Source organism: Lactuca serriola, chromosome 8 (assembly GCF_051521515.1).
Source record: "Lactuca serriola cultivar US96UC23 chromosome 8, Lser_US96UC23_V15, whole genome shotgun sequence".
NCBI classification, from domain to species: Eukaryota; Viridiplantae; Streptophyta; class Magnoliopsida; order Asterales; family Asteraceae; genus Lactuca; species Lactuca serriola.
This window is the reverse complement of record NC_136415.1, coordinates 166,917,109-166,989,197: the sequence shown is the minus strand read 5'-3', so window position 1 is coordinate 166,989,197 and position 72,089 is coordinate 166,917,109.

Genomic DNA, 72,089 nt, shown 5'->3' with positions numbered 1-72,089 from the left:
GCATTCAAATGATTGGCTACTCATTAGCCGTTTTACCAAACAGTTTCCTTCAAATGTTTTTCATTAACACTTTATATGTTTAAGACTCCTTATTAAACTGTACATTTACTCTGTATGTTTCACTTCAAACTCATTTACAATTGTGTTTCAAACAAATGTTTCTTTATACTTAAGTTGTTTTATCAAACCCATACTTTCAAACTGTTTTATAGATTGACATCAAGTCGATCTTTTCTTAGATAATAAAACTTATTTTATGCTTTTATATTATCAATTACATGCCTATATATGTATAGTTATATAAGAAATGTTTAAAAGACTTAGGAAGGGTATCCACCCTATTTCCTTTTCGCACTTGAGATGTGGTCTGGTGGGACATCGGGTATCCGTCCGACGGTTGTTTAAATATGTGTTATATATCAAATGTACATATATAGTCATAAAGGTCCTTCCAGTTCATCCAATGCCCTTGGGTAGCAAGGGTATACATCCATGTTCATACGTACCAGTTAAATTACTAGTAAGCTACCATATGGGTAGTTTAGGAAGATACTAGAACTATTACTAGAACACGATATCATACAGTGAGTCAGTTCATTCATGAGTCAATACTTGCTAGATAGAGAGAGAACACACATTACAACTAGTACACATAGTACATTACTATACATGCTAGATAGATAGAGAACACATGTTACAGCTAGTACATGCAGAACATTGTTGTACATTTACATAGATACATCTACATGAGTACATTTACATGAATACGTCTACATATATACGATTACATGACTACATTTACATAGATACATCTACATGAGTACATTTACATGAATACGTTCACTTATATACGCTTACATGACTACATTTACATAGATACATTTACATGAGTACACTTACAAGAATTACTAGTACATTTTATATGTATAGATTATGTTATATAATCCTCATTCTTATCTTTACCTTGTGATTCAATCACATAATCGACGAGATAGATTGGATTTAATATCTTAGTACCAAAGGATACGATGTGGGATTAACCATTCCTAGAATCTCTGTTAGCTACAGAGGTAAAAGCACATCCACAAATGTCAACGGTTGATACCATTACAGGTATACTTTAAGGGACTAACTATTCCTATACCCAGCTGTTAGCAACAGAGGTAAATGTACATCTACGGATGTCTTCAGTTAACATTGTTAGTTACCCTAGTACCAAAGGGTAATACTAAGGCTACATTCAGAACAGTCGGGTCTTGGTAGAAGGCTACATTCAGAACAGTCGGGTCTTGGTAGAAGGATACATTCAGAACAGTCGGGTCTTGGTAGAAGGCTACATTCAGAGCAGTTAGGTCTTGGTAGAAAGCTACATTCAGAGCAGTTAGGTCTTGGTAGAAGGCTACATTCATAACAGTTAGGTCTTGGTAGAAGACTCCCTTTTATAGTAGTAGGAATCATAGGGATTTCTAGGGTTTTTCAAACGTTTACATTTGTTCCATAAACATTTTCATACTTATACTAGTTTCCTTTCAAAACAATATCAATTCTTTCATTACAAGTTTTACAAATTAAGATACACTAATACTTATGATCTCACCAGCTTTAAAGTTGATACTCTCTTTCAAAATAACGTGTATCCTCAGGTCAACGATAGAAAGGTACCGATGCAAGGTTTAGAGAAGATGGAGCTCGATCAAGACTCATCTTTCATTTTGTTTATACTTTAGTGTCTATTATATTATTAATGCAATGGATGATGTTGTTGCTTGTTTACTACTTTTCATTGTTGTGATACTGTACATGATGTCCTCCGCCCCAGAACGTTTCTGCCGTTCTTGGTTTTGGGGTGTGACAGGACCGCTCGTTGGGCCTTCGAAATATCCGGTCTGCCCTGGGTTTGTTGGCCTACAACACAAAGCAGGACCCGCCTCAACAAAACCCCCATCAAACAACCATTTGCACATAAAACAATTAATCACATAAAATCCTTAACCAGATACCATCCATCCTAAAGCAGGATGTATCTAGCATATCAATAACATAGCATCATCCTAACTAGGATTCCGACCTAACCGGTCACTAGCATAACATTACCCTGTATACCGGGTATCGACCTTAACCAGGTCACTAACATAACACCATCCTAAATACCAGTATGAAATCTAGCAAAGCAATAACGTAACAAACATTACTCGGATTTCCATCCGATAAAGGGCCGACCTTGGTGTCGTAGACCCTGTCGATATAGTTAGGATAATTCACCTGCAATTTCCGTCTGAAAAGATAAGACCAAGCTGTTGTGACCACCGACACAAACTTCACCACAGAACACTACCAAAGAACCAATTCCATAAATACCGGAATTACCAAAATACCCTTGGAAGTCAAACTGGTCAACTCTTGGTCAAAGTCAAGTCCTCAGTCAAATTCAACCTTCTTGGTTGATTCTACTCGCCGAGTCACCCGATGACTCGTCGAGTTCCTATACTCAGAAACTCCGAAAATACGACTCAACTCGCCGAGTTGCCCCAAGACTCGTCGAGTCCAACGATATCTGAGTCCCATCCTGTCCAACTCACTGAGTCGCGAACCAACTCGTTTAATCCAAGGCTTTAACCAAAAGAGGTTGGGGTTCTGCGTCCTGACTCGCCGAGTCCATGAACAGACACGCCGAGTCGAAGGCAATATTCAACAGACTCGCTGAGTTGTTCTTCCAACTCGCCGAGTCCATGCACAAATGGTGCGAAGGGTATGCATTCTCGCATTGGACTTCTGTGATTTGATGTAGGGCTGTCCTTCCTTGAATTTCATTTCGGGCCACCCTGCGGACCAGGATTGGAAAGATTCTGTCTACTGAGCCCCCATTGCTCAGGTCATAAAAGCTTCGGTCTCCATCAAATGGCATGGGCTGATCTTGTCCTTGGCTCCATGTTTCCAAGCATTCTACCCAAGGAGGCATCGGGCCATGAAAAGCCGGACGAGGGTTAGGATTTGGAAAGGGAGCTGCCTGGGGTAGGTTCTCAACTTTGGGTTTGGAGTTATCATCATCTGCGAGGTTTTCAGCGTGGTGAACATTCAAAGGGATCGGATGATCATTCTCTGGTTCTTCTCCAAACCATCCAGCAATGACTTCGTTCGGAAGGTACGTGTTGTCGTGGGGATGGAGTCCATCCATGTTATCTACGCGAGAATTGGGGTAAGGAAATAAATATTAGACGAACTATCTAGATAATTATTAGAAAATCTTCATTAGTTACATCGCTATTTGTAAAGTCCATACCAGTTATATGTAATCAACACAGGATAAGCCTTCGAATAAGTGACCTTAACTCCAAATTCACAAGGAATAAGGGTAAAGCAAAAATTTCACCGATTCTAAGTCTATAACATCCTAGTTACATATAGCCTTAGTGTATCCACTTAGCAACTATCAACTTAGTAATGAAGATCCTTTTTAGTTCTCAAGTAAGTAATTATGGTAACACAAAACACCCCTATGGTATTTTTGACTTAGGTTCTATCATAATGTTCTCATCGTAGTGGTGTTGGTAAGTTTTTAGACTTGTTGACACATCACAACCATTCTTCGGCATGTACTAAATACTCCTCGGAACATCATAGTTGATCAGGCTATGCCACTCCCAAGACTGACCATACATCCCCGAGCTTACCTGTGATACTCAACAATCGCAATACTTTTGTTCTTGTCATTGTGACACAGATTTTAGTATGAATGCAGGAACGTATACTTTGTTAAATATTTTATTATTTAAAAGTATAAACTCTTAGACAGAGTGTTTTAATCCGAAAGTATTTATAGTTAGTATATCTTTTATGGGTTGATATACTATATTCACTATAAACAGTGCTCTGATACCAATCTGTCATACCCCCAAACCGAGAACGGCGGAAACGTTCAGGGGCGGAGGACGTCATGTAATGTATCACAACAATGTAAAGTAGTAAACAAGTAACAACATCATCCATTTCATTATTAGTATGAATTTTAATTACAAGTGTGTTCTTTCATAATATACAACAATAAAATGAATAATCAGAATAAGACGAGTCTGAACTACTCCGTCTTCACAAACCTGGTCGTCGTACCTGTCTATGTGTGACCTAAGAATACAATTTATTTTGAAAGCAAGTATCAGCCAAGAAGCTGGTGAATTCATAAGTATTAATGTGTCTTTGATGTGTAAAACTTGTAATGAAAGTCTTGACATTCTTTTGAAAGAAAGCTCATATAAGTATGTAAACGTTTGTAAGTAATGGAAAGCGTTTGACTAACCCTAGAAATCCCTATGATCCCTATGAAAGAAGTCTTCTACGAAGACCCTACTGTTTTGAAAGTAGTTTTCTACCAAGACCCGACTGTTTTGAAAGTACGCATCTCTGTAAATGTGATGGTTTTTCCCTGTTTAACTATTAGCATAAAACTAAAGTATACCTCATCGTTTATGTGTATGAGTCACAATATAAAGGTAATAAGGAAAATAGTTATCTATATCAAATATATCCTACCTCGTCGTTCATGTGAATATGTCACAAAGTAAAGGAAGAAAATAACATAATAACTTAAGTACTATCCTTTTGCACTAGGATAACTAACAGTGCTAACTTAAGACATCCGTAGATGTACATTTACCTCTGTTGCTAACAGCTGGGTATAGGAATAGTTAGTCCCTTAAAGTATACATGTAATGGTATCAACCATAGGTATCCGTAGATGTTCATTATCCTCTGTAGCTAACAGTGGCTATAGGAATGGTTAGTCCCTCAAAGTATCCTTTGGTACTAGGATGTAAAGTCCAATCTATGTCGTCGATTATGTGATTGAGTCACAAGATAAAGATAAGAAGTAGAAATATATGACAGTATCAACAAATATAATATGTAACAGTAACCCATCATATAATATCTATGTAACAGTATTCATGTAAACGTACTCGTCTAAGCGCATCTATGTAAATGTACTCATGTAAGCGTATCTATGTAAACGCACTCATGTAAGCATATGTAAACATACTCATGTAAGCGTATCTATGCAAATGTACTCATGTAAGCGTATCTATGTAAACGTACTCATGTATCATGTGATGTACTAGTATAGACTCATGAATGAACTGACTCTTGTGTGATTCCTTGTACTTGGAATGGTAAGTGGTATCTCTTAACTAAACCTATAATAGTTACTAATCATGTACGTGTATAACCTGAAGTAATGCCTTCGCTACCCAAATGTACTGAACTGACTGAGGAAAACTCTTATGTCTCTATATGTATACATGATATATAATTGCTAGTTAAACGACCTTCGGACGGATACCCGATACCCTACCAGACCCCATCCCAACGGGAAAAAAGGAAATAAAGCGGGTTAGCCTTCCTAAGTCCTTTAAACATTAATTATATAAGTATACATATACCGGCATGCAATTGACAATATAAAAGTATATAAGGAGTTTTGTAAAACCTTTAAAAGAAATTTAATACCTAAGAAGAGATCGACTTGATGTCAATTTATAAAATGGTTTGAAAGTATTTGATTGATAACAACAGTTTAAGTATAAAGGAACCTTTGTTTGACACACAAATGTAATAGGATTTGAAATGAAACATACTGTGTTTAATAAACAATTTAATAAAGTGTTTTAAACACTTAAAAACATTCAAGATAAATATTTGATGAAAACCGATTGGCAAAACAGTTAACGTAAAGTAGAGTCATTTGCATGTTTAATTATTAATCACATGTGATTGATATAATAACTAAACATGATTCAACTTGTATTCCCCCCCCCCCCCCCATAAAGCATTTATAAACATTTGAAAACATTTAAAAGGTTAATTCAAGGGGTATGAACTCACCTGCAGTGAGCGGATCGGAAGGAAGTGTCGGACCAGTGCTTGGTGTCAAGTGAAGACTTAGACACACACAATAATCCTAAATACATATGAAGACATATGTATATAACCAATTAGTGATTTTACCACTAATTAAACATGTATGAACATCCTATTGCAAGGAAAACACTTTGGTTAAGTGCTAGGAGGCTATCGGGTTGCAACTAAGGAGTGCAAAGCCTCATATGGGAGTTTCTGGTCCAAAGACCATGTCTGTTGGAGTTTACGGCCCAGGCGAGTAAACTCCTGGCCGTAAACTCTCAATTGGGTCACTAAATGATGCTCAAAGCTATCACAACTTAATTGGTTAATGTGACAACCCGAAATTTCCATTTTGTACAAACCATATCAAGTCAATAGAAGTTAGAACAGTTACAAAGAATTTCCAGACTTTTGGGTATAAGTTTGACAGTTTTTCAGGATTTACACTTAAGGAGATATCAGGAGAGTGGATGCACTAGGGTCTTGTGCAACACTGTTATTCCAAAACTCTACGATATGAGAGTTCATTTCGGGAATAAAATATTTTCTGCCAAAAATCCCAGGACTATATATAGAATTCGGAACCATATTTATTCATTAGTAACATTTCCAACTAGAGAAAAAAGTCGAATTCTCTCTCAAGGATCTTCAGACTTTCGTTCTAGAAAGTGAGTACTTCTATCTATTTTTGTTTTAAAGCTTCTTATATGCTTAATACCATAGAAATCATTGGAAAACACTAAGATCTGAGAGTTTGCCGCCCAAGAACACCTTGGGGAGTAAACTCTTATAAAAGGGCCAAAGTGTGCCCAATGCGCCTCAAAGCCATGGAACTCAACCTAGAAACTACAATGACATGTTTAGACCACAAAATCATTAAGAAAAAAAGGCTAGAAGTGAGTTCACGGCCAAGGATGTTCTTGGGCCGTGAACTCCATTTTTAGCTGCCAAAACACCCTAAAAGCCTTCCTTAAGCCAAGAGACTAGTTTAGACATGTACCCTAATGAGTTTAGTACTAGAAAACACCCTTAAAACACCAAGAGTAAGGTGTTCATGGCCCAAGAAGTTCTAGGGCCGTGAACTCCAAACAATAACGTCAAATGGTGCTATAAACTCTTTTAAAGCCTTGTACAATAGCCTAGTTTAGTTCCTAGTTAATTTAGGGACTTGAAAACACCAAAAACATCCTCCCAAGGGAGATTATGGCTGTAATCTCCAAGCGATATGGTCCCAGGGTCGTAAACTCCTAAAAGGAGTTATATAATGCCCTAAACTCTTCCATAGATCAAGCCATTAAGTAGGAATGCTTCATAGGGCCTTATAGAGCATCAAACATCAAATGGTAACATAAGTATGAGCTTACGGCCGTAAAATCATGAGTTTACGACCGTAAACTCATTTAGTAGTGTGATTAGGGCCGTGAACTCCCTTATGGAGTTTTCCTTGAACCCTACACACAATAGCTTCCCCTACAAACACTTAGATGCAATCCCAGAGGCTAATAACACTTGATAAAGGTGTTTAGCATGTCCTAGGGTGTCTTGACTTGTTTATTAGTTGTTTATAGACTAATTTGATACATATATGTGATATTATATGTTACTAGGATCATAGAGTGTGTTCAAGACTTCACTTGACACCTAGCCATCCTACCTCTTCAGTTCATCCGTACCACTCACAACAGGTGAGTTCGTACCTCTTAATCAATGTTTTAACTGTTTTTAAATGTTTTATGGGGGGATACAAGTAGAATCATGCTAGTTATTATATTAATCACATGTGATTAATAAGCAGCATTCAAATGATTGGCTACTCCTTAGCCGTTTTACCAAACAGTTTCCTTCAAATGTTTTTCTTAAACACTTTATGTGTTTAAAACTCCTTATTAAACTGTATATTTTACTCTGTATGTTTCCTTTCAAACTCATTTACAATTGTGTTTCAAACAAATGTTTCTTTATACTTAATCTGTTTTATCAAACCCATGCTTCCAACCCGTTTTATAGATTGACATCAAGTCGATCTTTTCTTAGATAATAATTATGTTCAAAGGTTTTGCAAAACTTATTTTATTCTTTTATATTATAAACTGCATGCCTATATATGTTTAGTAATATAAGAAATGTTTAAAAGACTTAAGAAGGCTAACCACCCTATTTCCTTTTCGCGCTTGAGATGTGGTCTGGTGGGATATCGGGTATCCGTCCGAAGGTCGTTTAAATATTAGTTATATATCATATGTACATATATAGTCATTAAGGTCCTTCCAGTTCATACAATGCCCTTAGGTAGCAAGGGTATACATCCATGTTGATACGTAACAGTTATATTACTAGTAAGCTACCATATGGGTAGTTTAGGAAGATACTAATACGTTTACTAGAACAATGAATCACACAATGAGTCAGTTCATACATGAGTCATAATACATAGTGAAGAGAAACAAACATAATACATAGTGAAGAGAAACAAACATAATACATAGTGAAGGGAAACAAACACAATACATAGTGAAGAGAAACAAACATAACACATAGTGATGAGAAACAAACATAATACATAGTGATGAGAAACAAACATACATGCTAGATAGAGAGAGAACACATGGTACAGCTAGCACACGTAGAACATTACAGTACACTATTATACTATTACATGATTACGCTTACATGAGTACGTTTGCATAGATACGTTTACATGAGTGCGTTTACATATACGATAATAGAACAGACATCACTAGGTGCTATAGCATGGAACGATTTCAGGATCTAACTATACCAATGAATCACAACGCATTGTGATAGTTATATTGGGTATAAGTGATCATAGTAATGTGGATGTTCACGGCTTGCAGATATGCAGGGGTCGTGTATGGGTCCCAAAATCCCTTTGACAGGGGAGCGTCTAGCCGGGGATCTAGCCAGCACATTATGCCTTATCCCTCAAATAAGGCAATAGGAATACAGAAGTAGTCACTTATTACAAATACTACAGTACTCACAAAATTACCCTAGACTTAAGTTAATTAGTACGGTTGTAGTTCAACACTACACCATAGTACTATTTCATTTTCCCATTACATTCACTTCGTGAATTTTTCACACGACGCACGGTAATGTAGAAACTATATTTTTGGTTAATGATAGTCAGATTTGGGAAAATACACACTCCTACAAGAGACACACACAGACACTAGATGCCTTGGTAGAAGGATACGATTAGTACGAAACATAGGGCTTCCTAGGATCATTCAAAACATTTTCATACTTACAGTTCATATACATTTTCAATACTTACAGTTCATATACATACAAATACTTACATACAAATTAAGACACTAAAATACTTATGATCTCACCAGCTTTAAAGCTGATACTCTCTTTCAAAATAACGTGTATCCTCAGGTCAACCATAGACAGGTACGAATGCAAGGTTTAGAGAAGATGAAGCTCGTTCAAGACTCATCTTTCATTTTGATTTATGCTTTAGTGTTTATCAAAATTTGACAGAATACACTTGTAAATAATTATATTTTTAATGCAATGGATGATGTTGTTGCTTGTTTACTACTTTTCATTGTTGTGATATTGTACATGACGTCCTCCGCTCCAAAACATTTCCGCCGTTCTCGGTTTTGGGGTGTGATAGATTTGTATCAGAGCATTTTTTATAGTGAATTAAGTATATTAACCCATAAAAGGTATACTAACTATAAATACATAAGGGATTAAAAATACTCTGACCAAGAGTTATACTTTAAATAATAAAATATTTAATAAAGTATACGTGCATGCATTCATACTAAAATCGGTGTCACTAGGACAGTACAAAAGAATTACGATTGTTGGGCAACACAGGTGGGCTTAGAGACATATGGTCAAAACTGGGAAGATATAGCCTGATCACCGATATTATATGAGGGTTGACTAGCATGTGCCTAAGTTTAATTGTGTGGTTGCAACAAGTCTAGAATCTTACCAACCCTACCACAATGAAAACAGTAGAACATAACATTAAACTTAAAATACTATAGGGGTATTTGGTGTTACTATAAGTACTTTATACTTGAGAACTAAAACGAGATCTTCATTACTAAGTTGATAGTTGCTAAGTGGATACACTAAGGATATATGTAATTAGGATGTTATAGACTTAGAATCTGTGAAAATTTTACTTTACCCCTATTCTTTGTGAATTTGGAGTTAAGGTCACTTATTCGAAGGCCTATCCTATTTAGATTACACATAACTGGTAGATAACATGGCTGGACTCCATCCCTACGGCAACCAGTACCTTCCGAATGAGGTCATTGCTGGATGGTTTGAAGAAGAACCAGAGAATGATCATCCAATCCCTTTGAATGATCACCATGATGAAAACCTTTTGGACGATGCTAAATCTGAACCAGAGGTTGAGAACCTACCCCAGACAGCTCTCGTTCCAATTCCTAACCCTCTTCTGTCTTTTCATGGCCCGACGCCAGAGTGGGTGGAATGTTTGGAGACATGGAGCCAAGGACAAGATTAGCCCATGCCATTTAATGGCGACCAAACCTTTTATGATCTGAGCAATGGGGGCTCAGCAGACAGAATCTTGCCAATCTTGTTCCGCAGAGTGGTCCGAAATGAGATTCAAGGCAAGACAACCCTCATCAGATCACCGAAGTTGTCGCCGATGCGAGAATGCATACCCTTCACACCATTCGTCTAGAAGATGCTCGCGAGAGATCTGAGAGAAACCATGAAGCCCTGCTGCAAGCACTGGCTGAATCACGAGCCGAAGTCATAGAGCTCCGAGTACGCCAGAGAGTGTACGAAAGACACCTACTTGATGTGGAACGTCAACTGGCCGAACTAAGAGTTCACCAGAGGGATGACTGTCGCCAGTAGTAGATGCTTTACTTTATTTGCCTTGTTAAAAGGAATCGTTTTTCTATCTATGCTCTATGTGGCATTTTCTATGAAACTATCTTGTATTGTAAGTACTTTTGGTTAGGTCTTTATGCTGTCAATGACTATCTTCTCTGGATATGATGTAAGACCTTTACACAGACGGCTAACTTCTGTGTCATTCTTTATTTAAGTACTCTTATCATACTTTTATTAGACTTTATCTGAAACATGCATTAGTCAAGTCATTGGACTATAACAAGTTAGCTCAGGAGACATTTCCAAGTCTCTTTTAGTGGTTGGATCAGGTTATTCGCCAACCAACGATACCTCAGCTTGAACGAAAAACTTCTTGAGACCATTCTATGAACTTACTCCCATTCCATTACTAGGACTGCATCATAGGGATGTAGGTCAACCCTTCATGAACACACCTCCCCTTAGTACTAGGAATGCATCATAAGGATGTAGGTCACACCTTCGCGAACACACCTCCAATCCGTACTAGGACTGCATCATAGGGATGTAGGTCAAACTTTCGAGAACATAGTCTTGCTCTTTACTTGAACAATCTAAGTACATCTAGGGTCAACCAGAATCGCTCGCAAAATCCTTATCTTTCGTGTTACAGAATCATGTCGTCATCCGGAAACAATCAGCCAAGCAACGAAACCTCTACTTTTCCTATGGACGCCGCTACTTTTCAAGCCGCCGTTACAGCTATCCTAGCAAATCGCAATACTGTCAACACAACCAAGACTATAAAAGGAGTTGATAATCCAGATCGTGTTAACGATCCGAGGAATCAACAAATAGTAACAGTCGCCACCGCTCAAAACAACAACTCAGAGTTCATGAAACGAAAACGTCAAGCCCAAGTAGAACGCAAGCGATTTCAGAGAATTGCCATTCAACAACCACAAGTGGAAACCTCATCCATCCCAGTACCGAGTAGACCATATAAAGGGACACTCCTAAAGTGCGACCGGAGCAACTACCACCACAAGGGAATTTGTCGAGCCTGGCAATGCAATAATTGCAACAAGATGGGGCACATTGCTCGTTTCTGTAGAACTACCTCCACCACTGGACCAAGCCTAGTTTGCTATAGTTATGGTGAGGCAGGGCACTATTACAGAGATTGCCCAAAAGAGAAGATCAACGAGAGCAACCGTGTCCCCATAACTCCTACTCGACACTTCACTTCCACCACTAATGTTGGTATTGTCAAGATATGTCACCAATACGGTGAAATTGGACACCTCAAGAAGGATTGCCCGATAGCGCAGAACTCTGGCGCAGACGGGAAGATTCTCAGGATCACAGCCACAGGAGAGCCTACTCCGGAACCCCGTTAATGTAATTTAGGCGTTTTGCTGTAACATACTTATAACCCATCCAAAATTTGTGTAACTAGAGTCTTACATTTTGCGAAATCCTGTCTGTATAGGGATGCTCGTGCTGCATATACCTGTCTTTTGTAGTATACATCATTCACAGCAATGGTCTTGTAGTATGTCTAAAGTACTGTAACTCTACTGATGGTTGCACGGTTGTGTTTCGTCTGTAACGCCTTATGTTCAAATCTAATGTCTTTAATTTTCCTTATGATTCCGACATTATCATACGACTAGAATCAATTTGATCTGCACCATACCAGCTTCATACGTACATCTCTTTCTCAGTAAATGTATTTTTAGCGAAACCGTCATATCAGAACACCGAAGTACTCATGCATGGAGTACCTCAGACTTCTTTTCTTTCCGAAGAAATCCCTGAAGTACCACTCGTACAGTATGTCAAGCTCAATCCAAGGATCCATACGGTTGATCTGTCGCTGAAGAATGTATACATAAGAGTGATATATAATCAAGGTTCTACATGTTTAGAATTGATGATTCCACTTTGACTTCTTTTTCCTCAATGGGAAGTGAGCTTAAAGAAGAATCATTTATTCGACTACCTTTTCAATCTTAATTATATACAACTAGTATACACGATATTGTGATCGTTGAACCAAGTATGAATTCTAAAATGAACTTCAGGATGGAGAACTGCCCAAGACTACGATAAATCGCGTCGTCATGTGAACAAACTTAGAACCCAGTACGACTCCTGTAAACCGATCGCCCTACAGTCTAAACACCTACGGAGATACAAGAACAACCCGGACAACTTAGCGAACTGCACAGAAATAGAATTGGAAGACCAGGCTTCTCGCCCTGGAGGACTCCTGTCTTATTCTTCCAGAGATCGACGGATTGCATCGTATGTACCTCGGCTATCAAGGACTCCATCAATATTTTCCAGTAGAAATTGTTATCTCTGCCTCGCATAGATGAATTGGTTGAGCAAACGCAAGGAGAGAATTACTTTCAGAAATGGATCTGAGATTCGAATGTCACCAGTTTGAGTGTTAGGCAAGGATGTCCGGAAGACTACCTTCCGAACTCTATGCGGACACTTTGAGTCCGTAGTGATACCCCTCGGATAGGACCAATACGCCGGAAGCATTCATGAGTTTAATGAATAGAGTCCGTCTTTCTTACTTGGATCAGTTCGTCATTCTCCATGTAATGACTTACTTATCTACCCTTGTAGTAAGAAGGGACCCATGGAAACATTACCTTTGGAGGAACTTTCGCGAAGTTCTCTAAGCACGTGTTTTGAAATTGAAGAGTCAGATTTCCTATGACACACTATTAGGGGTGTGGGAAATTTTGAGTACTCTTTCAATTTGTCAAAACCATTGAGAATTTGTCGACACCAGAGACGCCGACAAACATTCGCCAAATTCTAGGGCTTACAGACCTACTGTCATAGTTCATTCAGAACTCCTCGCAAATTACTGAAACCCTTTCGACCTTGACCCAGCAAGGAGTGGCCCTTGACTGGGAAGTTAAGCAAGAGAAAGAACCTTTGGAATTCCAAGTGAGAGACCAAATTCTTTAGGGAGTCTCACTCTGAGAATGGATTAAAAAGCTTCGTAAAGCGTGGAAAGCTAAATCCAATATAGTTAGGACCTCTGAGATTCTTACAAGAATCGATCCTGTACCTTGCACAAACGAGACCTACTCCGTGAACTCAGTAATGTACATTTACTCATCGCGTCTCGATCGTGAAACGGTACCTTTCCGTTAGGACTCTTGTAAGTCCACTCGTCGAGATCCTCGCCTGCGTATTAGAACCGTAGTGACCCTCGACCGAGAGGTCAAGAGGAAGAAACAACGCCGTCACCAGTTAGTGAAGGTTCGTTGGGATACCAACCGAGGACCCAATTTCACTTAGGAGTGCGAGAACCAATCGATTAGGAAGTCCCCACCTCATGACTCGATCATTCGTACCTACTTCCTTTCCTAAATTCTAATTTCAGAACGAAATTCCCTTTAACAGGGGGATGATGTGACAACTTGAAATTTCCATTTTGTACAAACCATATCAAGTCAATAGAAGTTAGAACAGTTACAGAGAATTTCCAGAATTTTGGGCATAAGTTTGACAGTTTTTCAGGATATACACTTAAGGAGATATCAGAAGAGTGGATGCACTACGGTTTTGTGCAACACTGTTATTCAAAAACTCTATGATATTAGAGTTCATTTTGGGAATAAAATATTTTTTGCCAAAAATCCCAGGACTATATATAGAATTCTAAACCATATTTATTCAATAGTTACATTTCCAACAAAAGAAAAGCCGAATTCTCTCTAAAGGATCTTCGGACTTTTGTTCCAAAAAGTGAGTACTTCTATCTAGTGTTGTTTTAAAGCTTCTTATATACTTAATGCACTAGAAATCATAGGAAAACACTAAGATCTGAGAGTTTACCGCCCAAGAACACCTTGGGGAGTAAACTCTTATAAAAGGGCCAAAGTGTGCCCAATGCCCCTCAAAGCCGTGGAACTCAACCTAGAAACTACAATGACATGTTTAGACCACAAAATCATTAAGAAACAAAGGCTAGAAGTGAGTTCACGGCCAAGGATGTTCTTGGGCCGTGAACTCCATTTTTAGCTGCTAAAACACCCTAAAAGCCTTCCTTAAGCCAATAGACTAGTTTAGACATGTACCCTAATGAGTTTAGGACTAGCAAACACCCTTAGAACACCAAGAGTAAGGTGTTCATGGCCCAAGAAGTTCTAGGGCCATGAACTCCAAACAATAGTGCCGAATGGTGCTATAAACTCTTTTAAAGCCTTGTACAATAGCCTAGTTTAGTTCCTAGTTAATTTAAGGACTTGACAACACCAAAAACGTCGTCCCAGGGGAGATTACGTTCGTAATCTCCAAGGTATATGGTCCCAGGGCCGTAAACTCCTAAAAGGAGTTATATAATGCCCTAAACTCTTCCATAGACCAAGCCATTAAGTAGGAATGCTTCTTAGGGCCTTATAGAGCATCAAACATCAAATGGTAACATAAGTATGAGCTTACGGCCGTAAACTCATGAGTTTACGACCGTAAACTCATTTAGTAGTTTCATTAGGGCCGTGAACTCCCTTATGGAGTTTTCCTTGAACCCTACACACAATAGCTTCCCCTACAAACACTTAGATGCAATCCCAGAGGCTAATAACACTTGAGAAAGGTGTTTAGCATGTCCTAGGGTGTCTTGACTTGTTTATTAGTTGTTTATAGACTAATTTGATACATATATGTGATATTATATGTTACTAGGATCATAGAGTGTGTTCAAGACTTCACTTGACACCTAGCCTACCTCTTCAGTTCATCCATACCACTCACAACAGGTGAGTTCATACCCCTTAATCAATGTTTTAACTGTTTATAAATTTTTTATGGGGGGATACAAGTAGAATCATGCTAGTTATTATATTAATCACATGTGATTAATAAACATCATTCAAATGATTGGCTACTCCTTAGCTGTTTTACCAAACAGTTTCCTTCAAATGTTTTTCTTAAACACTTTATGTGTTTAAAACTCCTTATTAAACTGTATATTTTACTCTGTATGTTTCCTTTCAAACTCATTTACAATTGTGTTTCAAACAAACGTTTCTTTATACTTAATCTGTTTTATCGAACCCATGCTTCCAACCCGTTTTATAGATTGACATCAAGTCGATCTTTTCTTAGATAATAATTATGTTCAAAGGTTTTGAAAAACTTATTTTATTCTTTTATATTATAAATTGCATGCCTATATATGTATAGTTATATAAGAAATGTTTAAAAGACTTAGGAAGGCTATCCACCCTATTTCCTTTCCGCGCTTAAATGTGGTCTGGTGGGATATCGGGTATCCGTCCGAAGGTCGTTTAAATATTAGTTATATATCATATGTACATATATAGTCATAAAGGTCCTTCCAGTTGATCCAATGCCCTGGGTAGCAAGGGTATACATCCATGTGGATACGTAACAGTTATATTACTAGTAAGCTACCATATGGGTAGTTTAGGAAGATACTAATACGTTTACTAGAACAATGAATAACACAAAGAGTCAGTTCATACATGAGTCATAATACATAGTGAAGAGAAACAAACATAATACATAGTGAAGAGAAACAAACATAATACATAGTGAAGAGAAACAAACATAATACATAGTGAAGAGAAACAAACATAACACATAGTGATGAGAAACAAACATAATACATAGTGATGAGAAACAAACATACATGCTAGATAGAGAGAGAACACATGGTACAGCTAGCACACGTAGAACATTACAGTACACTATTATACTATTACATGATTACGCTTACATGAGTACGTTTGCATAGATACGTTTACATGAGTGCGTTTACATATACGATAATAGAACAGACATCACTAGGTGCTATAGCATGGAACGATTTCAGGATCTAACTATACCAATGAATCACAACGCATTGTGATAGTTATATTAGGTATAAGTGATCATAGTAATGTGGATGTTCACGGCTTGCAGATATGCAGGGGTCGTGTATGGTTCCCAAAATCCCTTTGACAGGGGAGCGTCTAGCCGGGGATCTAGCCAGCACATTATGCCTTATCCCTCAAATAAGGCAATAGGAGTACAGAAGTAGTCACTAATTACAAATACTACAGTATTCACAAAATTACCCTAGACTTAAGGTAATTCGTACGGTGGTAGTTCAACACTACACCATAGTACTATTTCATTTTTCCATTACATTCACTTCGTGAATTTTCACACGACGCACGGTAATGTAGAAACTATATTTTTTGTTAATGATAGTCAGATTTGGGAAAATACACACTCCTACAAGAGACACACACAGACACTAGATGCCTTGGTAGAAGGACACGATTAGTAGGAAACATAGGGCTTCCTAGGATCATTCAAAACATTTTCATACTTACAGTTCATATACATTTTCAATACTTACAGTTCATATACATACAAATACTTACATACAAATTAAGACACTAAAATACTTATGATCTCACCAGCTTTAAAGCTGATACTCTCTTTCAAAATAACTTGTATCCTCAGGTCAACCATAGACAGGTACCGATGCAAGGTTTAGAGAAGATGAAGCTCGTTCAAGACTCATCTTTCATTTTGATTTATGCTTTAGTGTTTATCAAAATTTGACAGAACACACTTGTAAATAATTATATTATTAATGCAATGGATGATGTTGTTTCTTGTTTACTACTTTTCATTGTTGTGATACTGTACATGCCGTCCTCCGCTCCAGAACATTTCCGCCGTTCTTGGTTTTGGGATGTGACAGTTAAGTGCTTCGAAGCTTAAACAAGTGTTTGGGTGGGTTTAAGGCCCTAAAATGGCCTTGCTTAATGTTCACGGCCCTGGGACCACTCCCCCATGAGTTTATGGCCTTTGACTCATTGTAAGGAGTACCATTTCGTGAAACTTGGTCCTTAGGTCCATGGTGTAATGTTCTATGCTAAAAATCAAGCTTACTAAAGTGTTAGGGTGACATTTGCACCCTTAAAAGGGGTTTACGGCCCAAGAACATGTCTTGGCCGTAAACTCCATGAATCTCTTTGATTTTTTATGTATTCTAAACTCTAAACATGGTAAACATGGAGTACAATGAGTTGGATCAGGTGTACTTACAATCTACGAGCTCAAATGCTCGATATTGGCCAAGAACACGAGTGTGTGTTCTTGGTATTCTTGGTGGATCTTGAAAATCTACAAAATGGAATGATTTCACGGATGAAATCATGTAAGATTACTAGATCATCTAAGATATCAACTCATTAGGGCAAGGAACTTACGAGTTTTGAAGATCGGGGACAAAGCTCAGGATGATACTTGAGAGGATTTGGGCCAAAAAAATGAAAGAAATGAACAAATGACCCTTATCTTCACCATATAGGGTGATTTTACGGCCCACATGGAGTCTACGGCCGTAAACTCCCATGTAGTGGTCGTGAACTCATGGTTAATGTGTTTAAGGTTCGGTCATTGTGCTATAAATTCAACAGATAAACCCCGACACTTCTTCCTAAGGTGTATAAGGCTCAGAACTCTCAAATGGACTCTAAATTGTGCTGAATGATAGCAGGAATGAGTTTGACTTTCTGTTGACTTGGAATGTTGTACAGAATGGAAATTTTGGGTTGTCACAGCTAGCCTCTAATTTCTCAAGCTCCTTCCACCAAATTCCTCTTCCAAGCTACAATCTCCTCAACAATGGAGTCTCACATGAAAATTAGGGATTCTGGAACTCTCAGAGGGATTAGGAGGCTGGGAGAAGGACATAAAGTCCTTTAAATAGGGTGCAACCTCAGGATTAGGTTTTTCTCTCTTCAGCACCAACTCATCGACACCAAGCTGCCGGCTCGACGAGTTGGCCACTTAAACCCGCGACAAAATCCTGCTCCGACTCGGCGAGTAAGAGGACCTACTTGTCGAGTCCCTTTCCTAAATTTACACTTTTGGCCCTTTGTTGAACATTTGAAATTTAGGGTGTTACAACTCTCCCGCTCTTAAATTAGGCTTCGCACCTCGCTTAAAATGGTTTATTGTCACGTGGCATCCTTGCCTCTACTCCAAGCCGATAATCGGCCTTTCAACTCAATAGCACCACGAATTAACCACGAATCACCCGGTAATACTAACCCTTCATATCAGGGACACGCCTCCGCACCCTGCAACGCTAGATTCCACAAACACCCACTGAGCTCTGCTAAGACACTAATTCGACTTCTTTCACCTAAAAATTGGTGATAACCCTGATAACTTGCAATCTGGAACGAATATTGTTCCACCCTCTCGTTCTATCCCTTACGCTCTGACAGGATACTGCATCCCTCAGCTCCCATAACCCGTCAACCAAACATATTTTGTAACCACTCGCCCTGGCCCAAACAGCCTCGGGCTGGAATACCAAACACAACAGGTCCAAATTAGAATACCTCCACATACATTACTCACGCCTACAACCATACTCAGAACCAAGGACCTTGTCCCTGCGTCACCCTCGAACCCTTCGGTTCGACACAATGGAGTGTAACCCACTCACACCTACCTATCACGATCTCTAGGTCCTTGACCTCCGACTATAATATCCTTATACAGTCCTCAGCACTGGTCCAAACCACTCCCAAGTCTGTTAACCTGTTGTCTCACCTTCCTCGGGCCCAATCTCCAATCCTGGGCCACTATCCTCCTCCTCATCCAAGGAGACCGAAAACATGCCTGTGCATCATCCAACATTGCCACAACCTCAACGGGCATCCAAACTGTATGTGTTTCCATATATCTGGTACAACCCCAGTGCTTACTTCCAATAGCTTAAGTACTTTCGATCATCCATTTACTTTTCTGCCTCCCTTTCAGAGGACCCACACTCCCTCCAGAGCTATATACCCTTCCTTTACAGGAAGTCTACTCAACAACCCTTACCGCACCTAAAAGTGCCACTGAGCTAAACTTAACTCTACACTATCCATGTAGAGCAACCGCTATTCTCAAACTCCCATATACTACGAATCCGATCACATAACTAACTAGGCCCACACATGGCCTTCAACCAACTCCATCATCATGATCAATACTTGGGGCCAGACCATATCCATCACCATTGCATGGCGACATATTCACTCATTCACCTCATACCGATCCACTATCACATACAGAGTCTTCAGCATGACTGGAGCGCCTTTCTAGGCCTTCAGTCTATCTGGACCACTATCAGAACCTTCAGCATGTCTGGACAACCCTCCTGGGCCTTCAGCCTGTCTGGACCGTTCCCTGAGCCTTCGGCATGAGTAGTACGCCTCAAGGCCTTCAGTCTATCCGGATCGGTCAAAACCGATTTACGTCGCCCTGAACCATTCTTCCCAGTAATATCTCCCATGCATTCTGTTCTAGCCCTCTATAGGTTCCGAACTCCCATTCCGTTCCCGAAATCCTTTCCGTGGCCTAAGCCTAGGCCTCACACCGACCAACTACCTTCCATAAAACCATGGTGTGCTCCCTGTCACACTTGTCTATCACTTGCTCCAATCATGCCACACTCTCGGCTAACAACACCGATAAATCAAAACAGCTAACCAACCTTGGATACTTTTTGTTTTACTAGAGAGTTTTCCAATTCTCCCCACCTGGTGTGACAACTACTAACTTCCATTGACAAACCGGTGTAACTCGATCGACCTTACTTGAATAAGTTTCCCCCTCTTCCCCAGGAACTAAATCCCTCCGGAGTGAGCAACCTCCATAGGTCACTCTCCCGACATCTCAAATCCCGAACTCCAAGGAAATTCGAATCTCAACTGAACACTTCTTGCAACGTAGTTTCTATTCCAAGCAACGAGATCATATACCTTACCTTCTGATCACCTATACTCTTGGATGCTAACCGACTACAACCCATAACTACTAAGATCCTCAGTCATACCATGAATCATGTGAAAAAGGTGAACATATTTACAATACCACAAAAATAACAAGATAACAAGATGAAAACATACCCGCAGCTGGATCTGGCTCTGCCTCGACCTCCTCTGCTGTAAGCTGGAAAGCACGACCCTGAGCCCTCGGAGGCTCTACTCCACCCTGACCTACACCCATAATCCTCAAAGTAGGGGTGCTGGAGCCTGCACTGGTCTTGCAACATGCTGTGTACAGTTGACCCTCAAGTGTCCAACCTGATGGAAATGATAACAGATCCTCATATCCTGAGTCGGGACCGATTAACGGAAATACCTCGCATAATGGCCTTCTTTTCCACACTTGTGACACGCACTACCGGACCTAAAAACTCCGACATGACCCTTCCCACACTTCTCACAAGTGTGGCTGCTCTGACCTCCAACCCTAGCGCCAACGATTTGGACCGTTTTGGCGCCGGCTGCGACTGCACCGAGGCCTGCCTCTGTTCTCGCAATTGTAACTCCATCTCTAACTCTCACCGCCTGGCAGCCTCCTGCAACTCTAACAAGGTATCATACCTCTACGTGGACACAAACTGCATGATTTCGCACTTGAGCATACTCAGATATCGGGACATCTGAGCCTGCTCCATAGCAAACTCTGGGCAAAACTTCACCCTCACAGTGAACATCCTAGTGATCTCCGTCACCGACTCTGAATCCTGCTTCAGTTCCAGGAACTCCTGAGCCAACCCCTCTCTCAACCTGTGGAACATAACGAGCGCTGAACATCTCCCAAAATTGATCCCAAGTAACCGCAGCCCACTGCGCATCCGAATAACATCCCGTAGTCAACCTCCACCAATCCGTCGCCCCGAACCTCAAAAGTTACAAAGCACAGATCACCCTCTGATCAGCAGGGCATGAACACGTGAAGACACAACCCTATACGTCTGACAACCATCTCATAGCAATGATCGGATCCTATACTCCATCGAAAGTAGGGGGCTTCGTATTATCGAAGTCCCGATACTGAAAACCTCGCCCGGTTCCTCCCCCTGCCGCTGTTATAGCCATTGTAGCTGTCGCGGCAGCCGCCTCCGTCAGAGCTGCATAACGCTTATCAAAGTACTCAACCATGGTGGTTTTATCGACCCAAACATCTCCGACAACTCAACCCAGAACATAGCAGCAATCCCATCATGTAGGATCTCACGAATCGTGGCATCCAACTCATCCCTACTCATCTGACCAATGACCTTGGGTGGTAATTATCCATCCTGATCACCCTCTCCTAATCTCGATCCCGAACCGGATCCTGCCCTGAGATGTCTCGTAATTGCCATACCGAAAGGAAAACACCAATAACGTCCTCAGATACTTCACATAACCACGCAAACTAACCTCTAACCAACAACCTAGGGGTTGTGACTTCCTTGACACGCGTATGGGTCCTGTGCTTTCAGTAGTACGGGCCCATACTACCTTGCACACCTACCCATATTTGTCTCAAGTATCACCACAACGCCCTAAGCGCAAACATACATAGCAAGCACTCAACCCTCACCCCTAGGGAAATACTAAATATCTCATACTGACCTATCGGTCCCACAACTCACCCAACCATAAAACTTCCACCAACCCTGCAACAATAGTGTATGCTAGCCATACATAACATTGGACCCTATAGACTATCGAATATTTAATCCTACCCTAAGCTCCCAATCAAACAAGAACAGAACATAAGGTTAAATCAAACATTCCCAGACTAAAAGATCTTAATTATGTATAACAGTGATGCATACACTAGATAACTACAGTAATGATGTCCATTTCATATAAAGAGAACCCTATGCTAGTAGGCATCATGTAATCAGGCAATTCTATCATTCAATTCATGTAGATCCCTAGCCTTGTAATAGCATGTTGCTCCAATCATATTACATAAACAATAACTTGTATGGTATTTTGGGGTAACTTACTGGCTCCGGCTGATCGTACCCTCCACGTCCTCCTTTGACTTATTTTGAAAACCTTTTGAAAACTATTTTTAAAATCTCTCCTTGATTTGAGACTGGATTCACAAAATGTTCCTCCAATTCATTCAAACCAAGGCTTTGATACCAACTTCTAACAACCAAAAATTTTCAACCAAGTTAAAACATTTTAACTCATTCTAAAACCATTAAGTTCATACATCATATTTTCAAAATAGTTTAAACATCAGAGTATCTCCCAGAAGCATATCATATAAATCATAAAACATGAGGAGCGGTATGATCATGCCTTCGCATTGCCACGTTCTCCTGAAGTACCTGAAACAATACACGGAGCTGTAAGCCCGAAAGCTTTGTGAGTTACCCCCAAAATACCAACCACACATAAACATACTCATAACGTATCACAAATAGAACAACCATGCACATTGGGTCTACTGTGTGACTGGTCCGCCCACACTGGGCCTTCGGTCCACTTGGTCCACCCTCCGAGTCTAGCCATGTACATCGAGTCTTCAGTGTGATTGGTCCGCCCGTACAAGGCCTTCAATCTACCTGGTCCACTCTCTGAATCTACAGTATAACTAGTCCGCCCACACCGGGCCTTCACTCGGACTGGTCCACTCTCCGAGCCTCGGCACGTCTGGTCTGCCCTCTTGGGGCCTTCATCCTATCTGGACTGCTCGTTGGGCCTTTGGAATATCCAGTCTGTCGTGGGTATGTTGGCCTACAGCACAAAGCAGGACCCGCCTCAACCCAACCCCCGTCAAAAAACCATGTGCACATAAAACAATTAATCACATACAATCCTTAACCACACAAACAGTCTAACAGATCACATATCATATCAGTAACATAGCATCCATCCTAAAGCAGGATGTATCTAGCATATCAATAACATAGCATCATCCTAACTAGGATTCCGACCTAACCGGTCACTAGCATAACATTACCCTATATACCGGGTATCGACATTAACCAGGTCACTAACATACCACCATCCTAAATACCAGGATGAAATCTAGCAAAGCAATAACATAACAAACAATACTCAGATTTCCATCCGATAAAGGGCCGGCCTTGGTGCCGTAGACCCTGTCGATATAGTGAGGATAACTCACCTGCAATTGTCGACTGAAAAGATAAGACCAAGCTGCTCCGACCACCGACACGAAATTCACCACAAAATTCTACCAAAGAACCACTTCCATAAATATCGAAAATTACCAAAATACCCTTGGAAGTCAAACTGGTCAACTCTTGGTCAAAGTCAAGTCCTCAGTTAAAGTCAACCTTCCTAGTTGATTCTACTCGCCGACTCTCCCCGACGATTTGTCGAGTTCCTATACACAGAAACTCCCATAATACGCCTCAACTCATCGAGTCGCCCCAAGACTCGATGAGTCCAACGATCTCTGAGTCCCATCCTGTCCAACTCACTGAGTCGACAACCGAATCACTTAATCCAAGGCTTTAAGCAAAATAGGTTGGGATTCTACGTCCTGACTCGCTGAGTCCAAGAACATACACGCCGAGTCCAAGGCAATATTCAACAGACTCGACGAGTTGTTCTTCCAACTCGCCGAGTCCATGCACATGTTCATACAACTCGTCGAGTACACCCATGTCACTCGTCGAGTCTCTCCAGTTCTCAATTCATACAGAAGCTTTTCGATCCATCCAGGGGCTCCAATCCATAGATCCACTCTTCTAAAGTCTAACCCTCACATAAAGTTGCAAACTTTACGTGAAACTAAGGAGATATAAGCTCAAAACACATTAGGGCTTGGATTTTAGACAAAGGGGCTTCACCAACAAATCAATGACTGAAAATTATGACATTTTGGACCATCACAAGTCTAGATCTGAAGTAGCAACCTTAGATCTAAGCCTCTAACTCGAAATAGCTCTCAATCATACCAATGCGCCCCAAATCTCAAATGATAATTGATCTAGATGTAAAAGAGAGAAGGTAACAACTTATTATCTCCAAGATGTGCCCAAACTGAAGTAGATTCTAGATCTACACAAGCCCCTTGATGCTAGCCTCTAATTTCTCAAGCTCCTTCCACCAAATTCCTCTTCCAAGCTTCGATATCCTCAACAATGGAGTCTCACATGAAAATTAGGGATTCTGGAACTCTCAGGGGATTAGGAGGCTGGGAGAAGGACAGATAGTCCTTTAAATAGGATGCAACCCTCATGATTAGGGTTTTCTCTCTTCAGCACCAACTCGTCGAGTCCAAGCTGCCGACTTGGCGAGTTGGCCACTTAAACCCGCGACAAAATCCCGCTCCGACTCGGCGATTAAGCGGACCTACTCGTCGAGTCTCTTTCCTAAATTTACACTTTTGGCCCTTCGTTGGACATTTGAAATTTGGGGTGTTACATAATAAAAATTATATTATCATACAGTATTTGACGTGAATCATTATGATTCACGACGTGAGTTCTGAATGTAACGGACAATGTATTCTTTAATCCATAGTTAGCCCATTTTCTATTAAATTAAATGGCCCAATAATTTTAAGACAAGTCCACTTTTGATATAGATTGAATGGCCCAGTTTGAAGCCCATACTAAATTCACTACGTGAATTCCTAGGAATTCATGATGTGAATCCTGAAATACTCGGGACCACAGATTAAAGAACAAAGAACCCTCTTTGACCAAATCATTCTTTATTCTGATGGGTTTTGAGTATTCTAACACTTCCTAAGTGTACATGCAACCCTAATAACCTTGAATCTATGTTTTCTCTATATACATGCAAATTTCTTTTTCAAGGTTATTTCCTAACTAGCATGGCATAGGGATTAAATAAAACATAAAAACTAGTAGAAATACATACCTTGTTGTTGCTTGGATTCCTTCAAGACTTTTTGAGCCTACCACTCAAATGTTGTGCCTCAAATGCTTCACACAACACCACAAACTTGGAATAACTTGAGAGAATGTCACTCCGCCTCAAAAATCGGTTATGCCCTCTTAAGAATACACTAGTGCCGATTTTGCATGCTATAGGGTTTCTTTTATAGTGTGTCATAATTAGGAGTTACAAATGTAAACCCTAATTTTCATGACTCTTCATTTCTCATGACCCATGGGTTTGTAACTCCCATGGACTATCCATGGAGCTCCATATGGTTATAACCAAACCCATAAACCATGGATCATTAATCCACCATAAAAGAATTGATGATTGTCATAATCAGCCCTATATATTTAATTAGTCTCACTTTGATCACTAAATTAATACTAGATTAATACTTGATCAATACTAATTAAATAATACTATTATTAATATATTATAACTTATAATATATTAATAATCATAAGTGCCTTATTCTCTCATCTAATCTATCCAAGTATTGCAATGCCATGCAACCCAAATGGACCATGTCGGGTCGGGTCAAGGACATACCAAATAAAGTTATGGACTTACACACTATATCCAACAGTCTCCCACTTGGATAAGTCTAATAATTATATTTGAAAATATGAATTCAAAATCCGACTAGCAATTGTAGCTCTTTCAAAGTCTCTCGGAACTGAGATGATGATGATACGCCATTTAAGATAAGTGATCATATAATCCTCTGTTCTCATGATATCAGCCGGACAAACACATGGAACATGGTCTTACTTATTGTCCAACATTTGTTTCTCGATCTCTGATTTGTTTCGACATAGAACTAAATTGAACACATCAATTAGGTTCTAACCGGGCCTGGTACATAGGTCAAAACCAAATCATCGAGGGGCCCAGATATCGCTTCTATTTCTAGAAGGAACAGATAAACTTCAACTGATATACTTCTACTAACTACTTGTTGAATTATTCAAAAAGGCACGTTGTATAACATCGAGTTACCAATGCGTTTTCGTATAATCAATGAATAACCAACTCATAGTCAACAACTCATATCTCTAGGTTTGAAGATTTATATGATATTACCGTCTCACGATCACTCGAGATAAATTCCATGAAGTGATGCAAGTGAACGTGGGTTGAATCCAATACTCAGCCCTTATGAGTACTCATGAATGTTGTAGCAACCATTGCGTTGTCTAAAGCACTTTAGACAAATCATACAAGCCAAATTCATGATAGTCTTGATTCATATCTACTTCCAACATATGACTGACTGTGGATGGTTTGAATAATATGATATAGACCATAACATAATTATTCTGGAAGTCAAAACATGCAAAGTGAAACACAAGAATTATATTAATCTTATATGGCCCCAACACTTTCAGTGTAAATAAAAACACCTTTTATTTAAGCACCATATTGATTACTCATTATTTATGTTCCAATTAATCAACTTTATGCTTGAATTAAAACATTAGTTGTCCCATGCTCCAAGCATGTACATTATGTTTTTCCAAACAACAATTATGCCATACTCCAAGTATGCATACTATGTTTACATATGGTCCTCTCTTTATGAAATAGATCAATTGACAATATTCTAATGATGCTCTTTTCACAATTCCAATCCTTGTTGTAAATGCAAGAATACCAAACTCTTGCCATTTACTGCAATCTATTAGATTCTAAACTTATATGCAATGATCCCCTTGTAATGACTATGCACAAAAGTCACAAAGACTTGGCAACAGACATTAAAAAGTATTCCAATGGAAAACAATTCCATGGAAATGAAGTCTCAAATTCAAAGTACATTCCTTTGAACATCCTTCTTAGCATTAAGTTCTTTAATCTTACACAAATTCAAAGAATAACTTCCACCTATGGATACAATTCCATATTACCATTTTGACCATCACTTCTAAACAAGAGCTCCCTGTCACACCCCCAAACCAGAATGGCAGAAACATTCGGGGGTGGATGACTTCACGTAGTATCATAACAATTGAATATCGTAAAGAAAGTAACACAACCATCATATATATAATAAAAACGTACATTGTTGCATTATACATGTTTCCAAAATAATATTACAATATGATGATTTAAAATGTTAAATAATAAACGCCTTTAGCATTCCTTCTTCAAAAGCTGGTAGTTACTTGTATTACTGATTCCCTGAGAAATACAAGTGGTTTCGAAAAAGTGTCAACAATAAAGTTGGTGAGTTCATATATGTTTTGTACTGAAAAAGTATGTCTTTTTGGAAGAAAATCGATGAATGTGGTTTTCGGAAAATCCAATATTTTCCACATATAGTTTGAAAAGTTCCCAAGGTTGGAGGGCGTTAGTATCTTTCGTATTTGAATGATAAAGATAAGTTTTGTACTCAAAATAATGTAAATACTGAATGCATGTATGAATCTCTTAAATCAAGCTTGTTTTTATACTTTCATGTGAGTCTTATAACTATATTATTGACACAGACTGCCTGTAACAACATTCTTCAGGTGTTGTAGTGTTATGACATTTGTCACCCCAGACCTGCCGGTCCAACTGTAGCTAACAGTTTAGGTGCGGGGTTGTCAATCCCGTATGGATCTATACACAAGTATCACGTTCTCCTTCCAAGAGATTATGGCTTATAATACATGATTTGAAATGCATACATAAGAGTACGTTGAATTTTGAATATCTCACATCACTTAGTATAAATAGATTTACGATAAGAAAGTCTTTATTTCACTTTAGATGAAAGTATTTCGTTTTTCAAGATGTATACGTAATAATGTATGAATAACTCGTAAACTATACTCATTATAGTTTTTTACAAAGTATGTTCCATTTTGGTGAAAATAACTTGGTGATATTTATACGTAAAGTAAGATGTTGGTATCAAAAAATAATAAGATAGATGTTGAATTTATGTTTATAAAACAATACGTTTTCTTGTGTAGTACTTGTATTCCCCCCCCCCCCCCTAAAACATGAAATGACTTGAAAAGTAGGGGTATGAACTCACTTGTTCGGTTTGAAGAGAGTGGGACTAGAGTCGAGCAGAACTTCAACCGAGGAAAGTTGCGTCTTCGAGCTTCTCGGGGATCTCGGTAGCGTAGAACCTTCATCGGGGGCTCGAGTATGGAACCGAGGGTGTCGGGATGGTCTCTGGTACGTAAGAGTCTGTGAGAGTGGGTGAAAGTTTGAGAGAGATGTGCCAAAATCCGGAGTTTATGCCTTCTATTTATAGGGCTGAAGGTGCGAGTACGCTCGGAGTACCACCAGAGTACGCTGGGCGTAAGCGTTACGCTGGGCGTAACTTTGCGTCATGGCTTACGACTCGGGTCTATCTACGCGTAGAGCTTGCATCCGATGGGACTCGACCTTGCGCCTGAGTACGCTGGGCGTACTCCTGAATTACGTTGGGCGTAATTCTGGCTTTCATCTTCTAAATTCTATAACTTTCGCGTACGGGCTCCGTTTTTCGCATTCTTTATATCCACGCGTAGGTAAGATTATGCTCTACAACTTTCATTTACACTCCGTTGGCTAGTTTTGACTTTATTTTTAAGGTTATGTTTTTAATAGGCCGGGACTGCTAAAGTCCGTTAAAAATTCATAACTTCTTTATCCGACATCTATTTCCGTTTGTCTTTTTATCATCTTACTCCTATTGTGGAGACCTTCAACTCTCGTTTAGGTTGCGTTAGCTAAACATCGTCTGATCTTTAATTTGAGTTTTTAGTTCTCTACCGCTGTTACGAAACTTAGAAAATTCGTAACTTCTTCATACGAGGTCCAATTTGGGCGATCTTTTTATGTACGTTTACAGTTTAACGAACTCTACAACTTTTGTTTAGATACTTAAGGCTAAAATACATTTTATTGGAATTTCAGTTTTTACGTTAAATAGTGTTTTACTTGGTGTGTCGTGAATATTTGAGTGGTCATAGTTTCTTCAATATAACCCGGTTTTGAATGTTCTTTATGTTTTTGGAAACCTTGGCACGATATATAACTTTTGACGCATCCCAATTTAGATATTTGAACACTTTTTTTAGGTTAATTTCGTTGATTCTAAATAGATTTCGTTGTATTTGACTTTTGAGTGTTACATTGCTTTTGGAAAATATAGGGTTGTCACATCGTCCCCCCGTTAGAGGAATTTTGTCCCGAAATTTAATCTAAGACTGAGTTCACGGGTTAGGCAAAAGATACGGGTACTTTTGTTTGATCTAATCCTCGCGTTCCCAGGTGTATTCAGGTCCTCGCTTGGCATTCCAGTGGACCTTTACAATAGGTATGCGGCTTTGTTTAGTCCTTTCAATTTCCCGATCCATTATATCTACTGGTTCTTCTACGAATTGGAGATTCTCATTTATTGGAATTTCGTCCAGAGGGATGACAAGGGTCTCATCGGACAAGCACTTCTTTACGTTTGATACGTGAAAGGTAGGGTGTACGTTGTGGAGTTCCTGAGGTAATCGAAGTTTGTAAGCCACCGGACCGATCCTGGCAAGGATCTCGAATGGTCCAATGTATCTTGGGTTCAGTTTCCCATACTTTCCAAAATGTATTACTCCTTTCCAGGGCGAGACTTTTAGCTGGACACGATCTCCAACCTGGAATTCCATGGGTTTCCATCTTTTATCCACGTAACTCTTTTGTCTGTCCCTTGATGCTTTCAGTCGTTCCCGGATCTGACCAATCTTCTTCGTAGTTTCCCTTATGATTTCTGGCCCAGTGAGCGTGTTGTCTGTTGCTTGTCCTTTTGCTAGTTGTGTGTCACCCACGTTAGCCCAGCATAGAGGTGATCTGCATTTACGGCCGTAGAGGGCTTCAAACGGGGCAGCCTTGATGCTAGTGTGGTAGCAATTGTTGTATGAAAACTTGACCAAGGGTAGATGGGTGTCCCATGCTTTGCCAATATCGATTACGCAAGATCTTAACATATCCTCTAGGGTTTTTATGGTTCTCTCACTCTGGTCGTCAGTTTGTGGGTGATCAGCAATACTCATGTCTAGTCTTGTTCCTAGAGATTTTCGCAGCGACTGCCAGAACCTTGAGGTGAATCTACTATCTCGGTCCGAGATAATGGATATGGGCACACCATGCAGCCGTACAATCTCTCTGAGGTAGGTTCTAGTTAGTTTCTTCGATTTATCCGTTTCTTTGATTGGTAGGAAGTGCGCTGATTTAGTTAATCTGTCGACGATCACCCAGATGGTGTCGAGTCCGCTTTCCGTCTCGGGTAATTTGGTTATGAAATCCATGGTTATCCGCTCCCACTTCCATTCGGGTATTTCTGGTTGTTGCAACTATCCCGAGGGCTTTTGTTATTCCACCTTGACTTTGGCGCACATCAGACATTTGCTCACGTAGGTAGCAATTTCGGCTTTCATGTTCGGCCACCAGTATAGTTTCTTGAGGTCGAGATACATCTTATCGGAGCCAGGATGTATGGAGTATCGTGTTTTATGGGCTTCGTTCATGACGACTTCTCTGAATTCGCCAAACTTCGGTGTCCATCCGATCCATGAAGTAATGAAGTCCATCATTCTGACCTCAAGCTTCTTATCCATTCCCCTTAAGGCTTCCCCTATCACATTTTCAGATTTTAAGGCTTCTATTTGGGCTTCCTTGATTTGCGTGGACAGGTGTGAATGGATTGTCATAGTTAGAGACTTCACTCTGCAGCCCGAATATTCCTTCCGACTGAGTGCATCGGCCACCACGTTAGCCTTTCCGGGATGATATCAAATTTCGCATTCGTAATCATTTAGTAGTTCTACCCACCGTCTTTGTCTCATGTTGAGTTCTTTCTGGTTGAAGATATGCTGGAGGCTTTTATGATCGGTGAAGATTGTACATTTTGTGCCGTAGAGATAGTGTCTCCATATCTTTAGAGCGAAAATGACTACTCCTAACTCGAGATCGTTCGTTGTGTAGTTTACTTCGTGCGTCTTTAGTTGTCTTGAGGCATAGGCGATGACCTTCCCTCGTTGCATCAGAACACACCCAAGTCCTTGGTTTGACACATCACAATAGACCACGAAGTCCTCCGTTCCCTTTGGTAAGGTTAGAATGGGCGCGCTACATAAGGCTCGCGCTAGTGTTTGAAACGCGATGTCTTGTTTTTCTCCCCAGTCGAAGGTCACACTCTTCTAAGTTAAGGTGGTAAGTGGCTTAGCAATCTTCGAAAAATTTTGTATGAACCTTCGGTAACACCCAGCGAGTCCCAAAAATTGCCGGATTTCTGTTGGGGTTCTTGGGATCGTCCAATGCCTTGATCTTAGAAGGATCCACGTGTATCCCCTCTTTTCTTACTACGTGACCTAGGAAATCTACTTCCCGAATCCAAAACTCACACTTTGAAAAGTTTGCGTATAGTTTTTCTGCCCTCAATGTTTCCAAGACTTGGCAGAGGCGTTGGTTGTGTTCTTCCTTGCTTCTTGAATAGATGAGTATATCATCTATGAACACGATCACGAATTTATCCAGGAAGGGACGACATACCCGGTTCATCAAGTCCATACACACTGCTGGTGCATTTGTCAATCCGAAAGGGCATCACTACAAACTCGTAGTGACCATAGCGTGTTCGGAATGCCGTTTTGGGGATGTCTCCTTCCAACACTCGCAGTTGGTGATAACCAGATCTTAGATCTATTTTTGAAAAGTAGCTTGCTCCCTGTAGTTGGTCGAACAGATCTTCTATGCGCGGTAGGGGATATCGATTCTTGATCGTGAGTTTGTTCAGTTCCCGGTAATCGATGCACATGCGAAAAGATCCGTCCTTCTTCCTCACGAATAGGACTGATGCTCCCCATGGTGAGAAGCTCGGTTTGATGAATCCCTTGCTCAGCAGTTTGTTCAATTGACTGGACAGTTCCTGCATCTCGGCTGGGGCTAGACGGTAAGGCAACTTTGCTACTGGAGTAGCTCCGGAAATTAAGTCGATTCTGAACTCGACTTGGCGTTCTGGTGGGATCCCTGGAAGATCTTCTGGGAAGATGTCTGGGAAGTTGCAGACTTCCGGAATGTCTTTAATGTTTTTCGATCCTTGCTTCTGGTTTACTACGTGGGCTAGAAAGGCATGATATTCCTTGCGAAGATATTTTTGTGCTTTAACACAGGAGATGATTTGTAAATTCTTACTAGGTTTGTCACCATAAACGACAAGAGTTTCGCCGTTTAGCAGATTGAGGCGAACGGCCCTTTCGTGACAAAGTATATCGGCATGGTGAAGGCTTAACCAGTCCATACCGATGATGACATCAAAACTTTTTATCAAAATGGGCATAAGATCAATTTGAAATAAGTGGTCGTTTAAATTTAATGTGCACCCTACATACATATCACTTGCGCTTTCCGTTTTACCATTTGCCATTTCTACAGTGAATATTTTATTGAGTGGTTGGGGTTTTTGATTAAGTAGGTGTTTGAATTTATGACTCACAAAACTTCTCTCCGCACCGCATTCAAAGAGTATGCATGCATAAATGTTGTCGAGGAGAAACGTACCCGTAACCACCGTGGGGTCAGCTACTGCTTCATTTTGTCCTATCGCCAACACCCTCCCAACACCGCCAGCATTCTTTTCCTTGGAGCAATCCCTCTTGAAGTGCCCAGTTTCTCCACACGCATAACATGCCTGGCTTAAACCAGTACCAGGAACTTGAGTGATTGGTCGCGTCGGTGCCTTATAGAAACGGGCAGTGTGCCCTTTCTTGTCGCAGTTTTTACAGTGCATCTCGCGGCAATTACCGTGGTGATGGTAGTTGCATTTGCTGCACTTTGGCAGGTTCCCAACATATTGTTTCGTTGGTGCAGGGGTAGCAAGAGTTGTGGTGGGAGCAGTAGCGGCATGAACCGCTACCATTTGTTTCTTTGAAGATTCTTGCAAAGTTTTCCCCTTTCTCTTGTTCCAGAACTTCTTCTTGCTGTTGTTGTTGGCACTGTTATCGTTGTTGTTGTTCCCTTTGGTTGGTTCAGCGACGATAGTCGTGACGCCTTGACAGACACCATAATCAACGACAGATTGCGCCAGTTCCTTGGCGCTGTCGAATGTCATGGGTTTGGAGGCTAACACACTCCCTCGAAGTTGGGGTGATAGTCCAGAGATATACCTTTCCACCTTTTGGCTTTCCAGGTTCAACATTCCTAGGCAAAGTATTATCAAGTCACTAAATATGTTGGTATAGCCTGCGATGTCCGAGCCTACCATCGTAAGGCCCCACAATTCCTGTTCGAGCTTCTGAATCTCGCCTCTTGGGCAGTACTCTCGTAGGAGCATTCGCTTCAGGTTTTCCCAGCCCATGGAGTTTGCCACCAGTAGGGTTAGTGTCTTGATGTGGCCGTTACACCACGTCAGGGCTCGTTCGGAGAAAGTAAGGGCAGCAAATTTTACTTTGCTTTCTTCAGGGCATGCGCAAATTTCGAACACAACTTTTGTTTTCTCTATCCATTGGGATAGAGCCATCACTCCCCAAGTCCAATAAAAGGGAATAGGTTTTCCGTTTGTGAAGTCTTTGTAAGTACATACCCCGGAACAGCCTTGGCTTTGGCCATTTGTAAAGCTGTTTATTCCTCCTCCTGACCCGTTGTTACTCATTTGTGCCATTGTTGCGGTTACAATGGCTATTACAGCAGTTTGGAACATAGCTGCATCCATAGTTGGAGGGGGCGGTGGATGTGACAACCCGAAATTTCCATTTGTACGAACATTATCTATTCAATAGAAGCTAGTCCAGTTTCAGTGAATTTCAGACTTTTCCGAATGAGTTTGTGTACATTAGGGTTTACAGTTATGGAGTTATCAAGAGAGTGGATGCTCATGGGTTTGTGAAACTTGAGCCTTTCAAAACTTCATAATGTTAGAATCAAATTCCGGAATAAAAATATTTTTTGCCAAAATATTTCAGGACTATAAATAGATTTCTGAACTAAATTAATTCATTATTCACATTTCCAACTAGAGAAAAGCCATTTTCTCTCTCACGGATCTTCGGGTTTTCATCCCAAATCATGAGTCTACTTTCCTAAATGTGTTTTAATGCTTGTTATATGCTTAATAACATTGTTTATATGTCAAATTTGTAAGATCCGGGAGTTTACCGCCCAAGAACGTTCTTGGGGAGTAAACTCCAAAGCGAAGCCTAAAAGCTATCTAGTCGTGTTTCCTTGTTAGGTAGCTAGTTAAGGACATTTTGTAGAATCATTTGAGGCTAGAAATCAATCAAGAACACTTAGATTTTGGAGTTTACGGCCCAAGAGTTTCTTGGACCGTAAACACCAATTTCAAAGATTTAAAATGTGCCCTAAACACTCCTAAGGCTTTAGACAATTACCCTCTAATACTTGTAGCTAATTTGGAGACCTAAACACATCAAAATCATCCCTTAAAGGGAGTTTAAGGCCAAGGAATATCTCTTGGGCCTTAAACTCCAAGTAAAGGCACAAAAGTGTGCCTAAAGTCCCCTTTAGCCTTAAACAAAAACCTAGAAGCTATCCTTTGTGTGCAAGAGGCCTAAAAGAATTAAAACAAACACCCCATAGGAGTTTACAGCCGTAAACTCTAGGGGATATGGTATTTAGGCCGTAAACTCCTCAAAGGAGCATTCTAAGGCCCTAAACTACCTAAAGGATTAATCTACCAATGCTAGGCTTATTCTAGAATTCATTTAGCACATTTAAACACCCAAAACCACCAAGACAAGAGTTCACGGCCGTAAACTCAAGGGTTTACGACCGTAAACTCCTTGTGTGGAGTTTATTGGGTGGTAAACTCTTATACAAGGTCCTTGGAAGCTTTTCAATCCTTTTGCCTTGTCCTGTATCGACTTAGATGCAACCCTTAGGACCTATAACACTTATACAAGGTGTTTACATGTTCCTGAGTGTCCCAACTTATTTTGTTAAGTTATTATTTGGCTAATTAGTTATATATATGCTCATTATATGATAACTAGGCTTGTGCGTGTGAACAAGTCTCTGTTTTCCACCTAGCACGGTATCCGATACTTCAATCCAATCCACTCACCACAAGTGAGTTCATATCCCTTTAACTAACCTTTGAAATGTTTTTAAATGTTTTAAATACTTTATGGGGGGGAATACAAGTTAAATACTTATAGTTATTGCATCAATCACATGTGATTGCATTAATCACATGTGATTAATAACTAGAAAACCGATGATTTATTCACTATTCCAACTGTTTTACTTCAAAATGTTTTACAAACTCTTTTACTTATCAAATGCTTTTATTAAACTTTAGTTTACTTCTTATAAATTGCATGCCCATATATGTATAGATATATAAGAAATGTTTAAAGGGCTTAGGAAGGCCATCCGCCCTATTTCCTTTTCGCGCTTGAGATGTGGTCTGGTGGGATTTCAGGTAACCTGTGACAATCTGAAATTTCCATTATGTACAAACTATATCACTTCAATAGAAGTTATAGCAGTCATAGTTAATTTTCAGACTTTCTCGTGTAAGTTTGAGTAATTTAGGGTTTACACTTCAGGAGATATCAGGAGAGTGGATGCACTAGGGTTTAGAGCAATTATATTATTCCATCACTCTATTATAATAGAGGTCATTTCAGGAATAAAAATATTTTCTGCCAAAAATATCTCAGGACTATAAATAGAATTATGAACCAAATTCATTCATTATTCGCATTTCCAACTAGAGAACAGCCATTTTCTCTCTCACGGATCTTCGGGTTTTTATCCCAAATCGTGATTACCTCTTTCTAGTAGTGTTAGAAAGCATTATATGTAGTTATAACATGATTTAGAAGGCTAAATCACTAGATTTAGGAGTTTACTCCCCAAGGTGTTCTTGGGCGGTAAACTCCCGAAACAAAGCCGAAACCGACCCTTATGTTATACAACTGCCTTAGACTCATATGTATGTGTGTTAGGGACAAGAAAACAACCACCAATCACCCAAGTTTGGGGAGTTCACGGCCCAAGAGTTTCTTAGGCCGTAAACTCCCTTTTCAAGCTCAAAATGGTGATTTAAGGACTCTAAGACTTTAAGGCTTGTATCTAGACTATTTTCCCATGTAGTGTAAGGCCTTAAACACATCAAACAACACAAACAAATGTGAGTTTACGACCCAAGTGTATCTTAGGCCGTAAACTCCATAAGAATGGACAAAAGGGGTGTTTTTAAGACACCTAAAGCCCTAGACCTTTACAAGAAATTGTTTCCACTTAAATGAAGGACCAAAACTCACCAAAATCACTTTTCAAAGTGAGTTTATGGCCAAGAGCATGCTCTTGGGCCATAAACTCAAAAGAATGGCACCAAAGTGTGCCTAGGGTCCTCATTAGCTTTAAACAATTGTCTAGGACATGTCCTTCAATAGCAAGAGGCTTGAAAACAACAAAAACACCATATACTTAGGTATTACGACCGTAAACTCCTATTTGGAGTATTTCTAGACCTTAAACCCTTCCAAGGACTTAGCCACCAAGATGGAATAATTCTAGGAACCATTTGGGACTTCAAAACACACCATAACCCCATGGTTGGGAGTTTACGGCCGTAAAATCAAGAATTTACAACCGTAAACTCCATGTGTGATGGTATATGGGGAGTAAACTCACTTATAGGGTCCTTTGGAACCCTAAACACAAGTACCTTGTCCCACAATAGCTTAGATGCAATCCTTAGGGCTTAAAACACTTATATAAAGTGTTTATTATGCCTAGGATGTCTTAACATTATCAATTAGTGATTTAAGACTAATTGAATGCATATATGTGTGATTATATGTTCATTAGGATCGTAGTGTGTGTACAAGTCCTCGCTTGACACCTAGCAATCCTATACCGTTCAGTTCATCCCAATCACCAACTACAAGTGAGTTCATACCCCTAATCAATGTTTTAAATGATTTTAAATGCTTTAATGGGGGGAATACAAGTAGAAACAAACATGTTATTAAATTATTGATATGTATTTTATAACTGTGTTTGTCATTTAACAGATTTCACATACTACAAAATGTGATGCATGAAATGGTTTTAAATCTTAAAAACACATTGTTATCAAAAGTTTTACCTTTGAAATGTATATTAAAATGACCTCAGGTTATTGTTAATCATTGTTCAAAACCCATAAGATGTCTTACGAAACCATTTTACATTCTTGAACTAAACTATGCATATACACTTATATTCTTATATATGTATTGATGTTATAGTTTACAGCTTTCATTTTGTTCCCACACCCTTGAGTAGAAAGAGTGTATAAACCTACAGGATTAACCAATTATAGTTTAGTAAATTATCATAGGGATAATTTGAGGATATCAAACATTACTCCTATTACAAGGAATCATACAAGAGTCAGTTCATTCATGAGTCTATACTAGTACATTACCTGATACATGAGTACTTACAGATGTTTACCTGATACATGAATATGTTTACATATACTTACCTGTTACATGAACACACTTACATGAATACCATACATGAACACTTTTACATAGGTGCATTATCTTGTAATCACTTACCTAGATACTTGTACTTACGACTACGAGGATGATTTATTAGTACTTACTGTGTAAATTATCTTTCCTATCTCGGTTCAATGGGATAGCTCGGCGGGACTTACCATTCCGAACCCCACTGATTAGCACCAGTGGTCGATGACCATCAACGGAGGTCTAAGGTTACTACTTATATTAGGTAGATCAATGGGGACTAACCCTTCCTCCCACCTGATGCTGCTACAGAGGACAATTGGACAATCTTCGGATGTTCATTAGGTTATACTTTTCGCTTATTGCGATGTTGTGTTACTCCTAGTACCCAGCGATGACACTTACATTAAATACTTGTTCTGGACAATCTTCGGATGTTCATTAGGTTACATATTTCGCTTAATGCGATGTTGTGTTAGTCCTAGTACCCAGTGACAACACTTATAGTAGTACATTTTCCTGTTTACTTTAATTTGTGTTACATTCACATAAACGATGAGTTAGACTAAGCACTTTTAGTACTAGTCCATAGAAAGGAAAAACTATCATTTTACTTGCAAAACATTCGGGTCTTGGTAGAAGACTACATTGTCATAAACAAAACATTCGGGTCTTGGTAGAAGACTACATTGTCACAAAAAAAACATTCGGGTCTTGGTAGAAGACTACATTGTCACAAACAAAACATTCGGTTCTTGGTAGAAGACTACATTGTCATAAACAAAACATTCGGGTCTTGGTAGAAGACTACATTGTCACAAACAAAACATTCGGGTCTTGGTAGAAGACTACATTGTCATAAACAAAACATTCGGGTCTTGGTAGAAGACTACATCTCAAACTGATAGAAAATAAGGGATTTTCTAGGGTTTTTCATACTTACATCAACATTTTCATTAAAGGCTTACATGGCCTTCACAATAGATTTTCATAAGCCAGAAAATGACACTTTAATTTCTTATGAATTCACCAGCTTTAAAGCTGATACTCGCTTTCAAAATAACTTGTATTCTCAGGTCATCAGTTAGACAGGTGTGATGGCCAGGTTTTTGAGAAGATGGAGCACAGACAAGACTCGCCTTATTTTGATTTTTCATATTATTGTTGTACATTATGAAATAAAACTCATGTATTAAAACTCTACTTATAATGCAATGGATGATGTTGTTGCTTGTTTATTATATTACACTGTTGTGATACTGTACACGACGTCCTCCACCCCTGAACATTTCCGCCGTTCGTGGTTTTGGGGTGTGACAGATTGGTATCAGAGCATTGTTTATAGTGAATTAAGTATATCAACCCATAAAAGATATACTAACTATAAACACATTGGGATTAAAACACTCTGTCTAAGAGTTTATGCTTATAAATAATAAAACATTTAACAAAGTTTACATGCCTGCATTCATACTAAAATCAGTGTCACAATGACAAGAACAAAAGTATTATGATTGTTGAATATCACAGGTAAGCTCGGGGATGTATGGTCAGCCTTGGGAGTGGCATAGCCTGATCAACTATGTTGTTCCAAGGAGTGATTAGCACATGCCCAAGAATGGTTGTGATATGGCAACAAGTCTAAAAACTTACCAACATTACCACAATGACAACATTATAACAAAACCTAAGTTTAAAATACCATAGGAGTATTTTTGCGTTACTATAAGTACTTTATACTTGAGAACTAAAATGGAATCTTCATTCCTAAGTTGATAATTGCTAAGTGGATACGCTAAAGTTATATGTAACTAGGATGTTGTAGACTTAGAATCGGTGAAATTTTTGCTTTACCCCTATTCCTTGTAAATTTGGAGTTGAGGTCACTTATTCGAAGGCCTATCCTATGTTGATTACATATAACTGGTATGCACTTTACAAGTAGCGATGGAACTAATGAAGATTTCCTAAATAATTATCTAGATAGTTCGTCTAATAATTATTTTCTTTCCTCAATTCTCGTGTAGATAACATGGCTGGATTCCATCCCCACGACAACCTATTCCTTCCGAACGAAGTGATTGCTGGATGGTTTGGAGAAGAACTAGATGATGATCATCCAATCCCTCTGAATGATCACCATGTTGACGACCTTTCAGACGATGCCATCTCCGAACCCGAGGTTGAGAACCTACCCCAGGCAGCTCCCATTCCGATTCCTAACCCTCGTCCGGCTTTTCATGGCCCGACGCCTGAGTGGGTGGAATGTTTGGAAATATGGAGTCATGGACAAGATCAAACCATGCCATTTAATGGTAACCGAAGCTTCTATAACCTGAGCAATGGGGGCTCAGCAGACAGAAGCATGCCAATTCTGATCCGAAGAGTGGCCCGAAACGAAATTCAGGGCAGAACAGCTCTACAACGCATCGCAGAAGTTGATACAAATGGAGGAATGCATATGCTTCGCACCAGTCGCCTTGAACATGCTCGTGAGAGGTCTGAGAGAGACCACGAAACCCTTCTGCAAGCACTGGATGAATCACGAGTCGAAGTTATAGAACTTCGAGTACACCAGAGAGTGTACGAAAGACACCTACTTGATGTGGAACGCCAACTGGCAGAACTGAGAGTTCACCAGATGGATGACCGTCGCTAGTAGTAGATACGTTACCTTACTTTCCTTGCTTGAAGGGAATCGTGTTCCTGTTTATGCCCGATGTGGCATTTTCTATGAAACTATCTTGTACTGTAAGTACTTTGGTTAGGTCTTTATACTGTCAGGAACTATCTCCTCTGGATCTGATGTAAGACCTTTTTACAAGGTCATTTTCCCGAACTTGTACGTCATGAATATCAAAGATATTAACAGTCGGCTAACTTATGTGTCATTCTTTATTCAAATACTCTTATCATACTTTCATTTGAGTCTATTTGAAACATGCTCTAGTCCAGTCATTGGACTATAGCAATTTAACTTCGGAGACATCTCCAAGTCTCTTTTAATGGTTGGATCATCTTATTCACCAACTAGCGATACCTCGGCTTGCACAACAAACATCTTGAGACCATTGTAAGAACTTACTTCCGAACTTTTCTAGGACTACATCATAGGGACGTAGGTCAAACCATCGTGAACATACTTCCATTCCGTACTAGGACTGAATCATAGGGATGTAGGTCGAACCTTAGAGAACATACTTTTATTCTTTGCATGAGCGATCGAGCTACGTCTAGTTTCAACCATTTTCGCTCACAAATTCATTTTTCAATCGGTGTAACAGAATCATGAATCCCAAGAAAAACGATCAGCCCATCAACCCAACACCAACTCTTTAGATTGATGCAGCTACCTTTCAAGCTGCAGTCTCGGCTGCCGTGTCAGCTATTCTGACCCATCTGAACGCTAACAACGCAAGTGTTAGCAGTTTTGTTAACAACCATGTCAATCCAAACAACAACCAAGCACCACAACGACCAACAAACTACCACGGTACCCTGAGTGCCGAGGCCAAGAGTAACAACCAGAAGTTTTGGGCCAAAAGGAAGAACAAGTCGCTTCGAAGGGCGAACAGGAAACAACCACTAGTAACAACCTTCACAGCCACGACATCAGCACCTCCAACTACCATCCCTTCAGGCGTCCCAATGGCCCCCAAACCAGCCAAACTTTATGCTGGAATTCTCCCAAAATGCATTAAATGCAGTTTTCACCACTATGGACCTTGTAAGGAGATGCAATGCTCGCACTGCAACAAGAAGGGGCATACAGCCCGTTGCTGTAGCATGCCAACAGCTCAGGATGCTCAAGTGCCAAACACCAGTGTGAACCAGGTTTGCTACGGTTGTGGCAAAGTAGGTCACTACAAAAGGAACTGCCCAGGGGCAGAAATTGCTGGCATAGACGAAAGTCTACTACCAACCACCACCGCAGGAGAGTCTACTCCGGACCCACGTTAGTGTAATTTAGGCTTTTCGTTGTAACAGACTTATGAACCATCCCAAAACTAGTGCAACTAGAGTCTTATCTTTTGCGGGATCCTGTCGGTATAGGGATGCTCGTGCTGCGTATACTTGTCTTTTGTAGTGTATCTGATTCGCAGCAATAGTCTTGTAGCAAATCTAAAGTACTGTAACTCTAATCATGGTTGCACGGTTGTTTTTTTCTGTAAACGTTTTATGCTCAAATCTAATGTCTTTAAGTTTCTTTATGATTCCGACATTATCATACGACTTGATTTGATTCGATTCTCGCAATACCAGCTTCATAAGTACATCTCTTTCTCAGTAAACGTCTTTTAGCGAAGCCGTCATATCAGAACACCGAAGTACTCAGGACACGAGTACCTTATAGTTCTTTTCCTTCCCGAAGGAATCCCTACATTATCGCTCGTGCAGTACGTCAAGTTCAATTCCAGGATTCATACGGTTGATCTATCACTGAAGAATGTATGCATGAGAGTGATATATAATTAATGTTCTACAGGTTTAGAATTGATGATTCCACTTTAATTTCTTTTCCCTCGATGGGATGGGAGATTAAGGAAGAATCAGTTATTCGACTACCTTTTCAGTCTTAATTATATACGACTCGTATACACGAAATTGTGATCATTGAATCACGTATGAATTCTAATATGAACTTCGGGACGGAGACTGTCCAAGAGTTCGAGTAATTGCATTGGCATAGGAACCAACTTAGAACCCAGTATGACTCTTATAACCAGATCGCCTTCAGTCTAAACACCTACGGAAGATACAAGAACAGTCCGGACAACACCACGAACTACTCAACAATAGGATTAGAAGACCAGGCTTCTCACCCTTGAGAGCTCCGGTCTTATTCTTACCAGAAGTCGATGGAGTGCATCATATGTACCTCGACGACCGGAGACTTCGTTTAGATTTCCTTTAGAAATCGTTATATCTGCCTCTCTTAGAAGAGCTAATTTAGCATCCACAAGGAAAGTGTTACTTTCAGAAATGGACCTGAGATCCGAATATCACCAGTTCGAGTGTTAGGGAAGGATGTTCTAGAGACTACCCTCCGAACCTGATGCGGACACTTCGAGTCCGTAGTGATACCCCTCGGGTAGGACCAATACGCCCATAGTATTCCTGAGCTATATGAGTAGAGTACGCCTTTCTTACTGGGATCAGTTCGTCATTTCTCCATATAATGATTACTTATCTACCCTCGTAGTAAGAAAGAACCCATAGAAAGATTACCCTCGGAGACACTCTTAACAAAGTTCTCTGAACAAGAGTTTTGGAATTTAGAGACAAATTTCCTGAGACACACTATTAGTGTTGTGGAAATTCTTGATTACTCTGTCAAATTATCAAAAACCGTTGGGAAATTGTCGGCACCGTAGTCACCAACGGAAAATTCGCCAAATTCTAGGTCTTACAGACCTACTATCATAGTCCATTCGAAACTCCCCGCAGACTTCAGGAACCCTTTCGACTTTGACCCAACAAGGGATGGCCCTTGACTGGGAAGTCAAGCGAGAGAAAGAACATTTGGAATTCCAAGTGAGAGACCAAATTCTTTAGGAAACCTCACTCTGGGAACGGCTTAAATACGCTTCGTAAAGCGTGGAAAGCTAAATCCAATATAGTTAGGACCTCTGAGATTCTTACCAGAATCGGTCCTGCATCTCACAAACTAGTCCTGCTCCGCGAACTCAATAACATATATGTTGCCCCCCGCGCCTCGAACTTGAAACAGTATCTTCCCGTTAGAACTTTCGTAAGCCCTCTCGACGAGATCGATATTTACGAGATCCTTGACTCCGTATTAGAACCGTATTGACCCTCGACCGAGAGGTCAAGCGAACGAAGCAACGCCATTGCCCATTAGTGAAGGTTCGTTGGGATACCAACCGAGAACCCGATTTCACTTAGGAGCGCTAGAACCAATCGATTTGGATGTTTTTCCTCCTCACGACTCGATCATTCGTACATACTTCCTCGCCTAAATTCTAATTTTGGGACAAAATTCCCTTTAACAGGGGGATGATGTGACAATCCGAAATTTCCATTCTGTACAAACTATATCACTTCAATAGAAGTTATAGCAGTCACAGTTAATTTTCAGACTTTCTCGTGTAAGTTTGAGTAATTCAGGGTTTACACTTCAGGAGATATCAGGAGAGTGGATGCACTAGGGTTTAGTGCAATTATATTATTCCATCACTCTATTATAATAGAGGTCATTTCAGGAATAAAAATATTTTCTGCCAAAAATATCTCAGGACTATAAATAGAATTCTGAACCAAATTCATTCATTATTCGCATTTCCAACTAGAGAAAAGCCATTTTCTCTCTCACGGATCTTCGGATTTTTATCCCAAATCGTGAGTACCTCTTTCTAGTAGTGTTAGAAAGCATTATATGTAGTTATAACATGATTTAGAAGGCTAAATCACTAGATTTAGGAGTTTACTCCCCAAGGTGTTCTTTGGCGGTAAACTCCCGAAACAAAGCCGAAACCAACCCTTATGTTATACAACTGCCTTAGACTCATATGTATGTGTGTTAGGGACAAGAAAACAACCACCAATCACCCAAGTTTGGGGAGTTCACGGCCCAAGAGTTGCTTAGGCCGTAAACTCCCTTTTCAAGCTCAAAATGGTGATTTAAGGACTCTAAGACTTTAAGGCTTGTATCTAGACTATTTCCCCATGTAGTGTAAGGCCTTAAACACATCAAACAACACAAACAAATGTGAGTTTACGGCCCAAGTGTATCTTAGGCCGTAAACTCCATAAGAATGGACAGAAGGGGTGTTTTTAAGACACCTAAAGCCCTAGACCTTTACAAGAAATTGTTTCCACTTAAATGAAGGACCAAAACTCATCAAAATCACTTCTCAAAGTGAGTTTACGGCCAAGAGCATGCTCTTGGGCCATAAACTCAAAAGAATGGCACCAAAGTGTGCCTAGGGTCCTCATTAGCTTTAAACAATTGTCTAGGACATGTCCTTCAAAAGCAAGAGGCTTGAAAACAACAAAAACACCATATACTTAGAGTTTACAGCCATAAACTCTAAGGGGAATGGCCTTAGGGCCGTAAACTCCTATTTGGAGTATTTCTAGACCTTAAACCCTTCCAAGGACTTAGCCACCAAGATGGAATAATTCTAGGAACCATTTGGGACTTCAAAACACACCATAACCCCATGGTTGGGAGTTTACGGCCGTAAACTCAAGAATTTACAACCGTAAACTCCATGTGTGATGGTATATGGGGAGTAAACTCACTTATAGGGTCCTTTAGAACCCTAAACACAAGTACCTTGTCCCACAATAGCTTAGATGCAATCCTTAGGGCTTAAAACACTTATATAAAGTGTTTATTATGCCTAGGATGTCTTAACATTATCAATTAGTGATTTAAGACTAATTGAATGCATATATGTGTGATTATATGTTCATTAGGATCGTAGTGTGTGTACAAGTCCTTGCTTGACACCTAGCAATCCTATATCGTTCAGTTCATCCCAATCACCAATTACAGGTGAGTTCATACCCCTAATCAATGTTTTAAATGATTTTAAATGCTTTAATGGGGGGAATACAAGTAGAAACAAACATTTTATTAAATCATTGATATGTATTTTATAACTGTGTTTGTCATTTAACAGATTTCACATACTACAAAATGTGATGCATGAAATGGTTTTAAATCTTAAAAACACATTGTTATCAAAAGTTTTACCTTTGAAATGTATATTAAAATGACCTCAGGTTATTGTTAATCATTGTTCAAAACCCATAAGATGTCTTACGAAACCATTTTACATTCTTGAACTAAACTATACATATACACTTATATTCTTATATATGTATTGATGTTATAGTTTACAGCTTTCATTTTGTTCCCACACCCTTGAGTAGTAAGAGTGTATAAACCTACAGGATTAACCAATTATAGTACAGTAAATTATCATTGGGATAATTTGAGGATATCAAACATTACTCCTATTACAAGGAATCACACAAGAGTCAGTTCATTCATGAGTCTATACTAGTACATTACCTGATACATGAGTACTTACAGATGTTGACCTAATACATGAATATGTTTACATATACTTACCTGTTACATGAACACACTTACATGAATACCATACATGAACACTTTTACATAGGTGCATTATCTTGTAATCACTTACCTGGATACTTGTACTTAGGACTACGAGGATGATTTATTAGTACTTACTGTGTAAATTATCTTTCCTATCTCGGTTCAATAGGATAGCTCGGCGGGACTTACCATTCCGAACCCCACTGATTAGCACTAGTGGTTGATGACCATCTACGGAGGTCTAAGGTTACTACTTATATTAGGTAGATCGATGGGGACTAACCCTTCCTCCCACCTGCTGCTGCTACAGAGGACAATTGGACAATCTTCGGATGTTCATTAGGTTATACTTTTCGCTTATTGCGATGTTGTGTTACTCCTAGTACCCAGCGATGACACTTACATTAAATACTTGTTCTGGACAATCTTCGGATGTTCATTAGGTTACATATTTCGCTTAATGCGATGTTGTGTTAGTCCTAGTACCCAGTGACAACACTTACAGTAGTACATTTTCCTGTTTACTTTAATTTGTGTTACATTCACATAAACGATGAGTTACACTAAGCACTTTTAGTACAAGTCCATAGAATTGAAAAACTATCATTTTACTTGCAAAACATTCGGGTCTTGGTAGAAGACTACATTGTCATAAACAAAACATTCGGGTCTTGGTAGAAGACTACATTGTCACAAACAAAACATTCGGGTCTTGGTAGAAGACTACATTGTCACAAACAAAACATTCGGGTCTTGGTAGAAGACTACATTGTCATAAACAAAACATTCGGGTCTTGGTAGAAGACTACATTGTGACAAACAAAACATTCGGGTCTTGGTAGAAGACTACATTGTCATAAACAAAACATTCGGGTCTTGGTAGAAGACTACATCTCAAACTAATAGAAAATAAGGGATTTTCTAGGGTTTTTCATACTTACATCAACATTTTCATTAAAGGCTTACATGGCCTTCATAATAGATTTTCATAAGCCAGACAATGACACTTTAATTTCTTATGAATTCACCAGCTTTAAAGCTGATACTCGCTTTCAAAATAACTTGTATTCTTAGGTCATCAGTTAGACAGGTGCGATGGCCAAGTTTTTGAGAAGATAGAGCGCAGACAAGACTCGCCTTATTTTGATTTTTCATATTATTTTTTTACATTATGAAATAACACTCATGTATTAAAACTCTACTTATAATGCAATGGATGATGTTGTTGCTTGTTTATTATATTACACTATTGTGATACTGTACATCACATCCTCCACCCCTGAACGTTTCCGCCGTTCGTGGTTTTGGGGTGTGACATAACCGTCCGAAGGTCGTTTCAATATTACTTATATATCATATATACATATATAGACATAAAAGTACTTCCATATACATACTTATCAGTACACCATTAGTGAGTTACCATCGGGGTAACACAGGATCATATACAACTATACTAGAAAGAGAACATATACAACTATACTAGAAAGAGAACATATACAACTATACTAGAAAGAGAACATATACAACTATACTAGAACAAGTAACATTACATATACATGAACACGTTAACAATTGTGATCCACTGTGTCGGAGCATGCCTTAAATGTCATGGCCCGAGTTGTAGCTAGAATTCTCTTGGAGGGAGAGCGTGAGTTTGCGTATAGATCTATACTGGATTGACTATCCTACACCTTGCTGCTAGCTACAGCCGGACCTGCAGGTCTGCGGGTGCCAAACGTCATTCCGTTATTACGACCATTCATTATATCGTTGTTATCAGTCGATAGTATGGTGCAATTTATCACATTATGCCTTAATATAAATCCGGTTTAAGGTAGTTAGTACAGCAGTAGTTCCCATAATACAACACTACAGTACTACAATCATTTACCCATTACATATATTTACTAATTATTTCACTTAAACATTAATGTACAAACTATATTTTGTTAAATGATAGTTACACTTGGGAAATTACACACTTTTTACATCAAAGGAGCATACAAAACAGTTAAGCCTTGGTAGAAGGCTGCTTTAATAGAAAATATAGGTTTTTCTGAGAGATTCTCACTTTTACAAACACTTACTTACATTTTACAAACTTATACATTGAGACAGGTTCAAACGTTTTTGACAACAAACATCAACACTAAAATACTTATGAACTCACCAGCTTAATGCTGATAAACTCTTTCAAAATAACTTGAATTCTCAGGTCATCAGTAGACAGGTACCGAGGCCAGCTTTTGAAAAGATGGAGCGCATCCAAGACTCATCTTATTATTTTGATTTGCATTATTTTGGTGTCAATAACTGTACAGAACACGCTTGTATTAAAATTATATATTTAATGCAATGGATGATGTTGTTTGCTTATTTACATTTACTGTGTTGTGATACTTTACATGACGTCCTCCGCCCCAGAGAGTTTCCGCCGTTCTTGGTTTTGGGGTGTGATAGTGGAGGTGGTGTTGGAGCTGAGTTTATGCGTGATGATCTACGAGGAGGCATGTTCTGGTAGAGAAATAATAATGAACACTATAAGTTTCTAATGATTTAACGATCATGTACTAGAGGGTTAGTTGTATCTTGTAATTTGTTTTGACTTTAGTTTATGGTTTCAAAGTAGATATAGCAATTTAGATAATCCTATAAGTTTCGAGAGGTAGGTAAAGAAGTACTTCATATATATATATATATATATATATATATGTGTGTGTGTGTGTGTGTGTGTGTGTGTGTCACACATACGGTGCGTTACATTATGTTTCGTGTTTAGGAAAATTTGGCCTATCTAGAGGTCTCTGATTACAAGTTCAAAGGAAATAAGAAAAACTTTATCCGAGGTCCTATTCTATATCAAAATTGTTGGAGTTGGGAAAGTCCTACTTGCAGCGTGTTGTGCGTTTGGAGCTAGACTCGGCATCCGATTGTTTGACCCCCATTAAGCGCCTTTCAAGAACTGCTTGTTGTTCCTTCATCTCTCTTATTTCTGCAAGTGCTGTCACCATTTGGCTTTGAAGCGTCCCTATGTGGAGTTGGGTACTTTCGTGCAGTCCGTCCAGACGATAGATGTCTGCGGCGTTACCTTGTGTAGCAGCATTGACCTCACGGATTCTGGCTGCTTGCATGTCTGACTGGTAGTTCTGGGTGGCTATTGTGCCCACAATAACGGGAAGTGCTCGATCAGCTGAGCCTCCCCCACTGACATTGTAAAACTCCCGACACATGCCAAAGGGAGGGCGTACACCTAGTTGACGGCTCCAATGGTAGAGATGGCTTCCCCAAATGGGAATGGGACCTTGGTAACCTATTCTGACTCCGGGAGGACGGGGAGCGGGAGGGTTGATTATTTCCGGATCAAAGTCTGTTCCATCCGAAATATCTTCTTCTTCCTCGACTTCCTCATCGACTTCGAATTCCTCTCCAACTTCCTCTTCAACTTCAAATTCCTCTTCGACTTCCTCTTCGATTTCCACCGGGTCTTCTTCCGGATCTTCTTCTATCCATCCGCCGTTCCCTTGGTTTGCGTAGTAGGGATCTCCCGGTATATGGAACCCGGCCATTTTTTCTGTACTAGGATAGAGGTATAAGAATTTTATAAGAAAGGAAATTTCTATTAAACGGCATCCTAAGTTTAACTATATCTTATGGTGTGTAGGTTTTTCATTGTCCCATTATTTTATAACAATACTCCTATAGTATTTCAAATTTGCGAGTCTAGAAATTTTATTTGGTAAGGTTTTGACTTGTTGCCCACTACGACCATTCCTCGACGTACGTTGGTCAAATCCAGGATATATATAGTTGATCAGGCTATATTTATTCTCGATTTGATTACATACCTCGAGGCCCAATTGTAGTGTCGCAACTTGCCTTAATACTTTTTAGAAAACTTTGTTATGATACGAGACTGATGCATACGAGTAAAAATGTATATTTTTAAAAGAAAATATATTGTTTATGAAAACGTTTTGTCAGAGGGTTTTCGGTCCCCTTTGCATTTATAGTTTGTATATCTTATGTGGTTCCATATACTTAGTTCACTATAAACAACACTCTGATACCAATCTGTCACACCCCCAAACAAGAATGGCGGAAACATTCGGGGGTGGATGACTTCACATAGTATCATAACAATTGAATATCATAAAGAAAGTAACACAACCATCATATATATAATAAAAACGTACATTTTTGCGTTATACATGTTTCCAAAAAAATATTACAATATGATGATTTAAAATGTTTAATAATAAACGCCTTTAGCGTTCCTTCTTCAAAAGCGGGTAGTTACCTGTATTACTGATTCCCCGAGAAATACAAGTGGTTTCGAAAAAGTGTCAACAATAAAGTTGGTGAGTTCATAAATGTTTTGTACTTAAAAAGTATGTCTTTTTGGAAGAAAATCGATGAACGTGGTTTTCAGAAAATCGAATATTTTCCACATATAGTTTGAAAAGTTCCCAAGGTTGGAGGGCGTTAGTCTCTTTCGTATTTGAATGATAAAGATAAGTTTTGTACTCAAAATAATGTAAATACTGAATGCATGTATGAATCTCGTAAATCAAGCTTGTTTTTATACTTTCGTGTGAGTCTTATAACCATACTATTGACACAGACTGCCTGTAACAACATTCTTCAGGTGTTGTAGTGTTATGACATTTGTCACCCCAGACCTGCCGGTCTAACTGTAGCTAACAGTTTAGGTGTGGGGTTGTCAACCCCGTATAGATCTATACACAAGTATCACGCTCTCCCTCCAAGAGATTATGGCTTATAATACAGGACTTGAAATGCATACATAAGAGTACGTTGAAGTTTGAATATCTCACATCACTTAGTATAAATAGATTTACGATAAGAAAGTCTTTATTTCACTTTAGATGAAAGTATTTCGTTTTTCAAGATGTATACATAAGAATGTATGAATAACTCGCAAACTATACCCATTACAGTTTTTCAGAAAGTATGTTCCATTTGGTGAAAATAACTTGGTGATATACTAAACTTTATACGTAAAGTAAGATGTTGGTATCGAAAAATAATAAGATAGATATTGCATTTATGTTTATAAAACGATACATTTTCTTGTGTTGTACTTGTATTCCCCCCCCCCCCCTAAAACATGAAAAGACTTGAAAAGTAGGGGTATGAACTCACTTGTTCGGTTTGAAGAGAGTGGGACTAGAGTCGAGCAAAACTTCAACCGTGGAAAGCTACTTCTTCGAGCTTCTCGGGGATCTCGATAGCGTAGAACCTTCATCGGGGGCTCGAGTGTGGAACCGAGGGTGTCGGGATGGTCTTTGGTACGTAAGAGTGTGTGAGAGTGAGTGAAAGTTTGAAAGAGAAGTGCCAAAATCCGGAGCTTATGCCTTCTATTTATAGGGATGAAGGTGCGAGTACGCTGGGCGTAACTTTGCGGTATGGCTTACGACTCGGGTCTAGCTAGGCGTAGAGCTTGCAGCCGATGGGACTCGAACCTACGCCTGAGTACGCTAGGCGTACTCCTGAATTACGCTGGTCGTAATTCTGGCTTCCATCTTCTAAATTCCATAACTTTCGCGTACGGGCTCCGTTTTTCGCATTCTTTATATCCACGCGTAGGTGAGATTATGTTCTACAACTTTCATTTAGACTCCGTCGGCTAGTTTTGAATTTATTTTTAATGTTATGTTTTTAATAGGCCGGGACTGCTAAAGTCCGTTAAAAATTCATAACTTCTTTATCCAACGTCTGTTTTCGTTTGTCTTTTTATCATCTTACTCCTATTGTGGAGACCTTCAACTCTCGTTTAGGTTGCGTTAGCTAAACATCGTCTGATCTTTAATTCGAGTTTTTAGCTCTCTACCAGTGTTACGAAACATAGAAAATTCGTAACTTCTTCATACGAGGTCCAATTAGGGCGATCTTTTTATGTACGTTTACAGTTTAACGAACTCTACAACTTTTTTTTAGATACTTAAGGCTAAAATGCATTTTATTGAAATTTCACTTTTTACGTTAAATAGTGTTTTACCGGGTGTGTCGTGAATATTTGAGTGGTCATAGTTTCTTCAATATAACCCGGTTTCGAATGTTCTTTATGTTTTTGGAAACCTTGGCACGATATCTGACTTTTGATGCATCCCAATTTAGATATTTGAACACTTTATTTTTTAGGTTAATTTCGTTGATTCCAAATAGGTTTCGTTGTATTTGACTTTTGAGTGTTACATTGCTTTTGGAAAATATAGGGTTGTCACACTCCCTCTTTTTAATCTATACTTCTAATTGTCCATGAGCAACCAATCTTTGGTAAACCTCAGATTGTCCTCGATAATTTTGCTTAATCATTTTAGTCATTTCCAGTTCTATTCCTTTTTCCATCTTAATGCCCTAGGCATTTGGAAAATTCAGAATGGATGAATATTATAGCATATGTAATCAAACCTATACCCAAAGCATATGGTACATGATTTATGCTTTAAATTTTTTTTATTTGCCATGTTTTCATAATTCAAACGATGAAGAGGGATGTCGTAATCATAATCGAATTTTGAGAGCGCAACATATATAGAATTTCCTTATGTTGAACCATTCCAGCATAACATTCATATATATTCTTGACTAAAGTAGATTAAATTCTCAATCTAAGCTGGTAGAATTGGAGTGAAGTATAAAATCCTCTCCCTTAATTATAGCAAAACAACTTTTTCAAGGCGAATTGAAACTTTTGTTTTCTATAATTAATATTGCTGACTTGCAACACTTAACATAATAATCATGCTCCCACTAGCATAATGATTATTGTCTTACTAGCAAAACACTTATGCTCCAACTAGCTTTGACATGTATCCAGAGATCAGCTGGACTTTTAGAGACCAACACTTTATTGACTTTTCTACCAAAGTTTAGATTTCGAATACGCAATTTCTTTGATAAGACTTTATCAAAACCATACACCTTTCATTAGATAGCTCACTTGTGTGTCTAAACAATTATGAAGAGGGATGCCGTAATCATAATGTTTAGACCTTTTGTCATTCTCACAATTGCTATCTACTCAAAATCTACTTAGTGAAAGAGTTTCCTTACCATCATTTTCATGAATCGAAGAGAAACCTTATGACACTTAGATTTTTATGGTGTATGTGTTCCTATCCATGTGAATTTGTCATAACCATAATCACAAGACAAGGTTAGCGAGGAATACAAACTCATATAGACTGAACTTGTTCAATCTTAATTTATTGCCACCTGGTAGCACAACGCCCACCATTGCTTCTGCGTTGTTATGCAAACAATTAAGAACTCATAGAACTCACAAGCATAATCAAATTTCAACTGCAATAGACACAGAAATAAGAATATGTCAACACGATAGGTTACAAACCTCAAGTCCTGGTCTAGTGATTAACAAAACTCTTGATTAGTTCTTGAAACTATTTCAGAATCTTTTAGACTCTCACTGTTCTCTTGACATATAAGACTTCTCATTGTCAAGAACCATTCCTTGAAAATACAAATATTCAAGAGCTAGTGCGAATTCTTAACAAGTTAAACACTTCTCACTATTGGTCTTAGCTGGTCTTTGTTTTATCCAAAATATGACAACTTACCAATCTCAAATGTATAAGAATAGGAAACATCTTACTATACATTTGACAAGTGTTATGAACTTTCTAAAAACTATGTCACTCAAGTTACAATCTTGGAGTATAACTCCAGGATTTGTTTTTGGAACGAAGTATGAATTATCTTTTGATTTAACCATTTCAACAATTCACGATTCCTCTCCTCAGGAAACAAACACACTAAGGTGTCCTTAGAGGATCAATTGTGATATGGTTCCATAATCACTAAGATAATCATAAAACAAAATACACAAGTACTCTCCCATCTCTTCAGATTGGAGAAACTTTTATCTTTCTGCCTTATTTGATTCTTCTTATTCATTTTGTCATACATTGAAAGTTTTCCAATGTTTCAGAATTACACTTAAACTCGTAAGCATAACCATATTTACTAAATTTTAGTAAATCATAACGAATAATCTTATCTACCTTTGTGGTGGACCTAACTAGTGCACAACTTAATGTACCTGATCCTTTAGTCCTTCGCTTGACTCACATGCGAATGTGAACAAGGAATTAGTCTTAATTTACCAAAGATGAAAATTCTCATTCATTACACAATACAACTTGCATGATACCAAGTTTCTATCCAACTGAAACTTGGGTGATGAGAATCTTTCCTTATTTGGTAAATTATGACACTACCACTAATGAAAGAATCAAATCCATTTACCCATATTGCTTATCAATGGAAACATATAGGCAACAACCTTTTTCACAAATTCCATTGTAAGGATACTTAAAATAAATAAAATCAAGACCATTTTCTTTTATTTTAAAACTTTGCGGAAAACTTATCCTTACAATCCATATGGAAAAATTCTTGTTATCTATTCCTAAGCAATATATCATAACTCTTAAGTAACAACTCAAAATTCTGATCACCGAACCATGCGATCGAAATCCATCTTCACAATCAGAATCAGCATATACTTCCTTTAAGTTTCTTCACTCTTCTTTGATTATGAAAACATCAATATGTGACCCAGTCACATCATGCAATAAGAATCTCATAATAGAAACTTAATAAAATTAGATAATGGGCTTTACCTAAAGCAGAGTCAAACATTTGACACTATCCTTATGGACTTTTAGGTAAATTTAGCAGCTTCGCAACCAATGCCCTTCCTTTGGCAACAGAAACATATGGACTCTTTGGAAACGGTACACAGACTTAGCCTTTCTCTTTACCATTTGGTCAACCGAGTTGACTATGGCCAATCCCTTTCAATTGTGAAGAGAAGGTTTTTTCTGGACTTCCAATGTTACCATTGTCAATGTCCATGGATGTTTAGGAAGTTGATCTTCCAATTAAATTTTGCTTTACCAATGCTCCAAATCATTGCTGATTCAGCATCATCAAGAAAATAGGTAAGATCATTAAGGGTCATGTCGTGATCTGTCATCAGGGAGTGACTGAAGAACCAAGTCAACAGTCAGCTACCTCGAGACTTCGACACCCGACTCTCCCAGCTTGTCAATATGGGACTTAATCTCCAAGACCTAAGCACATATAGACTTTGTTTGCCAATAGGAATTGAGTGACATAGAACTTATCAAGTCTTGAAACTTGTGGGATAAGGAGATTTATTGGAGGAGGTGGAGGAAGTGAAGTATGATTTCCAGTCCCACTAATGCACAACAAAGGGATTGATCTTTCACCTTGGTTGCCATTTGGGATATCATCTTCATTAGGAAGCTTGTTCCTAAAGATTTAGGAAGACCATAGCTGTCGAAACTAGACATCTATAATGGGAGAAATTCAAGTTAGTTGATTTAAAGTCCTTAATATAACACCCAATATGAAATATTAAGGCTAGGATCCAACAACCTATTTATAACTGGAAAAGGGATGCCGTAATCCAAGTTTTAAAATAGTTGAAGGTAGGTAAATGATGATTTACCAATTTCCACCATGAACAACGAAATATAATTAAGTTTTAATTGGATTTGAAACTCTTAGATCTTTTGAGATACATTGAACTTTCAATGGCATGTTTGAATCTCGATTGTGCCCTCTCAAGTTTGTGACTGGGATGCCGAGGATCACAAACAAGGTGTGAATAACCATACAAATTGACTTGGTACCCTCAACAATATTACCTAATCGATGTGCCGGTTAATCACACATGCTTCACCGAACTATAATAAAGTCAGGTTACCCTTTGCCACTCTTACTAGTCCATGTTAGTGTGTTGGTTAACCACACACGCTCCACTAACAACTTGGTAAGGTACAAAGTGTAATTTTATGGGCTAGCACCAATTTCACATTTTCCTAAAGTAACTAAGATTGGGAATTTATAATGTATAGTTACTTTATAATTCATTATACTTTTAATGAGTATTTAAAGTCGTATCCTACCCATTCGGCTAACGACCCTCCACCGATCAAGGAAACGGTGGGTGAGAGTGGACACCCATTAAGTCACCATTTTATAGGCAACAACCTTATACCCCCCCCACCTTATAGACCGGCTTCGTGAATGAGGCCTACTAACGGTAAGAATGACATATTCTTATACATATCTATATAATAAAATTATAATAATAGTATAAGTGTTGATTTTTAAACCTTTTAAAAATCTAAGGTTTAATTTGGAATTAAAGTATTAAAGTGTAAGACTTTTCAAATTCCAAAACTTGAGGGCAAGATTTGAAACTATTCCAAGCCTCTTCAATTTGTAACTTATGAGTTTTAATGGTTCGTAAAAATGAAGACTCTTCATTTGATGAAACCTCTTTAGTTCTTTAATCACAATTTAAAGAAGTGAATTTTGGTTATCCATAACTTGAGGACAAGTTATGGACACCATCATTGCCATTAGGATCATGAATTAATCAACCATGCAAGCTACAAACAATTCCTATGGTCTTCTAAAACTCATAAGAACAAATATTCATATCAACAATTTCAAGAATCATAAATAAACCATATAAAACTTGAAATTTTGATAATAACCATTTATTTGGATGAGAATAAACATTACCATAACATCAAAATCAAGTTTTAAGAACAAAAACACTTTGTGGTAATGATTCTAATCCAAAACAGGCCAAAAACAATTTTTTTTTCACTGAACAGTCACCTCGTGGTAAAATTTACCACCCCGTGGTAAACTGGCAGAATCCAAAAAAAAACAATTTTTCTTGCAAATTGCATCAAGTATACAGAAAACAATCCTAGTCTCTGACACCACTGATGGGTTTTGAGCTTCCATCACTTCCTAAGTGTACATGCAACCCTAATAACCTTGAATCTATGTTGTCTCTATATACATGCAAATTTCTTTTTCAAGGTTATTTCCTAACTAGCATGGCATAGGGATTACATAAAACATAAAAACTAGTAGAAATACATACCTTGTTGTTGCTTGGATACCTTCAAGACTTTGTGAGCCTAGCACCCCAAATGTTGTGCCTCAAATGCTTCACACAACACCACAAACTTGGAATAACTTGAGAGAATGTCACTTCGCCTCAAAAATCGGTTATGCCCTCTTATGAATACACTAGTGCAGATTTTGCATGTTATAGGGTTTCTTTTATAGTGTGTCATAATTAAGAGTTACAAATGTAAACCCTAATTGTCATGACTCTTCATTTCTCATGACCCATGGGTTTGTAACTCCCATGGACTATCCATGGAGCTCCATATGGTAATAACCAAACCCACAAACCATGGATCATTAATCCACCATAAAAGAATTGATGATTGTCATAATCAACCCTATGTATTTAATTAGTCTCACTTTGATCACTAAATTAATACGAGATTAATACTTGATCAATACTAATTAAATAATACTATTATTAATATATTAGAACTTATAATATATTAATAATCATAAGTGCCTTGTTCTCTCATCTAGTCTATCCAAGTATTGCAATGCCACGCAACCCAAATGGACCATGACGGGTCGGGTCAAGTACATACCAAATAAAGTTATGGACTTAGACACTATATCCAACCTATTCTTCACGAAGTGAAAGAGAAGACTGGTCCTCCTTGCTACGATTTCGGCCGACATACAATCCATTTTCGTTTTGCTTACATAATCCTTCGATCTAAGGTAATAATTCTTTATTCTCATGTCTAATTCTTCTTTAATTGTTGAAACCTAGGGTTAGGGTTTGTAATTAGTTGAAATGTCGAAAATGTTCCCTAAAACTCCCATAATAGCCTTGGAATGTTGATGATTTGTGGTTGGAATTAGCATAGGAGTAAACCCAAAGCATTGTATTGGCCCGATTTCTACAGAAAATGGACAGTTTCAATTTGCGATGACGAACTCATGACGTGAATTCCTAGGAATTCACGACATGAATTCTGGAGTGGACAGTTTCATGTTTCTTTTATTTCTAATATGTTGGGTTGTTTCATTTGGCTGTGTTTGCTGTTTCTTTTTGCAGAAATGGGTCCTAGAAGAAGGGTGCCAATTAGAGTGGTGGGTTTACACCCGTTTTATAATTTCCCAACTTCAATTTATCAAGGAGTCTTGACTCGATGGAATAACAGATTGGGGTGGTTATACAACCGCGAGATTGCAATCGCACCCACTATTGACTGGGCACGTTTGAGGGAAGTCGGGCTTATGGATAGGTTGTGCCCGTTTCTTACTAAAAAATTTATTGGATATGGTTTTTCATTCACTTGCTCGGGATGGCTCAGTCTTTTCCGTGTCCAAGAGAAGGTCTATAAGGAGTTGTGAGTTGTTCACCACAGTGACATTCCAAGAGAATGTCAAAGATCCAAATTATCAGTAATCACTAGTCTTTCATCTCGGGGGTGAGTATCGGGAATGTAGCCTCATGGAATTTTCTTGGAGGGTTGGTATATATGATCACCAAGAGGCAATGACTCCTAAATTTGGAATGTTTTTGAGGGAGGCAACTAGATTATATGTGGATGGTGTCACAGGATTTGATTTTTGGCATTCTATTGCATCCAGGATATTCAATTCTGGAGTGTCCCCCGAGAGCAACATTCGATCTCATATCCACCGAGTACTACATCACTTCATCACTTTCTCCATCAATCACAGAAGGCATAGGGAAAGGTAACCAAGCAGAATTTCTTCTTCTTATGGTGTATATTGCAGCCGGGAATGTGTTCCAACATTCCATACTTTTTTGGCACGCTTCCTGGCTGGATCTGCTGCCAGTTCTTGCCCCGAGAGCCCTATTTGTGGGGGGTAATTTATTTCACACTTCGCTCGGTCATATGGGTTGCTTGTTCCCGGTATCACTCGTTCCATGACTTGCATGGATGGGCACGAGTTTAGTATAGGTTATTTGGAGACATGCGGGTGGTCCAGAATTATGGAACTCATTGGGGTATTTTGGGGTCGGATGATGAGGATGGTGCTGAGCAGCAGGGTGATCAACCCACACAACAACTAAGGCCGAGGAGAAGGAATGTTAGAGGGAGAGGTAAAAGAGGGAAATCGGTGTATCCACCCGCACCCATGGTAGGATCACATATTGGGGATGATATGACGGGGTATTTTCACCAGCTTTCCTTGAGCGTGAACTGGATTGGAGTGACTATTGATAATATGGTTCGACACTTCAATGTGGAGCAGCCTCCTCATCTGGGGTATCACTACCGAATTTTCCCCAGGATGAGTGAGTATCGAGGCCAAGGAGGAGATGGGGCGGGCACTAGTAGAGCTCGGGATGAAGAGGAAGATGATTGATCGTTTGTTTAATTTTTATTTTAGTTTTTAGTTTGTTTGGTTATGAATTGTTGGTTTGTTTAAATTTTGCATTCAGAAGTGTCTTTATTGATATGGATATTGGAGTGGGGTGCTAAAAGTAATAAGAAGAATGGGCAGTTTCATTTTTCAGTTGCCAAGTTTTCACGACGTGAGCATCTACTATTCACGTCGTGAGTTGGGTTCCAAGGGATTTCTGAATCCGCATTCCTGCGATTTCACGTCGTGAGCTTATCTTATTCACGTCGTGAATTTCCCATTTCACAAAATTCGGTGTTTTTATGGAGAGCATTATGGCCATTTCCTATACTATACAAAGTGGCGTATGCTTTTCTACATTATTGTATATTTTTTGAAGACTTACACCGTTCTTATAGGAGATTAAAGTTTCGATTCATTTCTTTTTCGCTTGTTGGATCAATTACATCTTTCGCGAGTTCAAGTCCAAGTTCCAATTTAGATGAAGTTCCATATTCAAGATGCACATGTGAACTACACGTTTGCAGTTCGATCTTGCCACTACTATCCAAGGGGAGTCTGTTCCTTTTTCTCCCTTTTATTGCTTTTAAATTTTATTTTATGCATACAATGAGGGCATTGTATGTAATAAGTGTAGGGTAGGGGGTCGAAAAAGTAAATTGCTAGAAATTATAGGAAATTTTAAAATTTTCATAGGTTTGAAATAATAATCTAATTAGTTCTAGTATTAATAATTTAAACTTAAGTTGCTAGTATTGCTTAAGGATGATCTGATGAGAGCTTAAATGTTTAGTTGAACCAATATAAGTTATAGTGCATTTGTGGACTCCTTTATTCCAGTGAAATCATGGGACAAAAACACAATCTCGCTTAGTTTGAGGAATGCGATATATTTAGCAGCTTAAACTTGAAATGTATCCAAGAAAGCTATGTCTTAACCAATAAAGGTCAAAGTTAAGCGCCCCTGCTTAAGCATGTAGGTTTTTGAGTGATATGAAAAAATGAGATACATGTAAGAAAAAAAGAAGAAGAGAGAAATTACCAAAAGTAAAGAAATTGAAGAATTTTGGAGCATAAAAGTATCAAAGTACGAAGATCAAAGATCAAAATTCTGAAGTCTCAAAAGTTGAAGATACGAAAGTTACACAAAAAGGTGGTGAATTCAAAGAAATCAAAGATCAAATATCAAAGAAAAAAAATTCAAGAGCTCCAAGTTGTGGTATCTTCTAAAAAGTTGTAATTCTCTATTTTATGTATGCTTGGGTAGCTTTATAAAAATACCTTGAGGTTAAGTTAGTCTTATGCGGATGGATTCGGATGGTTACATAAAATGAGCATTGTTCAAAAGAAGTGAGCGTGTGTTTATGAGGATTGTAAGTATTTAGAATTGAGGGGGGTTACCTAGGAAAATTTTTAGACACAAATGCATGCATTGAGGTCTTAGCATAATGGCTGAGCTTGAGTTGGATCGTACTATGTGATATTCGTGATGAAGGTTTGATTTAATAATTAGATTTGCTTGAGGGCAAGCAAAGAACAAGTGTGTGGTATTTTGATATTTCCAGATTTATACACTTTTTTAGGCAATATTTATTTACATTTCTATTAATATTTTGGTTATTTGCATAGAATAATGGTACTTATAAGTTAAAAATTTTATTTTGCAGCAAAATAGAAGCATTTTCGAAGATAGGGACTGAAATTGACATAATATGGAATTTTGGAGATTGAAGAAAAGAAGAATCAAAAATGTCAGCAAAAGACGCACTCACGACGTGAATAATTCATGATTTACGACGTGACTAGAGAATTGTAGAAGATATGCGTGCGGGTGAAAGAGTCCTTGCCAAACAGGTGTATCCCATATTCATGACGTGAATCTTTATCATTCACGACGTGAACTCGGGAAATCAGAAAACTATAAATTCCCTTGCCCATTACGACTTGAGAAGTTTTTTGGCTGATTGAAAGGGTACCTGAAGACGATTTTGAGCAGGAAAAGAGTTCTGGAAAAGGTTTTCAACATCAAAAGGAGTAAAGGTTCGTAATTAGTTTATTAATTTGATAGTTATGAATATGTTTGATAACTTGATTTGTTTTTGCTTACTTGTTACTATGAGTAGCTGAATCTAGCAGCTCTTGTCTAGCTAGATGAAGCTTCTGAATTATGTTTTAGCTTAATGACTATTGACTATTATTAGTTGGTAAATTGATTATGTTTGATTATCATTGCCTAGCATGTTATTTTAGTTTCTTAGTTGCTTAAAGTCACGTTCTGTGTAGCTTAGTGACCATTAACTTACATGAATTTGAAACCTAGTGATTTACTGAACATTGAACTGCTAGAGCTAGGATCGACCAAAATCTTAGATAAGTGATAAAAGTAACTAATTTAGCCGTGCTAGAGGACATAAATTATGACCAATATGTGTTTGCTTAGATAAATCTTACATAGCTCACCTATAATTCATAACTAATTTTGTGTCTTGCTTATGTGTGATCATACAAGGTAGTTCATGAATTGGTAAAAAGATTAGTAAATTTGGACTTGAATTGCTAATTATATAATAATTGGTGACCAACTTTTATAATTCATAATTATTAGCTAAACATAAATAAAGAAGTGGATTCAAACTAGACAGTAGTGTTTTTAATTAATTGGTTGAATTCGGTGATTTAAGTTCGTCTGGTCTTGCAAAATCAGATAAAACCCCATCTTTGCTCTAAAATTAGGTTAATTTAGTAGTAGACAAATTAATTAGTTAACACCGTTCCTTGTGATCGACACCCGACTTACCCAACTATTCTATAATTCGACTAGGTACACTGCCTATGTGCATTTTAGTTAGTTAATTTAGTTAGGTTATAAATTAAAAAATTAGTGGGTACTTATGTGCACATCACGCATAAGGTGGCAACTTCATAGTTGATAATTCTTTTATTTCCATTCTTACATATACGGTAACAAAGTGATATATATATATATATATATATATATATATATATATATGTTCAAATGAGAACATTTTTTATTTTGAGAACAATTAAGAACAAATTTAGGCCACACATCTAAAAACACGCTACATTAACTTATCACACCCATTTGAAGCTGTTACACCAAGACCGTCGGACTGCTGCTTGCCGTCATGATGCCGTCGTCCGTCGAACCGTCCGAGCGTCAGACCACCATCAGAATGTTATTTCTTGGTTCTCTATGAATCTGCTTACACCTCCTAGCTGCACCACTTTTTCTCCTATGAACCGCCTCCGGTATTAGTGTCACCGAATTTGGATTTGAAGTTTAAGGCCATCAGATTTGGTTCCCAAACTCAATAAGATAGATCAAAAATCTAGAGAAATCTCCACCGGAATAACATATTGTCGCGGAGGAGATAAAATCGGGGAATCTAACTTAGTGAGCCTCCATCTGGTCTGGCCGACATTCGTGGCTTCCCGCACCGGTAAATAAAATATACAAGGAAGAACATCGATCGAAGAGCGTGATATGTCTATGGACTCCCTATTCCTAGATGAGTTGAAAAATATCGTAGCTGATAGTGTTGATGACGAGATCGTAAAGACTAAACTAACCCTACCTTATGTTTTCATTGATGACAGGTACGTCAGAGGTGTGGAGGAGGTCAACTAGTTGCACAAGACCAGCGAGCCAAGATATCCATGGAGGGATTGAGTCTATAGCTTCCTCATTTTCTGCTTCCGAACATCGTGTTGTTGCTACAACATGGATTGGAGTCTCCAGCTTCATCGGAGGAGGGAGCCACTGGAAAGGACCGTGTTGCCGGAAGAGAAGGTTAGACAATTAGACTCTCTATTTTGACTTTTCAAAGACCCTCTAAGTTTTTGCTATGTTTTTGCTGATAGTAAGAATTTAAATGTCAAAATATAAAATGGGTTATCATCTAGATAATTGTATATAGACATTTTATAAGTTTAAAATATAAACTCTTAACATATATCATTTTATATTTGCATAAGAGTCGTAGATGACTAGATGATACTATTTATTTTCATTTGTTTTTTATTTGCTTATTTATTTTTCGTTTACATAATTTAGACATTGAACGGCATAGAATGATGGTTTGGTCTAGGTGTTGTCGTTAGTGATAGGGATACGTTTGTAATTAGTTTTTTGTCAGTTTACGGTTGTAACTGAGTTTACAGTCGTAAATACCTTACAGCCGTAAACTCCTCACGGTCTTGGGTGTCTATATATATAGCGTTGTGTCAGACGTAATGTTGGTTGATGCCTTTAGTATTTTGCGGTTCCACCAAGTTGTATCAGACGTTTACGGTTATAAAACGTATGCAAGCTTCGTTTGTTACTTCTTTGTTTATTATTTCCCTTTGTGTGATTGTTATGCGCTTTTGATCACTGGAAAGATCCGATTTGGGACATTACAATTGGTATCAGAGCGAGACCGGTGTCAAAGACAGTCTACAGTCGCTATTTGGTGCTAGTTCACGTGTTTCAGAAAAGGGGGTTTATTGTTACATTCAAAAATCAACGATTCTGTGTTCTCGGTCCGAGCTTACGGCCGTAAACACTGAGTTCACGGCCGCAAACCAGTCAACTTCATCAACCGTGAAGACTAGATTCTTGGACCGTAAACTTTATTTTGGTGCAAGTCGATTAATTTTGAAGACCGTAATTTAAACTCATTAAATTAATTGAAAGTAAAATAAATTAATTCCTTGAATCTCTGTCAAAGTTTCCGAAACGAAAAATCATCAAGTTTACGGTCGTAAACACTAAGTACACGGCCACAAACGATTTCCAGAAGTAAAATATCTTTCAGCAGTAAATTATTTGTTCTTTGAATTACTGTTAAATCTTTTGAAACAAAGATCATCAAGCTCACAGCCGTAAACACTAAGTTCACGGCCGCAAACGATTTACGGCAGTAAATTGTTTTTCAGCAGTAAATTATTTTCTTTTAACAGTTAATTTTAATTCATCTTTGAACCTTAATTAATTTTAACTTAAATAAAAAAAAATGGAATCACAAAATCAAAACCATTTTCAAGAGCTCGATGCTGTTATGGGCACCACCACGCGAATTCCAAGGCTTATGTCTGCTGATGGGTTCCCTGGGTGGAAATATAGAATTGAAAAATACATAAAGATGAAGGACTTCAAGATCTGGAAATGTGTCATAAAGGATCCAGTCATAATCACCACTACAGTTAGGGGACAGGTGGTTGACAAGAAAATTGAAAACTACACTAATGAGGATTTTGAGAGTGTAGAAGAACAGGAAAAGGCATTGGCCATTTTGACTATGGCCCTATCACCAGACATTGCTCAAGGGTTTAGAGAGTATACTTCTGCCAAAGCACTGTGGGAAGCCCTTATTGAGGTATATGAGGGAAATGAAGACATGCGAGAAAGTCATCAAGATATGATGAGGCAACGATTCAACATGTTTAACTATGTGCCTGAAGAGACTCTTGAGGCTCAACTGCAGTGGTTCACCACTCTTAATACGGAAATGACTGTGGCAGGGATCTTCTATACAAAGTCAGAAATAAATAAGAAGCTGCTAAATGCCCTCCCAAAATCTTGGGACATGAATGTAGCGGTCATTAAGAAGACTAGGGATCTCAATCGCCTTTCCCTAGCTGAAGTGATGGCTGTCATCAAAGCATGTGATATCGATGACAAGCAACGAGAGATCAATCATGTGAACTCCAACTCAGTTTCCAATCTTGGCATTTCTACTAACAATGCTCTTTCCTCGTTCTCCTATTCTTCTACAAGTTTATCTCTAAATGCTTCTCCTCAAGCTCAGACACTTTCCCATCCATCGGCTTCCCCTGCATCAGTCATGCCCTACCCACAAAATCAATCATTCGTGTCTACTCAAACTGCTTCATCTTCAAATGTGGCTTCTTCTTCAAAAGGAAAAGAGGGTGATGAAAACCTTGTTTTTGCAGCAGGGCTAGTTAATTGCTACAATGCACTTGTAGCCGGGGAGCTTCCACCTCAATTGTCATTTGCAGATCTTGATCAAATCCATCCTGAGGACGTTGAGGAGATGGATATCACATGGAAAATTGTCATGGCAGTCTTTAGGGCAAAACAATTTTCCAAAAAGACAGTGAAGAATAAATAGGGAATGAATGCTGATAAGAAAGTTGGATTTAACAAGGGAAAGATTCGGTGCTGCAATTGCCATGAGCCAGGGCACTTTGCTCGTGATTGCCCACATCCTGATAGAAGAGTTAATAATAACAGAACAATGGTTGCAGTTGGGAACAGCCGAAGCAGTGGTCAAGCAAACAATGAGAAGGCTATGGTTGTGCAATCTTTCGATTGGGATGATCAAATACAAGCTCTCAACTTATCTGGACCAGAAAATGCTCATCTAGCACAGGTAAGGGATGATGCTCCAGCAGAGATTGTAGCAGTTGAAGACAGTGTGATGGAACTACAGTTTGCTTTGATGGTATCCTCTTCTCATGAACCTAATTCATCCAAGGTAAGTCTTCCATCATGCTCTCAGACTTGCATTGATTATGTAAAAACTTTACATGACAAAATTGAGACGTTAGGCAATGAAGTAGAAAATCTTAGAATTCTTCGTGAACTTAATGAAAAATTAATAAGAGACGTAGAAGACCTTAGATATGAAGGGTACCAACTTCGAAAAGGACAAAAACCACTAAAAGCTCAATTGGAATCGAAAATTAAGGACTTTAGGAGACTCCAGGAAGACTACAGTAACAAATGTGAAAACTATGATTATGTGGTTAAACAAAATGCTGAGCTAGTGGCTGAAGTTGAATCTTTGAAAGGAAAGTTTGAAACCGCCAAACTTGATGTTAGAAAATATCACTTCTCAAGTGAGGTGGTTGCAAATATGATAGACCAAAGCATGCAGTTTAAAAGGAATCAATCAAAAGGTGTAGGGTATAATCATGTACCCCCTCCCTTCAATCATTCATATGTGCCCAAGCCTTTGTCCAAAGAAGAGATTGCCAATGAATCATTTATGGTTTATAGCAAGCCCCGCGGTTTTATTTTGGGAGGATTTATTAATGTTGAAAGTACTAACATTTCTACTTCTCCTGCAGATCAATCCTTGAATCAGTCAAAGCACGAAGTTGAAGGATGTGTTTCTGAAAATAAAATCGAGTCTAAACCTGAAGTTTTAGTTTTTCATAAAGACAATACGTTTTCTGATATTTCTAAAGACAATGTTTTTTGTGATGGTGTTTTTATGACTTATGATACTGGTTTTAATGTTTTGAAAAAGTCTGGTTTGAACATTGTGGTTGACAATTTTAATGTTTGTGATAAAGATGTTGAAACACCACTAGTCTCACAACCCTCCCCATCCCACGCACCCTCACTTTCCTCATAACCTAATAATGTTGTTTGTTCTTGTAAGAAAAGCAAGGGTGTATGTAGGGAAAACAAATCTGATCAATGTAGTACAAGCTATAACAATAATAAGCAGATTTGTTTTAATTGCGGTACTAGTGGTCATATTGCTAGAAATTGTCAAAATCGTATGTTTGTGAGTTATAACCTTCCAAGAGGAGAGAACGAGTTTAGAGGAAGGACTTTAAATAGAAACTCCTCTAGAAGTCGTTCTCAAAATGATGATTGGGCAGATGAACGGAATAGAAAACGGGCAGTTTTTCAAAGACATAAAAGGTGTTTTAATCACCATGTCCCAGGCAGTCTGCCAAAAACGAGCACAGCCAAGCCAAGGTCAAGCTCCTCACAAATCCACAGTGGGTCTTCAACCAACTCTGGTAGAAGTCACACAGGCGTTAAGCAGACTGATAAACACTCCATGACTAAATCAACTATGACATTTAGAAAACCTAATTATAAATGGCTGCCCAAACCTACTCTCAATACATCATTTGTGTCCTCAGAAAAATCTAAATATGACAAATCTGAAAAGGAATCGGGATCACCCAGGAAGGTCATGACCTGGGTGCCCAAATCTAATTAAACCCGAACATTTTGCAGGGAAAGTTGCGGGGAAATGTCGTCAGACCCTGGTTCGTCGACAGAGGTTGTTCCCGGCATATGACGGGAGATATCGCCCAACTGCACAACATTCAATCATTTAATGGGGGATATGTCTCTTTTGTGAGTGGAGAGGGTGGTAAAATCACTCAAAGAGGAACTGTCTCAAATGGAGTTTTAAGTTTCGAAAATGTCAATTTTGCTCCCGAGTTGAAACATAGTTTGTTAAGCGTTTCTCAGATCTGTGACAAGGGCTATTCTATGCATTTCACTGACAAGGAATGCATGATTCTGAAGCCAGGCTTTGTCATCCCAGAAGAATGGACTCTTGTAAAATCAAAAAGGGATGGGAACGCCTATATCATCGATATGAATAGCAATCTTCCAGAACAAGTAACATGTCTTTTCTCCAAGATATTCGGGCAAACTGCCATGCTATGGCACCGAAGATTAGGTCATGCTAACGCCAAGAACCTAAATCGTCTTGCGAAGAATGAGATGGTCTATGGGCTGCCCGTCAAGGACTTCATTACGTTTGAGAAATGTGCGTCGTGTGCTCAAGGAAAGCATCATAGAAAGCCGCACTTGCCAAAACAGGTCAATTCAATTAGCCAGGTTCTTCAATTACTTTATATAGATTTGTTTGGTCCAGTTAATGTTCTAAGCATAAACAGAAGCTCTTACTGTCTGGTTGTGATTGATGATTTCTCTCGATTTACGTGGGTATTCTTTTTATCTAACAAATCTGGCGTTTCTGAATTGATCAAGAAATTCATAGTATTAGTCGAGAACCAGACAAATAATCGGGTGAAGGCGCTTCGTACCGATAACGGAACAGAGTTTAAGAATTCTGTTCTCGATTATTTCTATGCGGAAAAGGGTATTTTGCGTCAATTTAGTTCGGCTCATACACCTCAGCAAAATGGTGTTGCTGAAAGATGGAACAGAACGCTAAAAGACGCTGCAAGAACAATGTTGTGTGGTTCAAAGTTGCCAGTTTTCTTCTGGGCTGAGGCGATAAACACTGCCTGTTATGTTCAGAATCGAGTACTTATCAACAAAGCCCAGATGAAAACTCAGTATGAAATTTACTATGGACACAAGCCATCAGTCAGTCATTTCCATGTATTTGGCTGTCCTTGCACCCTCCTTCACTTAGATGCCAACCTAAAGTTTAATGCCAAGGCTGATGACTGCTATTTTGTAGGGTATGCTGCTCACACTGCCTATAGAGTCTATAATAAGAAAACCAAACACATTGTAGAATCCTATGACGTTCGTTGGTTGGAAGAAAATGAGACAGACGCTAGAGTGGGTCCGGATTGGTTGTTTGATTACACGTCACTTTTCAAATCATTGAATGTGTCCTCAACTAATCTATCTAGATCTTATTCGTATTGGAAGAGTATTTCTGAAGAGGAAGACGAAGAAGTTGTGTACAAGCCGCTATCCACATCCTCTACTTCATCGAAGGGGAAGTCTAAAATTTCACTCGAGGGGGAGTCATCTGGCTCATAGAAGGGAGGATCCCAAGCTATGTCTGAGGGGGAGTCCTCCGCTGCACCAGAGGGGGAGTCTTCTGCAACATCTTCGGGAGATTCCTCTGCCACACCTCAAAGGGGGTCGACTTTACTTTTTGATAGTCCTCAATCTTCAGTCCAATCTGATTCTCCTGATGCTGATACTACACCACATATGTCAATGGAGAAAGAGTTTATTCCAAATGATGTTCCCGATGTCTCCACAACTTTTATGGAATTACTCTTTCCTGATCTTATCGCATATGAGTTTGTTGCAGAACCATCTGGAACTGCTCAACCAGCAAATGAAGGAGGTATCAATATTCACACTCTTCCTGTCTCTTTAAATGACATCAGCTAAGAAATACCTTCAAGGGTTCAACGCGATCATCCGATCGAAAATGTCATTAGTCAGCTAGGTGACGGTGTTAAAACCAGAAGTCAGAGTGGAGACGTCAATACATGTCTGCACTCTTGCTTTATTTCTCAAATCGAGCCCAAGAATGTAGAAATGGCTCTAAATGAACCTAGTTGGGTGGATGCAATGCATGAGGAATTACACCAATTTGAAAAACTCGGTGTTTGGAAGTTAGTTGAATTACCGAAGGTCAAGAAGTCTCTTGACACCCGATGGGTTTATACTAACAAGCAGGATGATTCAGGGGTCATTGTGTGAAACAAAGCTCGTTTGGTAGTTCGTGGGTTTCGACAAGTCAAGGGTCTTCATTACACTGAAGTTTATGCTCCAATAGCTCGCCTGGAGGCTATCCGTATCTTCCTAGCGTATGCCTCTTACATGAACTTTACCGTTTATCAAATGGACATCAAGACTGCCTTTTTGTATGGCAAGGTGAAGGAAGAGATCTACGTTGATCAACCCCCTGGGTTTGTTGACTCGAAGTATCGTAATCATGTCTACAAATTGGACAAGGCATTGTATGGGTTACATCAAGCTCCTAGAGCGTGGTATGTGACACTAACAAAGCATTTGCTCGAACATGGTTACTCTCGCGGCACTATCGATCAAACCATGTTCATAAAGCACGTCGACAAGGACCAGATACTCGTACAAATATATGTCGACGATATTATCTTTAGATCAACCAGTCAGCAACTTTGCAAGGAGTTCGAGGGTGTAATAAAGAAACAATTCGAAATGAGTTCGTTGGGGGAAATGACCATGTTTTTGGGGCTTCAGGTTAAACAGAATTCAACCGGGATCCTGCTACATCAGGCCAAATATGTGGAAGATATTCTTGAGAAGTTCGAGTTTCACGATGCTAAACCTGTGTCAACACTGATGGCTGAACCACCTCTTTTGACTCCAGATCCTGAAGGCGAATCTGTAGATCAAACTCATTATCGATCAATGATCGGATCACTAATGTATCTTACTGCAAGTCGACCTGACATAATGTTTGCGGTTTGTCAATGCGCACGCTATCAGGCTAACCCTAAACTCTCTCATCTTATTGCTGTCAAAAGAATTTTTCGATATATCAAAGGAAGCCCTAAATTGGGTCTTTGGTATCCGAAGAATTCTGAATTTGATCTTTATGCTTTTACTGACAGTAATTATGGAGGCTGTGAGCTTGACAGGAAATCAACCTCAGGAGGATGTCAGTACTTAGGTAACCGGCTAGTTTGTGGCAATGCAAGAAGCAACACACTGTCTCGACTTCCACAACAGAGGCGGAATACATTGCTGCCTCAGCTTGCTGCTCTCAAGTTATCTGGATCCAACATCAACTGTTGGACTACGGTTTGAATTATTTTGAAACCCCCATCTATTGTGATAATGAAGCGGCAATTCAAATTACAAAAAACCCAGTCCAACACTCTAAAACCAAGCACATCGACATTAAAATTCACTTTATCAGAGACTGTTTTGAACGATCATTAATTCGGCTAGAACAAGTCCACACTGATAATAATGTGGCGGACTTGTTCACAAAGCCATTTAACAAAGCTCGTTTCGATGTGCTTGTCGGATTTCTAAAAATGATACGTTTTGAGGATTAAGTTTTTTTTTAATTACCATTTAGTTATTCTTTTGTCTCAAATTTGTTTTCAATTTTTATTTATTTTGTTAAGAATTTTTTATTTTTCTTTTGGTTTCTTGTTTTTAGGACTAAATAAATTTTTTTTAGGTCAGATTAAATTTGCGCTTCGTTTTTCACTTTACTTTTATTCTCATCCATGCACAAATTTAGGGGGAGAAATATAAAAATCCAAAAACAACAAAAATCCAAAATCCAAAAACAACAAAAAAAAATCAAAAAAATCCAAAAATAGTTTCGCTTGTGGGTATTCTGATGGGAAATGAAATTAACAAGTGATAACGGGCAATCTGAATCGGCGTAACGTACCTAAGTTGAATCGTCTACACTCTGTGTTCGATGTGCTGGTAGGCACGAAAGATTTTAAATGGACTTGACTAGGAAAAGTTGAACCTAATGAATTTTAAGGACTTGACAAACTTTGACCTAGTTAGATCCGTTTAACCTGATGTCACGACGCTCGGATAAGTTGAGCAGGGAGATATACATGGGAATCTACTCGTCACATTAATTGAACCCGTACTTGGAACCGTGGTTTAACTTTTCCTCGATGTGCGGATTCCGTCCTTAATTCCGATTGGATGGGACGACTGGTAAATTCCGATAAATTAGGTCTGTAGAATATCATTTTCTTTCTTTCCGTCTGTTAGTCATAGGTTGTCTCCTTTGCGTGACTTCTAATCCGACCTGGTACACAACATATGCAACTCTATTTCTCTGCAGGCTATATATGTGAAATACTTCTTATCTGTTACCCATATGTTGTCTCCTTTGCGCGACTTCTAATCCGACCTGGTACACAGCATATGCAACCTTCTTCTTCTCAACCCCTCTGAAGTAGTAAGTAATAAAATTATGAATCTCTCCTCTCTCTTAATGGTTGTCTGCTCACCCGGTGTAAGGAGTACTCTGGAAGTTATTGATGGCTAGGGCATATCAGGAAGCGGGAAACACGTTCCAGTACACTTAAAATTGAACTCATACAGATTGTCTGTACATCTTGCTGCTCGATTTAGGTGGACAACAATATCCCTAGTTGTAGTCAGTTAAATGGTCATAAGGTGAATTTATTTAAGATTTAGGAGTTATCATAATAATAGAAATTTACAATTAGATATATGCCTGAATCATGTCATTAGTAAAATGTCCAAAACTGTCACAAATCTTTCGT